Here is a 68918-nt window from a genome sequence, read left to right as displayed (position 1 = left end):
CAGTGGATTTCGAATAAAAGCCAACAAACTGTAAGATTTCCAAAATAATATACTTCCACATTCTCCATTCTCATGAACGGGTTCTGTGCATAGGAGAACATCAGGGGCCAACACGTCTACACTGACTCACAGTACGACTAGGGGTGTCACTTCACAGAGGAGAAGAAGGAGGAAAGGAAGTCTAAGGCCTGGGGAAAGGATCTCTGAGCTACGGTGTGTGGTGGCTCTGTGATTCTTGGGGAAAGCAGCTAGAACATAGCTCAGTCAGTGTTTGTTTAACTTGTGTTGACAACAGGCTAAAGGGAAGGACGGCAGCCAGAGAAGAGAAACAAACAGCAACACCCCACTTGCCCACTCACTTGGTTCTGAAGTCATCTGAGGCCAGCTTGGCATTGTCGATCTGCACCACAAGCCTGGCATTCTCAGACTTGCTGCACAGGATCTAGAAGGCCCAAAACATTCAAGAATGAGCAAGGACTTGGTAATTTTTCACCAATGGCAGTCCTTCCTAATTCACTTCCTTGGAAGGATCAGGATGTCTATCTTATTAAATGCTTTCTATATACAGCAGGTACTTAATGAATATTTCCAAAATTATATTCAAAAAAAGAACACCAAAATATGTAAAAAGTATAAGTAGATAATCTTTTTTCTATCCTAATGAGCAATACTGAGAAGCTGATCATAATAGTTGACATTTATGAAAAACACCCACTATGTTTCCGGCATGATACTAGGAGCTGAGGATACAAAAATTGGTAAGTGCTTGATCCTGCACTCAGGAAACTTTCAATCAAGCAGAAAAGACAAATAGGTAAACTAGCAATTGCAGGGGACTGGATCAGGGAAGAAGCCACATGTTCCCAGATGTCCAAGATAACTGGGACTACTTTGTCCTAGGTCATTTCCAATCTTCCCAATTTTGGCCAAACATTTTAGGCTCTCACTGGACACTGTGCACCAGGAGAAGCCCAGAGGCATGAAGGTGAGGACAATGAAATCAGGATAAGTAGGAACCCAGAAGAGAGAGGCAGCCAGCAGTCCAAGGGGCAAAAAGCTCAGATGAGGGAGAAAGAAAATAGCCCAATCTTTACAAAAGATTCCGTTTCCCCAGCTTCCTTTGGACTCAGTCCTTTTCTCTCACCTCAGGGTAATTATTCTGGAGCTTGGCAAGTGCATGGAAGCCTTCAGAGGTAGTTTTTAATTACAGCTCATTTATGCAAAGTGCTGCTACCTCCACATAGACTAACACTATGCAAATATTTAGACCTAACAGTCCCAAGTCTAATATTAGATGGGCCCTCAAGAAAATAAAATGGGAAGGCCAGTTTTCAGCTTTTCATTCACATCAAGAGCTCACGTTGTTTCTCAATCACAGCTCGGATTCTCTCCCGACAACTTCCTCCTGGAGGCACTGTGTCCCCCACTCCTCACCTTCTGCTGGAGCTCCTCAATGGTCTTGAAGTAGGACTGGTAGCTGGCACACACCAAGGGCTCCTGCTGCTGTGACCTCTCCCGAATGAGGTTCTCCAGCTCTGCGTTTTCCCGCTCCAGCTGACGCACCTTCTCCAGGTAGCTGGCCAGGCGGTCGTTCAGAAACTGCATAGTCTCCTTCTCGCTGCCATTGAAGGAGCCCTCACAGAACCAGTTGCAGTTGCTCACATTGGCAGGGATGTTGCAGGCCCCGGGCAGGGTGCAGCCGTGGCAGCTGGGGGGCACGCAGGGCCGGGAGGAGCAGCTGGTGCGGCAGCTCAGGCTGGGCAGGCCACAACTGTAAGACATGGTGCAGGGAGGGAGTGTCCAGCTGAAGACACAGTCCAAAATCTCCAAGTTGTAGAGCGGTGGGTCTCCTTCCTCCAGGGAGCATTTATACCTCGTCCGTGGAGGGTGTGGACATGTAAGACAACCGCCCCCCCACCTTTTTTTTTTTTTTTTTGCTCATTTGGTGATTGTCAAAAGCCCTTCCCTCCATTTGTTGTGCTTCTTCAGAAGAGTCTCTCCCCTCATAAAAGACTTTACTTGGGCTTCTCGCTAAGTCAGGACTCCTCTGCCATGCTGTGTGTCATGATGTAAGAGCTTCATGGTGTGACTTCAAAGACCTGGACTCATGAAAGCCCTGGCCTTCTTCAGTGGGGTGCAGCAGGTCAAGAGACAGTATTGTTGTTCTGCTTCGTGGCTTGAGGCCCCCAACTCTTTGGCAAGCCTCTGGCTCTCCTTGGTGAAATGGAAAAGCATAGCTCTTGCCCATGTGTCTTTTGCTAGGTCACATTTCCAAGTGCCAAGTTCCAAATTCATGATTCTCAGAAAGAGGAATATATCCTTTCTGGGACAGTTCCTGATGGCCATGTTTCCTGATATGATGGGCTTTTTTCATATCCATAATGACACCAATCAACCAAATAATAGATATCCACTACGACAATTTCATCCAGGGCGATGTAATAGACACTGGGAGGGGTGGAAGATAAGACTCAATGCTATGGTCAAAAGAAGTTCTTACTTGTTAAGAACCTGCACAGGCCCAAGGTAGTGTGGCCACTTTTCACAAACTAGATCCTTTTTACAAACATGATCCTCAAACATGCAGAACTTCGATGTCCATTATTCCTCACCAGAACTCTTCAAGGTAATCTGTATAATTCCCATTTTATAGATGAGAACAGGCATAGAGGGTGAGGGATAATAAGTTATGGAGCTAGGATTCCAAAGCAGATCACTTTTCTTTTCATCACAACACGTGGCTTAAATATAAATGGCTTACTTCCTTCCCTTCTTCAGACAGGTCGTCCCTTTCTCCTCTCCAAGCTCTCTTTTTACCTTGAGCATGACACTGTCATGACTTATGTGCTTGTCTCTCTGTCTCTATTTGAGTTCCCTGAAGGCAAGGGCAGGGTCTAGTTTGTCTTTGAATCCCCAGCTCTAGGCACCTGGTAGGCACTGTTGAATGGGTGTGGGTAGAGGGATGAAGGGATGAACAGGAAATAATAATCTGAGGCAGAAGTACAAGTGATAACTGAGTGGTTTACACACTGGGGAGGGCGAGCAGCTCCAGGATTGGAGGCTCTCAGGAATAGATTTGTGCTGGGATGGGGAGGCTTCTAAGAAGCAGAGGGGAGAAAAGTAGGAAGTGCAGGTCAGGAGAATAATGTGCACACAGGAATGGGGTGGGAAAGCCCAAGTCATGTTTGAAGGATCAGGGTAAGTCTAGGCAGCAGGAAGGGGAGAGTTGCGAAGGGAAGTGCTAGAAATTAAAGCTTTATGGGGGATATTATGGGGACCCTATGGTAGGGGTCTCAATGGTGAAGTGGAGCATCTTGGACTTCCCCAGAAGCTGTAGAGCCAGTATAAGCTTTTGAACCTAAGTGTGGTGTGACAAAAGGCATTTTAAGAAATGTTTTAGCAAATATTTATCTGTTTTTGAAAAATGAAGGAAAGATTGGAGGCAAAGAGTTCAGCAAAGAGGCTATTGTAACAGTCCATGCAAGACTAGAATTTATGGCAGGGATGATGATACAGATAAGGTTTAGTACAAGTGAGAGAGTTAGAGAACTGGGCCAAGGGAGAGCACGAAGAGAAGAGCAACAAGGAGCTGAGGACCAAACTTTGGAGAATTTCCCAATCAGAGATCAGGAGAAGGAAAAAGAATCTGTGATAAATGGAGAAATGATGAGAAAAAAAATTATAAGAACAAGTTCATGGCATCCCAGAAGGGCAGGAAGGAGGGTGCTTCCAAGAGGAGGTGACGTTAGAAGTGCCAAGTGCAGCAAAGGGGCCGCACATGATCAGGACCATGGAAAGGGTATTGGCTACCGTGACCAGAAAGTTACCAGGACCTTTCCAGAGTCACACAGGTATGTCTGCTGTACGCAGCGCCTGTGCACATTCTTAAAGTAATGCCCACAGTGAACTTCAGTAAACCAAGACTTCAAACACACAGAATTGAGATGTTCATTACTTAGAGAAGTTCTGCTGCAATACATTTATATATCTGATTATAAAGCTTGGAGCTTTGATCTTACCAATACAGACTTTTATACAATAATTGGAGTGGGCTTTAAGCAGATGCCACACTTGTTTGAACTTGATGATTCATAATAGTTTATTATTTGGGAACAATTATCCATGAAGCATGAGTAATCTGAACTGCCCATGCATATGACACCACTTCTGTTGTGTCACAAGACATAAGATGAGCCTTATTTGATATCCTAAAGAGGCAATGAGGAAAAAATTCAAGTATGTGCCTGAGGTGGCATACATTGGCCAGAAAGAGGAGGGGCTTCCTATGTCCTTACTAGCAGAGGATGAAGCAGACCACAGATTCCAAGCCTCCCAGCTACAGCTACCAATCCAAGCAGCTTCCAAGCCTCCCAGTTACAGCTACAGACCAAAAACCAGATGGCTTTGCATTTGGCTCTTCTCTTCCTCCCTCTCACCTCCTAACATAGATCCTAAGTATGAAAATGGTTAAAAGAGAGAGGGAAAATCTTGGAACAAGATATTGGGGATCCTAATGGTCAACTCATCCAACCCCTTCGTTTTACAAAGGGGAAACTCAGGCTCAGAATGGAGAAATGGCTTGCCCAGTATCATCTAGCTAGGACCGAGATCTGATTCCCACTGCATTATCAGCCCCATCACCATTCTACTGAAGTGTTGAAGAATTTCACAACCAATCTGATCTGCTATTACCTAAGGACAGAAATCAAGGGCAGTGAGAAAAACATCTTGTTATCCATAGATATGCTGTGTTGAAGGAGAATTATGAGTCAATGTGTAAATAAAGATAGAATTCAGCAATAGTACAGTTTCTTGTGTCTCTGATTTCAATTGTTATTTCTAAGTTGATGATACAATTATATACCAACAATTTGGAGTAATTTAAACATAATTATATCCCATCAGATATAGATTATATCCCATCTGTTTGGAGCAACTTACAACAATTGGTCAAACAATGGTGACCCTACTCGACAGCAATATGCTTATCCAGACCAAGGTACACAAAAGATAGTCATAACAAAATTTATTATTAAAATGAGGACATTTTGAGAGATTAAAGAAAACACACCACAACGACACTGGATGCTGTTAAACGACAGGATTATGAATGCTTCTTTTCTTCTCTCCAAATTCTTTGAAAATATATGTGTTACTTCTGCACAATAAACAAAATAAAATTTACATTTAAAATTTCAGAAGGAAATTCTTGCAAATCCTCTAGAGGAACAATTAGTTATTTAAAAAAAAAGTCTAGGAGGCTCCTGTTCCAATATAATTACTAAATTACACTTGGGCCTGTTCTCCTAGAAATAAAGCCTTTGTTGTGATCGGCATTCATGCCCTTGTGACAACTGCTGACTTTGCCCATTCCAAAGGTGAGCTACTAAGAAGGGATGAAGGGAAATCAAGCTACCTATAGCTCATGAATTGACTGGCATGAGGTCTGAGCTTCTGGTGAAGGAGAAGACAAGGAGGAGTAACCCTTGAAGAAACATTCTGCCATTGACTGTTAGCCCATGGTCCAAGATCGGCTGCTGGAACCACCTCATATTGACCCGCATCCATAGACTATACTTCCCACATACACATAAAGGATAATTAAATTTCTTTTCTGGAAATACTATCTAAATCAGATAAAGCCTACAGGCTTAGCATGCTGGAGTTACCAAGGACCTAACTGGTCATTTCAGTCAACTCTTTCATTTTAAAAATGGGATAACTTTGACCCAAAAGGGGAAGTGACTTGCCCAAACTTGCAGAGAGCTTATGAAAGAGTCTAAATTGAAAGAGGATAAATTAGACTAAAGAAATAGGATAAGGCTTTTAGTCTTTATGAGAGAGTTCAGGCGGAGACCACTGAACGATGCAAGTCTCTCTAAACACTAAACCCTTAGTAAAAAGGTGAACTAGAAAAATAAAGGATGCTTATTGTTAAAGGAAAACTTTAAAAAGCTGAACTATCTCTTAGTGGGCTCTAATTTTAAAATCATAATAGTAAATAATAGTAAATAGTAAAATAGTAAAAAAAAAAAGTAAAGAGTAAAAATCTCCTTTGAGATTGTTAAACTAGTGACCTATTTATCATTAAGGTTTGGGGGTTGAATCAATGCTACCCATATGATTCAAGAAACTTCATGCTGACAAATTAACGAAACACCCAAGGAAATAACCCACAATTAGCAAGGAGGAGAAGACACAAGAAACAGAAGGTTAAAGCCAAGAATATTAAATAACTATGTTTAAAGAGCTTATACTACAAGATAAGGAATCAAATCCCTAAAACAAATGGTAGCCACTATGCAAAAAGTATAGGCATGTTTAAAAAAAAAAATGTCAAACAACTTCTAAAAGTGAAGAGTATAATTTAGAGTGCAAATTTTAAGTGTAAAATTTCATCACTAGGTCTTTTGTGGCTTCAAAAAGTCAAAATTTTCTTTTGATATCAATAATATTATTCAGGGTGCTAAATTTTCACTCATCTCCTACTGAACTAATGAAATTTTAATTAAAAACAAAGTTTTAGCTCTCATAATTCTATTAGACATTTTTAGATATTTTATACTTCTCCTATTAAGTCACAGCAATTGTTTAATTGTTGCATTTGTTTCGTCAGCTTAATTTTATTAATAATTTTTCCACAGAGCTTCACAGAAATATTTTAACAGAGTTCTAGGAGTCAATAAATTTAATTGTTTTTCTTTTACTTTTTTCATTAAATGACAAATTCATTTTTATAAAATTAAGTTGATTCCTAATAGTTTTTTGTCTGGGGATTGATGTAATTTTGTTAGTTTTTACATGGAATGTTGCATTTATTCATTTCTGTTAAGATATAACATATGCATTTCTGCCTTATTATTCCCTTTACTCAATCACTTTTTATGTATCAAATTGTTGTTAGCTTTAATAACTGAAATATCCCTTTCTTACAAAGCCAAATGACGTATTGTCATCTCTGTTAGAATTGCATTTATTAAAGCCAATTCCAAAAAAATTAATAATAAAAGAGCCTTTCTTTTCTACAAAAGTAAAATACAATAAATTTTCAAACTCGATTGATAGGTTAAACATTAAATTAGACAAAGATGAAAAGAGAATAAGTCAACTGGAAAAGATCTCTAAGGAAATTTACCAGAATATAACACAGAAATATTTAGAGATTGAAAACATGAAAGAGATGACAGACAAGCTAGAATGTGAAGGTCCAAAATCTGTTTGAAGAAGCACAGAAATGGCGGTATGAAGAGCTTGGGGAAGTCTCCCCCCTGGAAAGACATCTATTAAGCTACTCAAAATTAGCAAAGACATCAGTCAAACGCTCTAGGCATTGATTAAAGGGCTTACAACAAATTGAGAAGCATTTACTCAACAACCACAAAAAAAAAAAATGGAAACTCGATAAAAACACTGGGGGCTATGATGTTTAAATGAGGGACTCCATTATTTCTCATGGCTCTGCCTTCCAGAAGCACCATGGGCTGGGCAGCTGAGTGGCAGTTCCCAATCCTCCCAGCAGCCAATACACATCAGCAGATCCCATTTTTCATAGCTCACCCATTTCTAACCCCAGTTCACTCCACATGGGGAGGATCCAGGCAGGGTGGCTTGAAGAGTGCAGTCCTTCTTTCCTACACACCTCTGTGTTACAAGAGAGATGTTCCACTGGGCTCCACAGTGAAGATGGCAGCATCACCCAAGTTAATCTAAACTTTCAACAACACCTACCGAAATCCCAGCGAGCTGTTTTATAGAACTTGACATGTTGTCTCTTTTATTCATGTGGAAATGCAAAAGACCAGAATTGTTTTGGCTATTCTCTTGAAAAAGAAGAACAAAGTAGGGGGATTAACATTTCATGATTTCAAAACTTACTACAAAGCTACAGTAACCCAGACAGTATTCTATTGGCATAAAGATAGACATATAGACCAATAGAATAAAATTGAGAGTCTAGAAATAAACCCTCTCATTTATGGTCCATTAATATTCAACATAGGTCCCAATATAATTAATGGGGGGAAACAGTCTTTCCAGTAAATAATACTGGGATAACTAGACATCCACATGCAAAAGAATAAAATGTTTGACCCCTTTCTTATACCACAGACAAAAAAAACGACTCAAAATGGAGCACAGCCTAAATGTAACAGCTAAAACTAGAAAACTTAGGAAAAAAATTGTAGAAGTAAATCTTCATGATCCTAGGTTAGGATCATGCACTTATTCCTCCATAATACATGTTATATGTTACAACATGGATGAACCTTGAAACATACTATGTAAATAAAGCCAGTCAGAAAAACACATATTGTATGACTTCACTCATATAAAATGTCCAGAGCAGGCAAATCTAAAGAGACAGCAGTGATTTCCTGGGCCTGGAGGGTTGCAGGGAAAAGAGAGTGACTACTAATGGGTACAAGGTTTCTATTAGAGGTAATAAAATGTTCTAACATGCTTGTAGTAGTTATAACTCTCATTATACTAAAAACCATTTGATTTTATACTTCAGATCCGTAAATTTTATAGTATATGAATTATATATGATACATTAATTATACTTCAGTGAAGCTATTTTTTTTAAAAAAAGGAATTCAGAAGGAGAAAATGGAGTATAAGATATAAGTAATATTCAAAAAAATGTAATGGCTGAGAATTTCCCACAGGTATTGAAATACATGAATCAATCAAGAAGCACATAAGTCCTAAGTAGGAAAACTAAACCAAAGCCATCCCTAGAAATAACATAGTGAAACTGTACAACACTAAAGACAAACAGATGATCTTAGAAACAGTCAAAGAGAGAAAAAAATAGAAGACTTACCAACAATGGAAATACAGATTAGCAATAGGCTTTTCAGCATCAACAACAGAATCCAGAAGCTAATGGTATAATATTTCCAACACACTGAAGGAAAATAGCTGCCAACCTAGAATTTTATACAAACTAAACCATCATTTAAGAGTGACCACTAAGAAAAGACATTTTCAGAAAATAACAGAAAAGTTATCACTTACAGATTCTTAGTCTGCTGTGTGTTGCTACAGCAGAATTCCACACACTGGGTAATTTATAAAGAAAATAAATTTATTTCTCACAGTTCTAGAGACTGGGAAGACCAATATCAAGATGCTGGTATCTGATGGGGGCTTTCATGCTGCATTGTCCCATGGCAGAAGGTGTAAATGAAAGAGAGCATGACAGCCAGAAAGCAAAAGGAGGCCAAACTCATTTTATAACAAGCCCACTCTCATGATAACTACTCCTCTCCCATGATAAAATGACATTAATCCATTGATGAAGGCAGGGTTCTCATGGCCTAATCACTACTTGACCATTAAGTAGTAGTGAATGGTTTACATAGTATTGAATGGTTGGAGGTGTCATTTAAACCATCGCAAATGCTATAAAAACTACCAAAGAATGTATTTCAGAAAATAGAAAGTTAAAACCAGAAAGGAGGAATAAAGTCCAAGAAACACTGCAAACAAATAAACTGGTAACCATGTAGATAATTCTAAATAATAATAATAATGACCAAATTTTGGAGCATAAAAATAATGTAAGTTGAACGTGGTGACTCACATCTATAATCCTAGCACTTTCAGAGGCCAACGTGAGAGAATCGCTTGAGGCCAGGAGTTCAAGACCAGCCTGGGCATCATAGAAAGACCCTCGTCTCTACAAAAAAAAAAAAAAATTAGCTACACACGGTGGCATATGCCTATAGTCCCATTACTTGGGAGGCTGTGACAGGCAGATAGGTTGAGACCAGGAAGGTGAAGCTGCAGTGAGCTATGATCATGCCACTACACTCCAGCCTGGGCAACAGATCAAGATCCTGTCAACAAATAAATAAATAATAAAATAAACCAAGGGAAAAAAGTAAAGTAAAGAACATAAACAAAAATTTCTGACAGGGCACAGTGGCTCACAGCTGTAATCCCTACACTTTGGGAGGCCAACACAGAGAATCCCTCGAGCCCAGGATTTCAAGACCAGCCCAAGCAACAGAGAGAGACCTTGTCTCTACAAAAATAAAAAGTAAAAAATTAGCCAGACATGGTGGCATGCACGTGTGGTCCCAGCTACTTTGGAGGCTGAGGCAGGAGGATCACTTGAGCCTGGGAGGTTAAGGCTGCAGTGGGCCATTGTATTAGTCCATTCTCACACTGCTATAAAGAAATACCTGAGACTAGGTAATTTACAAAGAAAAGAAGTTTAATTACCTCACAGTTCTGCAGGCTGTATAGGAAGCATAGAGGCTTCTGCTTCTAGGGAAGCCTCAGGAAGCTTCCAATCATGGTGGAAGGCAAAGGTGCAGCGAGGCGTCTCACATGGTGGCAGAAGAAGCAGGGGAATGGGGGAGGTACTACACACCTTTAAACAACCAGATCTTGTGAGAACCCACTCACCATTGTGATGACAGTACCAAGGGGGATGGTATTAAACCATTCATGAGAAATTACCCCCATGATTCAATCACCTCCCACCAGGCCCCACCTCCAACATTTGGAATTACAATTCAACATGAGACTTGGGCAAGGACAACATCCAAACTGTATCAGCTATGATTACACCACTGCACTCCAGCCTGGGTAACAGAGTTAGATCCTATCTCTTAAAAACAAAAAACAAAAACATCTTCTATGGACCTTGTTTTTATGCAAGAAGAAAGAGATTAAATTAGATAGTGCTAAATCAAGTGTGCACATTTAAAAATTAAGAACACATATTGAAAGGGGGAACAAAGAAAACAAGATCAATCCACAGGTGTCAGGAAGTGAGGAAACAATAAACAACGAAAAAAAATCATGCTTAATGGAAAGGACAAAGTAAGATTTTTAAAATAAGTCCAAAAAGTCAGTAATAAAATTACATGTAAATAGATTAAACCCTATTTCTCCTCATCAGACACAGAGTGCCCTGACCACCTTATCCAAAAGTTTCCACCTCCTATTCCCTTTCCTTGCTTTATTTTTCCTCTCAGCACTTATTGCTTGACACAGTCATGCTTGTTTGCCTTTTTATTGTCTGTCTTCTTCCACTTGAAAGTAAGCTTCTTAGAGCAGGTCTTTGCTTTGTTCACTGCTCTGCCCAACAGGCACCATTGTAAGCATTCAATGATTATATGTTGAATTGAACTGAATTTATAGAGAAGACACATGAATGACCAATAAAAAGATTTTTTAAATGTTTAATTTCACTAGAAACTTTAAAATTACAAAGTGAGACAAGTTAGATTGTACCCACATTTCATTGGCAATATTGCCTTGTCACGCTAGATGGCCAGTTGCAGGTCATCATCATGTCATGGTGAATTTTACAGCCAGTGTATCTTGCCAAGTCAGTAAGCTGAGTAGTGCCAACTGAAAAATCACAAGATTAATAAAGTTGGAAAGGAGAGCTTTATTTCTCATAAAAGGCTGCAGCCTCCAGGCTGGCCATCCTGCAAGCTGGGAAGTGTAGCCTCTAGCAGAAGCCAAGAGTAAGCATTTTAAGGGAGGGAAATGTGAGAAAGGAATGTATGCTGAGTGAGGCGGCCAAATGTACTATTTAATAAGCTACAGGAGGAGTCATGAATATTTGTGAAAAGACAAACGTAAGCATGTGCAATTGAGCTTCATGCCTCTTCATGGGTCACGTGTTCACAAATGGTGGCATTAGCATGATCCAAGGATGGACTTTTTGGCCCTCTGATGTTGAAAGATGAGGCAGAGGGTGTGAAAACCCTCACTGCACATCCTCTGTAGACTGGCCAGACCACTCCATGGTTGGTAGTCTCTTATCAGGAAGGAATGCTGGTCGGTTGCTGTGTTGAAACTGCAAAATGGAGGAGGAAGGAATCCAGTCACAGCTTCAGCTGGTGGGCTAAAGGCGATAAAGGAATGATTCATCTGTTTCTTATTTTCCAGAGCTGGTTTCTGCTTGCTCCTTAGGAAAGAATTCTGGTTAAAGGTTAATAAGGAAGGGGCATACTGAGGCATATCTGACCTCCCATCCTGTCATGGTCAGGGACTATTTTTTTTCTTTCTTTCCTTCTTTTTTCTTTTTTTTTTCCTTTTTCTTATTATACTTTAAGTTCTGGAATATATGTGCAGAACATGCAGGTTTGTTACATAGGTATACATGTACCATGGTGGTTTGCTCCACCCATCAGCCCATCATCTACATTAGGTATTTCTCCTAATGCTATCCCTCCCTTAGCCCCCCACCCCCCAACAGGCCCCAATGTGTGATGTTCCCCTCCCTGTCTCTATGTGTTCTCATTGTTCAACTCCCACTTATGACTGAGAACATGCGGTGTTTGGTTTTCTGCTCCTGTGTTAGTTTGCTGAGAATGATGGCTTCCAGCTTCATCCTTGTCCCTGCAAAGGACACAGACGCATCCTTTTTCATGGCTGCATAGTATTCCATGGCATATATATGCCACATTTTCTTTACCCAGTCTATCATTATTGGACATTTGGGTTGATTCCAAGTCTTTGCTATTGTGAACAGTGCTGCAATAAACATACATGTGACTCTGCTTTTAAGGTTTCTCTTTGGTCCCCTTGGCCAAGATGGGGTCCATTCAGTCAGCTGGGGGACTTAGGATTTTAGTTTTATTTCTCAGTGATAACATTAACCCTTCCCAGATACTTCAGAAGAGCAATTTGGCTTTGTCCTGAGAAAAAGTGATCTCCCTGACACTCCTTTCTCTTACCCTCCAAGGAAAGCACCATGGCAGAGATAACAACTAAGGACTGTTTTCCCTAGACCCATGTTTCCCACTGACACAACATCAACCATAGACACAAGTTTTGCTTAATGTTTTATACATTGAACACTAAGAACAAAGTGTATTTACAGTGTTGAGAACTTTGACCTCTCACTCACAAAGCATGCAACAGGGTATTTGGGAGGCACTGTTCCTGGTGAAGGCAGCTGAGAGGTAACTATCAGTGGACAGTAATCCCAGCATGTGTGGAGAACTGCCGGGATAAATTGAACAACGGCAGTTTGCGTGAAGCATGAAGGTAGCTCCAGGGAATGAACTCTCCCTGAGGAAAGAGAGGAGAGAGTCCACAAACTGGGTCTAAGACATTCTGAGCAGAGCATGGAGTATCACTCAGATGGTCTTCCAAGGTCTCCTGTCTAAGCTGCAGCAACATCAACAACAAAGGAGTAGATATTAAATGAACTAGAATATGACAGCACAAGAATTTAAGACTGGCCAGGTGCACTGGCTCACACTTGTAATCCCAGCAATTTGGGAGGCTGAGGTAGGCAGATCACTTCAGCCCAGGAGTTCAAGACCAGCGTGGATAACCCAGCGAAACCCCGTCTCTACAAATAATACAAAAATTGGCCATGCATGGTGGTGCATGCCTGTAGTCCCATGTACTGAAGAGGCTAAGGTGGGAGGATAGCCTGAGCCTGGGGAGTTCAAGGCTGCAGTGAGCCGTGATCACGCCGCTGCACTCCAGCTGGGGTGACAGAGTGAGACTCTGTCTCCAAAAAAAAAAAGAAACATTTAAGAATTTAAGACTGACATGTGATGATGGAACCAGCATCATCACAGCAGGAGAGATAGTATCAGCTTCATCTCAAGGAGAGAAGACATAACTAGCAGATTGGTTAATCTGGGGACAATCTGCAGACTGAGGGAGTGGCCTTGGCACAAACCACAGCACACACAGTGATGGGAGCCATTAACCTTGGTTAGACATCAGTGGGCACCAGTAGGAGCCAGGCAACAGTACCGTGGTCACTGTTAGCATTTGCAGACACCTGACTTGTAATATACTAATTTGATTCTAAATAACTTTGAGGGGGAGGGCCCCGAAATTCATGTGTAGTTCCCACAGTTAAACGATTCAAGTGACAAAAGAAACACTTTCAAAATAGGTTGGGTATTGCTCAAATATGGAAGATGGCAAGGTGGTGCTTTTTAGTACTGAGTTATTCAGTATTTCACAAAGGAGAGTTTCAGAGATGCTTTGAGCACTAATAGCATTGTGTCTCCCCAGGAGGATGTATAAGCTCTGGGTGCTTGCTTGAAATCAGTTTTGTCCTCTCATAATCACACCTCATGTGTAACTGACAAGCACAGAGAGTGAACTCTGGGTTCAGTCCTGCCATTGATCCTTCCTCAATGTGAGGAAGAGAAAAAATTAGTAGCACAATTCCTGGCATTTGGTAGGTGTTCAATAAATATTAACTTCTGTCATCCCTGGTAGGGACTTAAAAGAAAGAGTGGAACTGTCTAGAGATGCTCACTGTTGCATTTTACTGAGTAAGGTCCCATGAGAAATATGTTTATCATATTCAGATGAGGCCTCTTGTCCTAGTGATTCCACTTGTTTTATGCTGGCCTAAGTGGATGATGGGACTCACTGTGCTTAATGAATCTTAATGAAGCTGATGAAGACCTTTTAGGACGTGATTAACCTATAAAGTTCTCCTTCTGCTTTCAAGTGGCTTTATAAGAAGCACACAGAGAGTCAACACTTTGAAAAGAATGAATACAAATGAGAATCATGTCTGCTTTGCAAGAGGAAAGTTTATTAGGCGATTTGGGGAACTGCAATAAAGGTAGAAGCAGCAGAGAGAACAAAACACCTCATATGCCACTGTCACAGCTCCAACCTCTGACCATCAGAACTCAAACTGACTACAGGAGAGGGACCTGGGGTGAGGAGGATCAAGTCAGCCTAGGCTCAGAGTCAGACCCAAACGGTGGGCATTTGTTCTCCTTCCAGACCATGATTTGTGGTGATGCCTCGGGGTGGGGTCCGGTGGCTGATGGTTGTCAGAGAGGCGGAACTGGCCCACCAATGGTAGTTCTGTCTTCATGCTATACTTCTGCTGGCCCCAGGGTATCTAGTACCCAAAGGTGTTGCAGGGCCCACAGCGGGAACGAGGAACACAAAGATTGGTGACACAGGATCCAATGGGCTTTTCACATGCATTGGTGGTGGCACAGGGGTTGGAGGGCAGCCTGGGATGCAGAAGCATTAGACTGTCAGCATGAGAATGGTGATTCAAACAAAGGAGACTCAACCCAAAGAGACACAGAAACAAGCAGAACCCGTTCTCTGATGTCCTAGGAAGCCATGCCTTGTTTGGATCACTCCTTCTACAGAGTTCTGATACAGTGGCAGAAATGAGCAAAGAACATGTAAGGTGGAATCCTAGCCTTCCTTCTATGACCCTAGACACACAAGAAAGTCACTTCCTCCTTCTAAGCCTCAGCTTTCCCACCTGTAAGGTAGGACTGGTAGTACCAACCACACAGGATTATGAAAATTCCACAAGATTGTGTTCATAAAAATATTATGTTCGCTGGCAACTGCCGTACTGTTAGTTATTGATCATCATCCCTATTGACACTCAAATGCTCATCTCTAAGAAGGTGATAATGATTCCCACTCTGACTGCCTCAGATGATTCTATCAAGAATTAACGAAACGGTGGATTTGAAAGTTCTGTTTAAATCAGAAAAAGCGATCATTGTTACAGTTTCATTTTCCTTTTTGTGGTGACAAGACAGTCCTGAAGACAGAAAGATTTATTTACCCATTAGCATCCAAAAAATCTCTACTAGAGGAAGGAGTCAAGTCCCATGACTATCTTTTGTAAAAGAAAATATCTTTAGCCCGGATAATGTTAGCAACAAATAGCCTATACTTCCCACGGCTGTAATATAAAACTCTGGCCTCTACAGATAGATTGGCATCTGAAACTTGATTTTCAAAGTCCCTGTTTTATCCTACAGTAGAACAGTGCCTGTCCCTTGCAGGGGTGCTGCCCGCCAGGTACTCACTTGCAGTCCTCGCTCTCCAGCAGGCTCCGGTACGTGTTGATCTCACACTCCAGCCGGGCACGCACGTCCAGCAGCACCTGATACTCCTGGTTCTGCCGCTCCAGGTCACTGCGGATCTCCGCCAGCTGGGACTCCACATTGGTGATCAGTCTCTGCACCTGGGACAGCTGGGAGCTGTAGCGGGCCTCGCTCTCTGTCAGCGTGTTTTCCAGAGAGTCTCGCTGTGGTGGGGAAGATCAAGAGTGTCAGAGAGCTGCTCCTTATAGGGTTCCTCCATGGGGTTCCAAAAAACTCACAAGCTCCAAGAGCTAAGGAGAGTGTGTGGCCCCAAGCACATCCCCAGGACTCTGCCTCCCAACTTCCCATCGCTCACCAGCAGGTCTGAACAATACACACCAGGTTGTGCTGGGCCTGTAGCTCTATCTCCAGGGCATTGACCGTGCGTCTCAGCTCGATGATCTCTGCCTGATAGGACTGCAGCTGCTCCGAGCTGGACACCACCTGCTTGTTCAGCTCCTCGGTCTGAAACACCCAAGGGGAGAAAGGATCAGACCCTGCCTCCAGGGCCCTGGAGGGCCTCGGGTCCTGAGCAGCCACGTGCTTAGATGCCCACCTGCGTGGCGAACCATTGCTCCACTTCCCTGCGGTTAGTTTCCACCAGGGCCTCATACTGACTCCTGGTCTCGTTCAGGACCTGGTTCAGGTCCACAGCGGGGGCAGCGTCCACCTCCACGTTGAGGCGGTCTCCAAGCTGGCAGCGCAAGGTATTGACTTCCTAATGGAGAAAAGGGAAGAAATAAACCCACAGAAAGAAGTCTATCAATAACCTCTTTGAGGCAGTTCAATATGATGGGAAGAGGATTGCATTGCAGCTTAGGAAACATGAGTTGAAGCCCAGCTGTCACCTCTGGAGATTCTGGCCTCTTCTCTGAATCCCTTCCCTCATCTATATGATAAAGCTGCTGCATTAAATGATTGCTAATATTTCTACCCAATCCAAGATTCTATCATTTCTTTCTTATTTCCCCTTTGCTCAGTGATAAGCCTGGCATGATAATTGGCTTACAATTGTTGCTACTTAAATATAGAGAAACCAGGTTTCATTCCTCCTATTTATTTCATGGGATACGACTAGAGTATGACACATGTTTTCATCATGAAAACGTCTAATGTTTGAGACATGCATCTGATTTCATAGTATTGCATTCAGCCATGAGATCTAAATCAACCATTATTTGAGTTATTTCATTTCTCCCGTTTTTCCCATCCATCAGTTCATCCATCCATCCATCCATTCATCCATCCATCCATTTATCCAGCTTGAGTTCTAGTTATCTAGGTGAAACAGAGTGTAAGAATGTTTTCTATCTCCTTCCAGTCTCAGTCATTAACCTACCTGGCACCTCTTCAGAAGCTAATAGATAGCATCAAACAGTAGACAGTAATTTAAAGATATTTGTGTGACCTTTCAGCCATACATGTCTGGTCCCAAGGGGAAATAGGTCAGCCTACCACACTCCTTTGTGTAAAAAAGGTAAGCTGTCACTCATTCCCCAACAAGCCCCAAAGTACGTTTTGAGCAACCAGCAAAATGTTGTTAGGTCTAGGGTGCTTAGCAAATCAAGTCCTACCTTATCCTATTCAGGGGCATCACAGAGCTCTCAGTATTGGGATACTGGAGGCTGGGACTCTTACCTGCTCATGGTTCTGCTTGAGGGACAGCAGCTCCTCCTTCAGGGACTCCACCTGGGCCTCCAGGTCAGACCTGCACAGGGTCAGCTCATCCAGAATCCTGCGCAAGCTGTTGATGTCGGACTCCACCAGCTGCCGCAGGGACTGCTCCGTCTGGTACCTGCACACACAGCCAGAGGTCAAAAGAGGTCCAAAAAAAAAAGTCTTTGTTTCCCAGCCTTTACTTGGCTGACTTAGTCGATTTTATTATATTTTGAAATATTTTGAATTAAAAAAATTTAGGGGGAAAATACTCCTATACTGAGTGAGAAGGCCTATTTTGTCACTGAGACACACAGAAAAGGTATTGGTGGAATGCCTGTGGATAGTTTAGTCTAACACAAACTAAGTTTGTTCTAAGACGCTCATTTACAAGTTGCTATCAACTAAGCCCTGCTGTTTTTGCCATCTCAAGTGAATCAGTGCCCTTCACAAGCCTGCTCCAGGTTGTCCTGCCATCCTTTCCAGCCTTGCCAAGAAGCAATCTAGTGTTGTGGAAAAAACGCTGAATTCAGAGTCAGAGCCAGTCTTGTCATTAAATGACTGTAGATAGATACCTTGATCTCTCTGAGGCTTGATTTCCTCAACTGTAAAATGAAGACAAAACTAATACCTCATAGGGTTGGACTGAAGATGATACATGTAAAATTATATTGTAAAATGTAAGATCCCGGGAAAATGCAAAGGATTCTCATGACTGTAATAATAGTCATACCTTAAAGTATTGATTGATTCTCTGAAAGGCAATGGATTTTGCCTCCTGTTTTTGTGGTTTAATAACTTCTTTTTAGGGGGTTGACAGTGACTAATGTATACAAAGAGACCAACATGAAAATCACTTTTAAACTTATTCCAGACGTTGGGTTGAAAAGGAGTAAGAATGGATGGTGTCTTACAATCAAACTTAAAGCACGGGGCTGCGCGCAGTGGCTCATGCCTGTAATCCCAGCACTTTGGGAGGCTGAGGCGGGTGGATCACTTGAGGTCAGGAGTTCAAGACCAGCCTGGCCAACATGGTAAAACCCTGTGTCCACTAAAAATACAAAAACTAGCTGGGCGTGGTGGCACATGCCTGTAATCCCAGCTACAAGGAAGGCTGAGGCAGGAAAATCACTTGAACCGGGGAGATGGAAGTTGCAGTGAGCCAAGATCGCATCACTGCACTCCAGCCTGGATGAGAGAGGGAGACTCCATCTCAAAACAAACAAACAAAAAAAAAAGCTTAAAACACAGAATCTGAGCACCTATTGAAGAGGCTTTGACATTTAACCTAATCCTAACCCAATGCAAGAATCCTCCCAATATCATCCAGAAACTTCTGCTTCCACATTCCAGAATAGGGAGCTCATCACTTTGCAATTCAGCCTGCCCATTACTAGACTGCTCTGACGGTCAGGAAAATCTTACTTGGTTCTGAAGTCATCTGCAGCCAGCTTGGCATTGTCGATCTGCACCACCAGCCTGGCATTCTCAGACTTGCTGCACAGGATCTGGGGATAGGATTAATCATGAAATGGGTTATACTAAGAAATGCCTTGTGCCTTAAAGTGAAATGCTATTTTCTTTCAGCCACATTCCTCCCAAACCGCTTTGAGTCCTTTCAGATTTTCAGCTCTGAGATAAAAGGAGGATTTGATCATAAAACTGACCATTTCAAAACCAGGAAAACCAATGTGAATTCATCATGAATTCTATTCTTATCTGCTTCTGGCTTCCTGCAATAATTGAGGTTACTGAGTATCCAACCCTTGCATAAAGTAAACCAACCATCCCAGTTTACTTAGGACTGAGGGGTTCCTGGGATGCTAAAATGGGAAAAATCCCAGGCAAGCCAGAACAAGTTGGTTATCCAACACTCAAACCACCTTTGTTCCACCTGCTGACTTCTCTCCACTCTCCCCTTATATTGCCCTTGTTCATGCCTTTGCAAAAAGCTTCTTGCTCTACCCAGAATGCCCTCACCCACTAGCAAGACCGCTTGTGTAACCTACATACTTAATCAATGACACTCCTTATGACCTTTGTGTGATCCTTTTGTTTCCACATCTATCTCCCCTGTTAGACTGTGAGCTCCTGAAGGAAGGAGACCGTCTTACTCAGGACATTGTCCCCCACCCCAGCACTGTGCCTAACACTCGCCAACTCTGGGTAAATAAACGAATGATATTCAAATAGCACAACCCCTTTCTGGCATCTACTTTTCCAGATCTACAGAACAGTGGACAGTCAATTCCATCCCAGAATCAAGGGCTTGTACAATTGGATATAAACTCCCACTCATCCTTCAAACCCCACTCAGATATTGCCTCTTCCAGGATCCCTCCCAAACCTACACCCGGTATTCAGTCCCAATTCTCTGTGGACTCTTTGCTTATATCTACTTCTCTTCCAGAATGGATGGCCCCATATTGTCATCTGTATACATGGCTGCTCTAGAGGATGGTCCATGTGTCTGTAGATACTGCTGGAGTCAACAGCTCTCTTGTGTTGCCATAAATGCTATCTTTTGCTATAGCTTTGAAAGGCTTTAAATATTTGAAGATTTGCTTAGGAAATTCTTAGCATAGAAAATAATTCAGGTGCTTTCCAGTTTCATCCATGTCCCTACAAAGGACATGAACTCATTATTTTTTATGGCTGCATAGTATTCCATGGTGTATATGTGCCACATTTTCTTAATCCAGTCTATCATTGTTGGACATTTAGGTTGGTTCCAAGTCTTTGCTATTGTGAATAGTGCCGCTATAAACATACGTGTGCATGTGTCTTTATAGCAGCATGATTTATAATCCTTTGGGTATACACCCAGTAATGGGATAGCTGGGTCAAATGGTATTTCTAGTTCTAGATCCAGCAAACTATCGCAAGGACAAAAAAACAAACACTGCATGTTCTCACTCATAGGTGGGAATTGAACAATGAGAACACATGGACACAGGAAGGGGAACATCACACACTGGGGACTGTTGTGGGGTGTGGGGATGGGGGAGGGATAGCATTAGGAGATATACCAAATGCTAAATGACAAGTTAATGGGTGCAGCACACCAACATGGCACATGTATACATATGTAACAAACCTGCACATTGTGCACATGTACCCTAAAACTTAAAGTATAATAATAATAAAATTTAAAAAAAAAGAAAAGAATTCAGGTGCATACTTTTTGAAAATGCTATAATGCTCTGAAAACAAAACCAGGATATCATAATCAAACCAAAAAAATCAGATATTCTGGTTTGGAGTAAGAAGCCGTATAAGATTGCTATGACTGATTTTGGTCTAATGCTTCACTCTAACACCAGCCTGCATCCTTCCCTTGTGGGTCTACAACAGATTTTCTAAGACTACTTGATGTCATACCTAAGCCAGTGATCTATGTCTTTATCATTCTCAGCATTACTGTGAACAGACTTAGATCCATTCACAGTTTAGTATGTTAAATATAGGTAAGTAGTTCATTAAGCTGGCAGTGTGGTGCCCACCTCCTCACCTTCTGCTGGAGCTCCTCAATGGTCTTGAAGTAGGACTGGTAGCTAGGGCACAGCAATGGCTCCTGCTGCTGGGACCGCTCCCGGATGAGGTTCTCCAGCTCTGCGTTTTCCCGCTCCAGCTGACGCACCTTCTCCAGGTAGCTGGCCAGGCGGTCGTTCAGGAACTGCATAGTCTCCTTCTCGCTGCCGTTGAAGGAGCCCTCACAGAACCAGTTGCAGTTGCTCACATTGGCAGGGATGTTGCAGGCCCCAGGCAGGGTGCAGCCATGGCAGCTGGGGGGCACGCAGGGCCGGGAGGAGCAGCTGGTGCGGCAGCTCAGGCTGGGCAGGCAGAAGTTGTAGGGCATGGTGCAGGGAGGCAGTGGAGCTCTGGAAGTCAGTTTCAAAACCTGATTCCTTTTCCCTGGGATAAGCCTTGATCCTCTCCAAGGCTTTATATTCTGTCAGCAGTGGGTGTGGCAACCATGTCAAACATTCCCCCTTTTTACCTCCTTTGCTGATTTTTCCGTTTGTTATTTAGCCACTTCACCTGAGTCCTATACCTCATTAAATGTTTTACTCTGGCTTCCTGCTAAGTCAGGACTCCTCACAAAACATGCTGATTGGTTAAGTAAAAGCTTCATGGTTTGGCTTCAAAGTGACCAACCTTGCCTGCAGCAGTGCTTATCCATGGGACATTGAGCTAGAGTGAGAGCTGGGCCCTGTCCCCAGAGTAGGGGGCACGTCTGCACTTCTTTCTCCTAAATGAGGAAAGTCTTGTGTCTCATCCAGTTCATATTCAATTAAGACTCTGTGAGAAAAACCATGTAAGGAAACCCATCTAGAAACTAGACTATGTGATAGGGAATCCTGGAAGCTGAAATGAGAAAGGACTTACAAGGCCATTGGTTCAGGGCCCGTTTGCAGTTCCATCCAGGCAGATGGAGGCAACTCTACCCTCTTCCTATGGGGCTGCAGGAAGCCACCCACCTCCGTTTCTACTAGTATTCAGTGTTCACAAGAATATTAAGAAAACTAAAATTTTGGGAGCACCTAGTCTGCATGAAGCACTATGCTCCATGCCTGTGCACAGCATGACTCTGTCATTGGTGATGGGTCCTGCTTGCTGAGCCTCCACTGTGCACCAGGCACTGTGCCAGGCACCTCATATGCAGCAGCTCCTTCAGTCCTCTCAAAATGCTGCAAGGGTTTGTAGATAAGGACCCTAAGCCTCTGAGAGGTCTCCCAAGGTCACAAAGCTCCTACATGATGGAGCCAGGATTCCAACACAGATCTCTCTAATTCCAGTGTCCACACTCTCTCTGTCATATTACATGTCTCTCTCTTCCAATCTTTTCAGTACTGAGATGCAATAATGCAGAAATACAGATTGAGCTCCATTGAGCTCAATCAGTGCTGACAATATCCTAAATTAGAATGGGCCAAAAAAATAACAAGCCTCTTTTTTACTTATTAAAGAAACAAAAGTCACTTCTATGCTGATGGAAGGAAGTTTACTAAGTGAAAATGCATTATACCCACTAGAAGCTTGAAAAAAAAAAAAAAAAAGGAAACCCTTGGTTGATCTGATGGAGAAATACCCAAGCCTAGTTCTCCAAAGGATATGACCCTGCAAAGCCACCACTATGTCATGTGCCTGAAGTGGCATTTTATGACCATTGGCACATTTTGGCAAGCAGAAGCTCTGCTCTCATGCATTCCAGACGGAGCTATGAAATATGAGGATTTTATGTTTAATCTATCAGTGCTCAAATTCTGAAGGATACTCCTCCAAGTTGTTCCTTTTGGAAGCTACATATTAAGTCTTGCCATACAAGAATTCTTTTATTACAGGTGATCTGCCATTCCTCAGATCACCCTTCCTTCAAACTTGCCCTCACAGCTTGGGACACATTCTTTTGGTTATCCTTATTGAAGGCCAATCTTCATCTTCTATTGGTGTGTTTATTTTTGGAACCAGCCAGATGTCATTTGAAACCACACCTAGTGCATAGGTTGAATAACCAAGCTGCATAGCATCTTTAATGGGTCAGAAACACGTTGTGACTGCAAAATAATAATGTGCGTTTTCTTGGGTGACTCTGGAAGTCACTTCCAAGGAGAAGCTTCAAATATGCATTTATAAAGGACAGTAGCTTTGGGGCAAACGTGTGGTCTTCCAGGGTGAATGCATTGAAGGTACTGATATCCTCCCCTACAATCACGATCCACAACTTTCCCCCCCTCCTGCCTGAATCTCTACTATTTTTTTTTTTTTTTGAGACGGAGTCTCACTCTATTGCTCTGTTGCCCACGCTAGAGTGCAGTGGTGCAATCTCGGCTCACTGCAACCTCCACCTCCCAGGTTCAAGCGATTCTCCTGTCTCACCCTCCCTAGTAGCTGGGATTACAGGCACGCACCACCTGTGATGTGCCTGGCTAATTTTTGTATTTTTAGTAGAGTCGGGGTATCACTATGTTGGCCAGGCTGGTCTCGATCTCCTGACCTCAGGTGATCCACCCTCCTCAGCCTCCCAAATTGCTGGGATTACAGGAGTGAGCCACCGCGCCCGGTCTGAATCTCTACCTTTAAAATGATTCCATAGGTGAGATGTGGCATGGGCATATTGGTTTAAAATCAGTCCTATTGGATGAGATCAAATAACATAAAGTCCTATTGGATGAGATCAAATAACATAAAGCAAATAGGTGAATTCATTAGCTTTTCTCTAATTACCTTGTGTTCTTCTCTCCTTCTTCTATGACCCAAGCTTCAAAGAGAAAAATCTGACAACAGCACTTTTTAAAGAAAAGGAAAGGAATAGTGTGTCACAGACTAGTAAATATGTTCACAGGGATCCTTATAACCATTGCTGCAGCTTCTACCTCAATCACAGTGGAATAATCCAGAATAAGTATCCTTGTGTCTTTAAAAGTGGAGGTCAGAGTTTAGAAAACACAACTATTCCCACATCTTGAGTAGAAGTAACTATGATTTCTGCACAGCTACTTGGCCATTATATACTAATACTTGGAAGAACTTGGGTCTATTGAGAAAAGAGCCAAGTTTCAATTAGCTTCTCACAAAGTCTGGAAGGCAATTGCTTTTTATTTACTCCACTTGCTGTGTACTGCGAATTCTTATCTTTACATGGGTGATGCTATTGTCTCTGTTCAATGGCCCTTCATTAAACATGATGAGCAAATCAAATCCTAACAAACCGAAAGGTTTTATACATGCCCATGTAATTGCGGCAGATGCTGTGGTTGAGGCTTCTGGTCTTAAGACGTGAGCAAATTGCAGTTAAGGTTTAAGGACGCTATTTATTAGGGAAGCCCAGGCTATTTCCATAGAAGAGATCACATGCCAACCCACCAGTGATGCTTAACCATGAAGTGGACATAGAATGGGTCTTCTGCTGAGGCCACCTTCCTCGTTGTGGGACTTCAAAGGCATTAGGAAGCCTCCCTCCTTCTTCCCAAAGCCATCTTCTCCAATGTCCAGGCTCTGGCGCTTGAAATTCTCACCGTGAGAAATGTAAAATTTATTCTTTTAGAAATACGAAGTGACATTGGGCTACTTGAAAATTAATTATATTTTAATGTGTACAAATGAGAAGGAGAAGCCAGGAGTGGTATCACTGCATGCACACAGAGCAAGAAGATGGACTTTTTGTCAAAGAGGGATCCCAGAGGGGAATTAGAAAAGCAGAAAGACTGTCCAATACCAACCCCAGCCCATGGTTTGGGGCCAGCCTGTCAGAGCTTCCTAGAAGAGCAGAAGATAGGGCTTCCACAAACTGTTCCATAAAGGCAACTGTTGTCAATTTATCAATCCTCCAGCCTCAGGACATTGAGAGGAGAAATTGAAGGGGTAATTCAGGAAATAGGCCAACAGGTTTGGCCCTGTTCAACGGGGCTTCTGATAAGGGACAAGCAGGAGATGGGCTGAAGAATGAGCCAGGTCAGCAGTAAGCTAGGCTGAGCAAAAACAGATACAAACACCTCAAAATGGAACTCAGGAGCTAGTTCTACAAACCCTCTCCAGAGCCACCATTGTTTCTCTTACACTCAGTCCTGGACTCCCAATGGGAATGGAGTCTTGGAGTCTTCAGGGACCAAGCCAAGTCAGAAAAATACAAAGTTCATCTATGCTATGTGTCTTTTTTAACTTTTATTTTAAGTTGAGGGATACAAGTGCAGGTTTGTTACATAGATAAACTTGTGTCATGGGAGTTTGTTTTACAGATTATTTCATCACCCAGGTATCAAGCCTAGTACCCATTAGTTATTTTTCCTGATCCTCTCTCTCCTCCCACCCTCTACCCTCCGAAAGGCTCCAGTGTGTGTTGTTCCCCTCTATATGTCCATGTGTTCTCATCATTCAGCTCCCACGAGATCTATGCTATGTTTTTGACTACTCTAGACTATCAACTCAGTCTAGAATAGACAAGAGCATGACACAATCCAGGACGATGTAATTTAATGGTGCTAGTCTTCCTGATAAAGCTGGATCCGGGGCCCACTCAGAGATGGAATGAAAACCTATATATGTGTCCTGCTCTGCAGATCAAGGGAGAGGGCAGATGCTAAAACCTTTTGACAGTACACAGAAGATAAAGCAAAGTCAGCTGAGTACAAATGTGTTGTGTTGAAGTTTTGCATTACACTCACTATCACATTGGTGATTTGAGACAGACATGAAGAAAACATGGAAATACAGCTTCTTCCCTCAGCCTCCCACAGACTCTGTTCTCTTTATAATCACCAGGAGTCTCCCCATTGCTTTAACCAGTAGATTTGTCTGATTCTTACCATCCTTGCCCTGGATGCTGTTGACAACTCTTTCATTAGAGCTCCAACTTCTTTTGACCTCTGTGTCCTTTAAGATGCTTCTCCACTTCCCTCTCAAACTGCTTGCAACCTGTCATCTCTGTCCTCAAGATCTGGCAAAAGCAAGGCTGAACCTCACATCAGGGACTTTGGAGAGCCCCAGCTCAACTCTGTGGTTTCTATCAGTGGTCCTCAAGGTTCTTCTATTCCCTGCTAGCCTCCATTGGAGAGGCTAATTATCATTATTTACCCAGCTCTCCAACATCTCCCTCAAATCTAGACATTCTTCTCCAGGTCCCTCCAATGGAGACTCATTGTTGTTTCATTTTCTCAGGCTGAAAATCTTCAGACCCATAGTAGGTGTTTGTGATAGTTAATTTAATGTATCAACTTGACTGGGCCAGGGGACGCCCAGATAGCTGGTAAAACATCATTTATGGGTATGTGTGTAAAGGTGTTTATAAAAGAGATCAGCATTTGAATCAGGAGAGTGAGTAAAGATCACCCTCACCAATGTGGGCAGGTGTCCTCCAATGTGGGTAGTCAAATAGAACCAAAAGGTAGAAGAAAGGCAAATTATTTCTCTCTTATTGACCTGTAAGGGAGAAGCAGGAGAGGGTCTGGAGAATAGGCCAGGTCAGTAGTAAGCTACGCTGAGCAAAGACAGATACGGACACCTCAAAGCGGAACTCAGGGTCTAGTTCCACAAACCCTCTCCAGAGCCATCATTGTTTCTCTTACACTCAGCCCTGCACTCCCAATGGGAATAGAGTTGAGCTGGGACATCCATCTTCTCCTGCCCTCTAACATCAATGCTCCCAGTTCTTGAGCCTTCAGTCTCAAACCAGGACTTACACCATCAGCCTTCCTGATTCTCAGTCCTTTGGGTTTGGATTGGAACTACACCACTGGCTTTCCTGGGCCTCCAACTTGAAGAAAGCAGATTATGAGACTTCTCGGCCTCCATAATCATATAAGCTAATTCCTCATAATAAACCTCTTTCTATGTATCTATATATAGCCTACTGTTTCTGTTTCTCTGGATAACCCTAATACAGTGTGTAATCAGTACTAGTTTCCTTCCTTTTCTTTCCATTGTTCCTCTACCTCTACTCAGCTGCCATATTTAAGCCATGCCTCTAAAATCTACCCCTCTTCAGCCTCACTCTCCTCCACTTATCTCAGTCCTTATTGTCCCTCACCTCCTAACTGGTCTTCCTTCTATTTCACCCAGCTTCTAGGACTCCTCACAACCCAACCTGTACACAGCTGCTGGATATATCATATGGCAAACTCCCTTACAAGAAAATCTCATGTATAATCATTCAGAGCACTTCCAAATATGGCCATACCTAACTACTTTGCAGTTTCATCTCCTATTACCACACTTACCCTCTGTTCTAGGCTAGGAATTGGGTTGTCAATTTCTAAACACACCTCATAACTCCTCCAGGCAAAGTTCATGCTCAGGAAAACTTTCCCTCTTCTTTTTTTTTTTTTTTTTTTTTTGAGATGGAGTCTCACTCTATCACCCAGGCTGGAGTGCAATGGCACGATCTTGGCTCACTGCAACCTCCGCCTCCGGGGTTCAAGCTATTCCCCTGCCTCAGCCTCCTGAGTAGCTGGGACTACAGGTGTGTGCCACCATGCCTGGCTAATTTTTTTTTTGTATTTTCAGTAGAGACGGGGTTTCACTGTGTTAGCCAGGATGGTCTCAATCTCCTGACCTCGTGATCCACCTGCCTCAGCCTCCCAAAGTGCTGGGATTATAGGCGTGAGCCACCGCACCTGGCCAAAACTTTCCCTCTTCTATGGCCTACACACACTCACCTCACCAGACATTTCCCAGCAAACTTTATTTCAGAATTATGCTAATATCATACAGTAATCGTTGATTGAAGTTGAAACTATGGGAAGTATATAAAGTTTTAATAACCTTCTCATGAATTTTCATTAGTGTTACTCTTCCTTATTTATTCCACTTACAGTATTCCATGGTTTACATCAGCTTTAATTACGTGATGATATTTCCTCTGCTGGAGGTCCTGTAGTCAACAAGATAGGCAGACAAAATTTATATCAACAGAACATTTGGGTTTTCAAGGCTTTGATTGAGTGCTCCCTCCTTCTTGGAGCCTCTTCTTTTCATTCTCTCACACGTCTGAAATTTGTAATTCTTTATCTACACCTTTCTTGAGCCACACTGATATTTGTCTATGATGACTGTAGCTTTGTCTCATCCACTCTAAACTGTAAAACATGCTGTGGGCCGAGACTGGGATTCACTTATTTGTGTTTCTCAGTACCGCCCACAGTACCCAGCACACACAATAGATGATTGATCGCAGTTGTGTCAATCAGATAGGATTAAATTAAATGGATAATTGAGACTGTGGCCTATAAAACTGAAAGCTTTAAAAATTCAGAGATGAGGCAAGTGGGGTGTGGAGTAAGATTTAATGTTTTGGGGGAGATGCTTAATGAACATTGGCCTTTCTTGAAATTATATAAAATGAAATGATAAAGAGGCTATGGAAGAACATTACGGATAAGAGCAAAGATCTAGGGGAAAGAATAAACTTGAAGAGGGGAAGGTAAGGACTGCATTTAAAGGGTCTATTTGGAGGACAACATGTCAGGCATAACAAGTGGGCGGCGAGATGAACCAGTTTGGGAAAAATACGTTTTAGTCCAATTAAACATGATGTAATGACCTGATACCAAGTGAAACTGTCGTATGCGCAACAGAAAACCTAGAAACTGAGCTGAGATGAGAGGGAGATGTGGGAGTCATCAGCATAGAGGAGCTAGTTCTACATGAACAGGGACGTAGAAGGAGAAAGACAGAGGGCTGAGAATATAGGTGTTTCCTTCATTTGGGACAAAAAGGGGAAGACAGCTAACAAGACAACAGAGAAGAGGTAATTAGAGATATTACAAGAAGACCCAGAGTGTGCAGGGTTATGGAAATCAATGAAGGTGTATTTTAAGGGAGGAGTAGGTATATATAATAGCAAGGCAGGAGCAGCAGACAGGTTGAGAGGAGAGAATCACTGCTCTTTGAACAGTTTCTGTAGAAGCAGTTTCTGTAGTTTCTTCAGGCAGTTTAGGAAAAAGGGAAGCAGAACATTCTATTCTGATGAGGGTGAGAGCTGGAGATAGCAGTGAAGTCTGGGGAGGCTTTGCAAAATTGCCAAGGGCCCTGCAGTCAAGGCAAGGCAAGCATGGGTATTCAAGGCCAGGTTTCCTGCATGGCCTACCCTGGGTGGGAGTCTCCCAGAAGGACGTCCTTCCCTGTCTACATCAGTGTTTCTGGTGAAGCATAAAGGCTTGGCTCAGTCATTTACTTCATTTTATTCTCCTAATGAAGGGGTATTTTTACGAAACAGCCATGATGAGTAATTTACAATGCATGAATATGAATGAGAAACATTTATTATGCCAGAGAAATGAAGTTTATTGGGAAGTAAATGAAGTCTCCTCCCTGCATTCCAGAGAATGCCAAAGAAGAAAGGAAAACAGGAAATGCAGTAGTACGTTCAGGAAACACCCTAAAGTAGTAACTGGAGCTCAGATTACAGGGAGCTGAGCATCTTTAGAAACAAAGAAGCTCGACCCTCAACAGGAAGGAGTTGTCCAGACATTGGAAGTTGATGATATGTGTCTTTGCTTGGGTTGGGTAAGCTTTTCAGCATTCTAGAAATAACATAGAGGCAAGATGAGGTTTCTTGATGTCAGCTGAGCTCCAGAGAAGTCAGGACTTGAGGATCCTTCCTGTGGTTGATCTAAATGGCTTTGTACATGTCTTCAAAGAGGATACAAGCTTTTCAATTACAGCAACCCTTTTGAGAGGTGCCACAGGGTCCACAGAAGTTGCCACTAGCATTGGTGGTGGCGCATGGGTTGCAGGGGAGCCTAGGAGGACAAGGAGGTTTAGAATGGCTTTAGGAGGAGGTTTTAATGCACATAATACCTTGGGCTTAATGACACAACCTATGAATTCTCAGTGGCTGGAGTTTGTTGGAATCAAGTTCTTTTTGCTTTGTTTTGTTTTTGAGACAGGGTCTTACTCTGCTGCCTAGGCTGGAGTGCAGTGGTGCGATCTTGGCTCACTGCAAGTGGGAGCCAAGGCTCACTATGCCTCCCAGGTTCAAGCAATTCTCCTGCCTCAGCCTCCCAAGTAGTTAGGATCACAGGCATGCGTCACCATGCCTGGCTAATTTTTTGTGTTTTTGGTAGGGATGGGGTTTCACCATGTTGGCCAGGCTGGTCTTGAACTCCTGACCTCAAGCAATCCACCCACCTCAACCTCCCAAAGTGGATTATAGGCATGAGCCATTGCACCCAGCCAGAATCAAGTTCTGATTACTACCAAATGCTTCTCTCTCTCCCAGAATGCCATGTGCAGAGGTGGAAAAATTGTGCTTTTCAAAAATATTATCTCATACTCTTGAGGTCTCCTGGAACTTAATGTGCCTTGCACAAATGTTATTCCTATGACTGGCCAGCTCCTACCACCACTCCTCCATTGTTAGCCCCCTGAGGCAGGGGGGGGCTTACCTTTGGCCTCCCTTTGCTTAGCTATCACAGATCACTGGACACACGCTACACAGTTAATGTGTGTTGCCTGACTAGTTGAAAACATGGCCACCATTTGTGTGCCTACAATATCCCACTGTACACATTCTTCCCAGACATTCTTTGCCCCATACTCACTTGCAGTCCTCGCTCTCCAGGAGGCTCCGGTATGTGTTGATCTCACACTCCAGCCGGGCACGCACGTCCAGCAGCACCTGGTACTCCTGGTTCTGCCGCTCCAGGTCACAGCGGATCTCTGCCAGCTGGGACTCCACGTTGGTGATCAGTCTCTGCACCTGGGACAGCTGGGCGCTGTAGCGGGCCTCGCTCTCCGTCAGTGTGTTTTCCAGAGAGTCTCGCTGTGGTGGGGAAGATCAGGAATGTCAGAGAGCTGCTCCGTCAAAGGGTTTCTTCACAGGATTCCAAGGAAGTCACAAGCTCCAAGAGCTAAGGAGAGTGTGTGGCCCCAAGCACATCCCTGGGACTCTGCCTCCCAACTTCCCATCGCTCACCAGCAGGTCTGAACAATACACACCAGGTTGTGCTGGGCCTGTAGCTCTATCTCCAGGGCGTTGACCGTGCGTCTCAGCTCGATGATCTCCGCCTGGCAGGACTGCAGCTGCTCTGAGCTGGATACCACCTGCTTGTTCAGCTCCTCGGTCTGAAACACGCAATTGGGAAAGGATCAGACCCTGTGTCCAGGGCCCTGGGGCACCTCAGATCCTGAGTGGCCACGTGCTTAGATGCCCACCTGCGTGGCGAACCATTGCTCCACTTCCCTGCGGTTGGTTTCCACCAGAGCCTCATACTGACTCCTGGTCTCGTTCAGGACCTGGTTCAGGTCCACAGCGGGGGCAGCGTCCACCTCCACGTTGAGGCGGTCTCCAAGCTGGGAGCGCAGGGTGTTAACCTCCTGATGGAGAAAAGGGAAACAATGAACCTATAGCAATGGATCTGCCATTTTCCTGCTCCAGGAAAATGAGCACAATACTGCCCAAAAAGTACTAAAAGGAATATTCTGATCATTCCCAAAGAGTGACACACACATTTTATAGCAGTAAACTCCTACAGAGATCACATCAATTGTTGTCCCATAGAAGATCTGCCATCTTCCTGCTCTGGGAAAATGAGCTTGATGCTGCCCAAAAAGCACTAAAAGGGGCCGGGTGCGGTGGCTCAAGCCTGTAATCCCAGCACTTTGGAAGGCAGAGGCAAGTGGATCACGAGGTCAGGAGATCGAAACCATCCTAGCCAACATGGTGAAACCCGTCTCTACTAAAAATACAAAAATTAGCTGGGCGTGGTGGCACATGCCTGTAATCCCAGCTACTCGGGAGGCTGAACCCAGGTGAATCACTTGAACCAGGGAGTCAGATGTTACAGTGAGCCTAGATCACGCCACTGCACTCCAGCCTGGTGACAGAGTACGACTCCATCAAAAAAAAAAAAAAAAGCACTAAAAGGAAGACTCTGATAATTCCCAAAGAGTGACACACACATTTTATAGCAATAAACTCCAACAGGGATCACATCAATTGTTGTCCCATAGAAACTGAAACAACCTCACACCTTCTACAAGACTAAGTCTAAACTCCTTGGCATATGCAAGTCCTTCCTCGCTTCCCATCACATCTTCACTGTCATCACACCCTTGGAGGTACTGCATGCCCAGCCGTACCCAGATACACCCTGCCCTGCCACTTCTGTGTCTTTGTTCAACCTCTTCCCTCAGACTGAAACACCCAAGTACTGAAATCCTCCTCTTTGCATCTGAGAAGAGTTCCCTATCTCCTCTTGGGCAGCCTGGATTATTTCTAGAGCATACTGCTTTTACATCTCATATGGTACTTGTTTCACTCTGTCTTGTTTATATCACTGTGTTTATATGACTATCTTTCTATACCAGACTGTGAGCTCTTTTAAGAAAAGGGCCATGTCTTATTTCTTTTTTGTCCCTCCATCTCCACCACCAAATTCAAGACCTACCAGTGATCAGCAGAGAGCAGGGCTCAATGAATGATGTCCCTCCTCAGTAATTCCAACAGTTGCCTAACCCTCACCCAGCCACTGGAGAATGAGCAGCTCACTCCACTCCTTGATATGGATGTAGCACCATCACTCTCTGAGAATACCTTGAGTTCCTTAGAGAAGGGTCCCAGACCAGGGATCCAGACAGTAATCATCTCCTGATTCCCAGTGCTAGTAGCTTAGCTCTGAGGCCTGCTCTTGTGAATTTGTTTCATACCTCCTCATGGTTCTTCTTCAAGCAGATCAGCTCCTCCCTCAGGGACTCCACCTGGGACTCCAGGTCAGACTTGCAGAGGGTCAGCTCATCCAGGATCCTGCGTATGCTGTTGATGTCCGACTCCACCAGCCGCCTCAGGGACTGCTCCGTCTGGTACCTGCATGCGTCGAAGTGGGAGGATAAGTCAGGAAAGAAAACCACCTTCCCCTCTCATGTGTTGTTTGGGTAGAATTGGCCTGAATCTTCTTGAACTTACACAATTTTCTGCCTCTTCTCTTCCATATGCTTCAGTCAAGCTGTCCATGGATAGGCTGAAGAGGTTCCCTGACTCACCCTAACACCACGAGGAGCCCACAGGCATGCATGAGATGAAGTGTCTCACTGTGCTCTCAGTTTTGTTAGCTAATATACCACCAAATCAATTCCCAAAGAACAATTCATTTCAATCTCTGAATTTTGTGGTTTAAGAAACACTTCCAAAAAGACCAGTATAGACCAAAGAGCAGGCAGCACGTGAGTCTAGTTCTCTATTTGAAACTGATTTTACATAACCAGCCCTAGGAGGAGAAATAGGAAGAAATGGCTTTCTCCTCTCTTCCAGGCAATAGTAGGTCCCTAGGGCCATGAAAGAACCATAGGGACCTTGAAGTTCAACATACTTGCTTCTGAAGTCGTCAGAGGCCAGCTTGGCATTGTCAATGTTCACCACCAGCCTGGCATTCTCAGCCTTGGCACACAGAATCTGAAAAGAAATTTCTCTCATGAGGTACACTTGAACTTGAGAATGTCTTACTGTTCAAAGAGAGCCAGCTGCTGCTGGCCTCCAACATGGCCGACCCCCTCACCTTCTGCTGGAGCTCCTCAATGGTCTTGAAGTAGGACTGGTAGCTGGGGCACAGCAAGGGCTCCTGCTGCTGGGACCGCTCCTGGATGAGTTTCTCCAGCTCCGCGTTGTCCCGCTCCAGCTGATGCACCTTCTCCAGGTAGCTGGCCAGGCGGTCGTTCAGGAACTGCATGGTCTCCTTCTCGCTGCCATTGAAGGAGCCCTCACAGAACCAGTTGCAGTTGCTCACATTGGCAGGGATGTTGCAGGCCCCGGGCAGGGTGCAGCCATGGCAGCTGGGGGGCACGCAGGGCCGGGAGGAGCAGCTGGTGCGGCAGCCCAGGCTGGGCAGGCAACAACTGTAAGACATGGTGCTGGAACAGGTAATGGAAAAGCAGGTAAGCTGCTGGAGGTGGATGTGGGCAGGTTTGAGTCTCTCCTTCCTCTGTGGTCCTTTTATACCATTAATGGTGGGTGGGGGCTTGGCATACAGCATAGTTTCCTTTCCTAATGCTTCAGCTAATTTTTCTCCAAAATATGCTAGTTAGATGCTTCTAAAGAGTCCCCCTCAAACCATAAAATTATTCCATTCAGCTTATGTCACACCAGGCTCTTCCTGGGTGCTAGTGGTTGGTGAAATCAGAGTTTCATCAGATGGCTTCATGGGAGATAGAATCATCACAGCCCCAAAAGGCTGTCTGCATTACTCAGACGGGAGGACACCCAGGGACATGGGGTGGAGTTGTTTGGGAATCAGGGATTCCTCACCCAGGAGGTTCTGCCCCTGTTCTTTCTCCCCAGAGAGAGAGCTCTGAGAGAGAGCTTTGAGAGTTACTCTTCCTGGTAACTCTTTCCTCCCACATTCATCCATGTTTCAGCATTCAATTTGTTTTTATAGCAGAAACTCAACCTGTATTCGCTGAAAGGATCCTGAGCCTTACTATTGGTTGAGGTTTAGGGAACTTGCCAACACATGGAGAGACTGAAAACAATGGCATGTTCATGGTTGAGAAATGAGAAAAGTAAAATGGAAACCAATGGAATGGATGGGAATATACCTAAAAGGCGGCATCTGCAAACGGCAGTCCACACGTCAAGTTTACCCTGCTGAATTTTTGTAAATAAAGGTTTTGTTTGTTTATTTTTGTTTGTTTGTTTTCTGTTTTTTTGAGACAGAGTCTTGCTCTGTTGCCCAGGCTGGAGTGCAGTGGCACGATCTCCACCTCCTGGGCAGCTCAGCCTCCCAAGTAGCTGGGATTACAGGCACCCGCCACCACGTCCAGCTAATTTTTGTATTTTTAGTAGAAATGGGGTTTCACCATGTTGGCCAGGCTGGTCTTGAACTCCTGACCTCGTGATCCGCCCGCCTCGGCCTCCCAAAGTGCTGGGATTACAGGCGTGAGCCACCTCACCCAGCAGTAAATAAAGTTTTAATGGAACACAGCCATGCCCATTTGTTTAGCTATTGTATATGGCTGCTTTTGTGCTACAGTGGCAGAGTTGTGTAGTTGTGACAGAGACTATAGGGTCCACAAAGCCCTAAAATTAAAAAATTTGCCAACTTGTACTAAAGCAACAGCCTCTCTAAAGATGAGCAAGAGTAGAAATATCTAGAAGAAAAAATATGCTGGAAACAGTCTGGAGCAGTGAGGGTTCAGATGGCAGCACTGAAGCATGAATATGAAGCATAATACCGCAGACTCACCAAGAAATGAAAATTGGAACAAGGTGCTCAGAGGTATCTTTGTACCCATGGTGGCTTTTTCTCAAATTCTCTGGAAATTTCTACCATCTTATTTCTAGACTTGCTCCTCTTCCTAGAGTATTAACTCTCCTAGAGGTATGACTATGCCAGCCTGAGATGCTTCCAGGACAAGCCACAGTGCCCATGAGAATGCAGATTTTCTCTGTTGTCCCTACAAGTAGACACTGTCTCTGATAAGTGTGCTTCTATCACCTCTGGGATCCAGTTACCCTTTGACTCTTGCATAACCTAGGGAGCCTCTCTATTGCCCAATAATCACTCTTCACAGAATAGCCTTCCCTACCTCACTTCTTTTCCCTGTCACTCTACCTTTCCTTTGTTCTGCATAGAAACAAAGTCATGTTTCAGAAAGAAGTCCCAAAAGATTATTTGTAGAACACAATACAAATCATTTAAAGAAGGATGCATCTGAATTTCAAAGGCAGCATGGGAGGAGCAGAAAAGCACATCTTTGATTTTATTTATTTGAGTGTTTCCTCTTTTTTTCTTAGTCTGTCTAGAGGTTTGTAAATTTTCTGTATCTTTCAAAAAAACTGTTTCATTTATTTTTTGCTATTGTTTTTCTAGTCTCTTTATTTATTTCTGCTCTAAGTTTTATCATAAGTATCATAATAAAACTTAGAGCAAAAAGTGTTATTATAGCCTTCCTGCTGCTAACTTTGGGCTTAGTTTGTTCTTTATCTTTTTTAATTTTTTAATTTTTGTAGGTACATAGTAGGCATGTGTGTATGTTTAGATATGTTTAGATATATACATATATAAAACTTTCCTCTTAGTACTGTTTTTGCTGCATCCCATACATTTTGATATGTTGCGTTCCCATTTTCATTTGTCTCAAGATATTTTCTAATTTCCTTTTTGATTTCTTCTTTGACCCACTGATTATTTAAATGTGTTTTTTAATTTCTACATATTTGTGTATCTTTCAGTTTTTTTCCTATTTCCATTCTAGTTTTCTAGTTTCATTCCATTGTGGTAGGAAAAGATACTTAGTATGATTTCAATCCTCTTAAATTCATTAAGACTTGTTTTGTGACCCAACATGTGATCTATCCTGGAGAATGTTCCGTGTGCACTGGAGAAGATGTATTCTGCTACCATTGGATAGAACATTTTATTTGTTAGGCCCATTTGTTCTATAGTATTGCTCAAGTCTGTTATTTCCCTGTTGATTTTCTATCTGAATGTTCTATTCATTATCAAAAGTGAGTTACTGAATTCTTCTATTATTGCATTGTCTATTTCTCCCTTTGGTTCTGTCAATGTTTGTTTTATATATATTAGATGCTCTGATGTTGGGTTCATATTGTGTGTAATTGTTATATCTTCCCAGTGAATTTTTTCATTATTATATAATGTTCTTCTTTGCCTTTTGTGACAGTTTTTGACTTAAAGACTATTTTGTCTGATATATAAGTACAGCCATCTTGCTGTCTTTTGGTTACCATTTGTACGGAATATTTTTTTCCCATTCCTTCACTTTCAGCCTACACGTTGTCTTTAAATCTAAAGTCAGTCTCTTCTAGATAGTATGTAGATAGAACTTGTTGGTTTTATAAAAATCCATTCAGCTGCTCCATGTCTTTTGATTGGAGAGTTTAATTCATTTACATTTCAATAAATTATTGATAGGGAAAGACCTAATATTGCCATTTTGTTCATTCTTTTGTCTTTCTCAGAGTTCTTTTGTTTCTCTTTTCCTATCTTGCTGTCTTCTTTTGTGTTTCATGGATTTTTGTATTGATATGTTTTTATGCTTTTTTCTTTTGTGTATCTTCTATAGGTATTTTTTGTGATCATCATAGGGCTTCTATGAAACAACTTATAACTGTCTATTCTTAGCTGATAACTTTCACTGCATACAAAAACTACTCTTTTGCTTCTCCCACACACATCTTTTATGTATTGATGTCATTATTTACATCTTGTTATATTGTGTATGCATTAACCTATTTTTATAGTTATAGTTATTTTTAATACTTTTATCTTTTAAATTTTATAGTAGAGGGCCAAGTGTGGTGGCTCACGCCTATAATCCCAGCATTTTCGGAGGCTGAGGAGGGCAGATCACCTGAGGTCAGGAGTTCGAGACCAGCCTGGCCAACATGGAAAAACCCTGTCTGTACTAAAAATATAAATATTAGCTGGGCGTGGTGGCAGACACCTATAATCCCAGCTACTCAGGAGGCTGAGGCAGGAGAATTGCTTGAACCCAGGAGATGGAGGTCGCAGTGAGCCGAGATCACACCACTGCATACCAGCCTGGGTGACAAGAGTGAAACTCTGTCTCAAAAAAATAAATAAATAAATAAATAAATTTTATAGTAGAATTAAAAGAGTGATTTACCTACCACCATTATAGTATTACAGTATTCTATATTTATCAATATATTTACATTTACCAGCAAGTTTTATACTTTCACATCATTTATATTACTGTTTAACATCCTTTTGTTCCAACTTAAAGAACTTCCTTTAACATTTTTTGTAAGGCAAGTCCAGTAATGATGAACTACCTCAGCTTTTGCTTATCTATAAAAGTCTATCTCTCCTTCACTTTTGAAGGATAATTGTGCTGGGAATGATATTCTTGGTTGGCAGTTTGTTTGTTGGTTGGTTGGTTTGTTTTCAGCACTTTAAATATATTATCCCATGTCCTTCTGGCCTGCAAAGTTTCTGCTAAGAAATGTATTAACTGCCTTATGGAGGTTCCCTTGTACATGATGTCACTTTTCTCTTCTGCTTTCAAAATTCCTTCTTTGTCTTTGACTTCTGACAATTCAATTATAATGTGTATCACTTTGATTTCTTTGAGCATCTAATTTGGGATACACTGGGCTTCCTGGATCTGGATGTCAATGTTCTTTCTCAGGTTTCAGGAGTTTTGAGCCATTATTTATTTTAATAAGTTTTCTAAACTTTCTCTCACTCTTCTCCTTCTGGATCTTCCTAATGTGAATGTTGGTCTGCTTGATGATGTCCCATACATCTCTTAAGCTTTCTTTACTCTTTTTTATTCTTTTTTCTTTTTGTTCCTCTGGATAATTTCCAATGGCCTGACTTTGAGTTCACTGATCCTATCTTCTGCTTGATTTAGTGTGCTATTGAATCCCTCTATTGAATTTTTCAATTCAGTTATTGTATTTTTCAGCAGCATGATTTCTGTTTGGTACTTTTTGTATTTTCTGCCTTTTTGTTGAAAATTCTCGCTTTGTGTATTGTTCTTCTGGCCTTGCAGAGCATCTTTAATTATGGTTATTTTTTCTTTTGTTTTGTTTTGTTTTGTTGAGACAGAGTCTCGCTGTGTTGCCCAGGATGGAGTGCAGTGGCATGATTTCTGCTCACTGCAACCTCCACCTCCTGGGTTCAAGCATTTCTCATGCCTCAGCCTCCTGAGTAGCTGGGATTACAGTTGCGCACCACTGCACCCAGCCAATTTTTATATTTTTAGTAGAGATGGGGTTTTGCCCTGTTGGCCAGGCTGGTCTCAAACTCCTGACCTCAAGTGATCTACCCACCTCAGCCTCCCAAAGTGCTGGGATTACAAGCATGAGCCATTATGCCCAGCCTATGATTATATGGTTATTTTGAATTCTCTATTTTGAATATATGGTTATTTCAAATTCTCTTTCAGGTAAATTGTATATCTCTTTCATTGGGGTCAAACTTCAGGAGATTTATCTTCTACCTTTGTTTAGGACATATTTCCCTGTTTCTTCATTATCCTTGGATCTTTGTGCTGGTGTCTGTGCATTAGACAAAACAGCCACCTCTCCCAATCTTCATGGACTGGCCTTGTACTGGAGAAGACCTTCTCCAACAGCCCAGCCAGAGATACTGGGGACCTCTCAAATTTTTGTGCTAGTCCAAACCACCATCTTTGCAGCCTCCAGGCATCTTGAGTATGGCTAGTTTCCAACGGCACTCTGGCACAGGTGAGACAGAAGCTCATCCCTGATACTGTCCACAGAAAAGTCAGAATATTGGACACAGGTCTAACTCTTTCTCTCTCCAGGGAGAGCCTGGGACCCAGGGTTTTTCACTGGCTTGCTCTGAACTTGGCCGGGGAGAGGGCTGTGGTGAATATTCATGTGCTAGTTCAAATTGCCCTCTTTGTTCTCGATGGCTTCTGGATGTCTGGAGTATGCTGGATTCCATCTGCATTCTAAGACAGGCAAGACAGAAGCTAGTGCATTGGCAGCCCTCAGAAAAATCTGAATGTTGGATGTATGGTCCAGTTCTTTCCTTCTCTCCCTGCAAAGAAGCTGGGAGCTTGGGATTTCCTCCTAACCATATGACACTATGCTGAGAAAGCAGGGATTATTGTAATAAAGTATCTTAAAATCTTTCTACCAACTTTGATTTGGCTGGTTTTACACTCATCCAGGGTGCAAGAGCCTCTCAAATTATTACTAAATTTCTCACAAATAAAATTTATCTGAGTATTATTATTGAATCAGTGTGTCCATGAGGGTGAGGAGGGTCCAGGGCTGCTTATTCCCTCATCTTGCTGATGTCACTCTCCAAAAAACACAAATTTGAAATTAAATGACCTGGATTTACATCCTTACCTATGATATGAGCTCAGAGAAGTTCTTTCCCTTTTTTGAGTCTTGTTTATCTCATCTCTTGAATTGAAATAATAATGCTGCCTACCTCATAGGTTTTTTTTGGTTTTTTTTTTTTGTTTTTTTTGCAAAAGGTAAGGTATTGTGTGTGAACATGTTTGAGGGAGGGAGTGATGATGTTTATTTCCATAAACTTCATTGTTCCTATTGTTGACCCAGGTGGCTCAGATGAATAATTTTGTGAAAATTCTTCTTTGTTAAGCAGACAAATTGCCCATTGCCCATCCCAACCCAGTCATGCTCAAACTTCACGCACTTACCTTGTAAGTACTAGGGGCACAGAACTCTACTCATAAATTAACCATCAAAATGCAAATGTTAGGCCGGGCGCGGTGGCTCACGCTTGTAATCCCAGCACTTTGGGAGGCCGAGGCGGGCGGATCACGAGGTCAGGAGATCGAGACCACGTTGAAACCCCGTCTCTACTAAAAAAAAAAAAACACAAAAAAAATTAGCCGGGCGTGGTGGCGGGCGCCTGTAGTCCCAGCTACTCGGAGAGGCTGAGGCAGGAGAATGGCGTGAACCCGGGAGGCGGAGCTTGCAGTGAGCAGAGATTGCGCCACTGCACTCCAGCCTGGGCGACAGAGCGAGACTCCGTCTCAAAAAAAAAAAAAAACAAACAAAATGCAAATGTTAACATTAACTTAGTGGCTGAAATAGGAAGTTGGCAGATAACCATCACCTCTATCTTCTCTGCTAAGTTCCTGATCTTGTGGGTTTGGTTATCTTATTTGGGGTAGTTCTTGAGGAGGACAAGTTCTCCACATGAAATTGTAATATCACCAAAGCCTCTTTTCTGGTACTGGGATTGAAATGTGCTCTAGTTATCCTCTTGGAATCTTCCAGCCTTATAGCTCTGTGCAAGCATTTGTAATAATGATAATAATGGCAGTGTTGTTGTTGATGATGATTCTGCCATTTCATCAAGGCTTATTAGATGCCAAACAAGGCACTAAGCACTTGGGTACATTTCTCATTTGATTCTCCCAACAACTGTATAAGGTTGGCCTATTATTCCCATGTTACAGATAAAGAAACAAACTAGGAAAGGCTCCAAATTTGCCCTAGATACAGGCAATAAATGGTGGAGCAGGGATTTGAACAATTCATGTCTATGACTCCTGATCATGAACACCTAAACACAGTACGAAACCTTTATATTTGGCACAGAAGTTTCTCTGGTTTGTGAGGGAAATATTCATTGCTTCCCATTGACCCTTACTGCGTAGTTTTTCCTTCTGGTCCCCTCCAGGGCCCAGTTCCCCACCCCTTCATACTCCGTCATTCCTCCAAAGGCCTCTCTGCCCAAGCCTTCGGGCACCCAGCTAATCTCTATGGTACCTTCCCGAACTAAGGCCAAGTCTTACTCATTTACTTTTCTCCACAGGGAAATAATCGTCCTTTTGCATAATTGATCCAAACTGCAAACTAGATTGTCTTTTCTGAACATCTAAGCAAATGAAAATGCATAATCACATGACCTAAGTGATTTAGAACTTGGAAGAAAGACTACCCTTCTAACCATGAGTTTTAACCCTCTAAAAGTTCATCTCAGAAGTAAATTCAGTTTCCTAGAATCAAAGAATTCTAAAGCTAGAAGGACCTGAATTTATGGAGGAGAAAACTAGTGCCCAGACAGTAAGGTAGTAAGGAAATGAATATCAATCAATCACTTTCTAGTCAGATAGTCTACTAGGTACCTTTGAATATAGTATTTCATCCTCAACCCAGAACCTGAGTGTTCAGGTTCCATTTTCATCACCATGTAGCAGAGATGAAGAACCTGAAATGTTGGGAGGAAATTTAACTCATTCAAAATGACACAAGTAAGCAGGCTCCAGTCGGCCTGACCCATCATATTTATTGTGAGTTAGAGAGACGAGACACTGACCTAGGCCAGACTGTGACAAAACATAACAGCTGGGAGAAAATGCAGAAGAGAGATCATGGATTCCAATACTAGCTATGAGCACACAGACAAGACACACCTAGGCTTCAGCACATCACTTTACTCCTCAGCAAACTGGGAGTTTAAAAAGTAACAAATCCCATCTGGGCGCAGTGGCTCACGCCTGTAATCCCAGCACTTTGGAAGGCTGAGGCAGGCAGATCAGGAGGTCAATAGATGGACGCCATCCTGGCCAACATGGTGAAACCCTGTCTCTACTAAAATACAAAAAATTAGCTGGGCATGGTGGTGGGCACCTGTAGTCCCAGCTACCTGGGAAGCTGAGGCAAGAGAATTGCTTGAACCTGGGAGGCAGAGGTTGCAGTGAGTTGAGATCGAGCCACTGCACTCCAGCCTGGTGACAGAGCAAGACTCCATCTCGAAAAAAAAAAAAAAAAAAAAAGTAACAAATCCCACAAGCTTATCATGGCATGGCCTGGCTCCTGGAAGTAACAGGATGTGCTTATATAGAGGAAAATGCTGAGCGCTCCTGGACAGCCTGCTGTTCTTCCTGCAGATGCTGGCAGCAGCCTCAGGCCTCAAAAAACTCAAATGATGGCTTTAACTCCAGATGTAAGGATGGAAAAAAAAGTGCCTTAGCTCTATCCCATAGTAAACATAAAATTTGCAGGGAAACATAAAAGAAAAGAAACAGCAAAAATATCCAGGAGATAAGCATAGGGAAAAGTCAAAGGTCAGAGAGTGGTATATCCTGCTGGCTAAGAGTTTAGACCAAGACAGCTCAGGAGGCAATAAAACAGGTCACCAAAGAGCATCAGACATGCCAAATAGCCCAAACAGACAACTGAAAAAGCAGCTGCCCTCCCACCCATCACAAGAGGAGCCTAGGGCCAAAAAGTATCAAATATGCTGAGCAGACCATACACTTCTGGTGCACAGCTGGGTTTAAAGAAGAAAGAATTTATGGTGTGAAAGACAATAGGACAATGTGCAAATCCTGCTGTTGAACTTAATTCCAAAAAGAAAAAGAAAATGATGATACTTTTTTACCCTTAAGAAGCTTAGCTATACCAGCAATAATAAAAATTATCAATAATCCTAATAAAAATATGTGGTCTACAAAGTGTTTCCATAAACAATTTTCCATGCTTCCTTTGGCAAGTTTATAAAGTAAGTAGAGAAGACATGGTTATCTCCACTCTACCTTTGGGGCAACTAAAGCTAGGAGAAGCCACATGTCTTATCCAAAGACACAGAGCTATTAAGGTTGTAAATGTCAGAACTAGAATCCAGGTTCTGGTAAATGAGTCTCAACCTAGCTCATTGGAGGCTCATCACCTGCAGAGCTTCTAAAACTCCCAGTGACCAGGCTGAATCCCAGATCAATTAAATCAGACTCCCTGAGGGCAGACTCAAGCCTCAAAAAATTGTTTAAGTTCCCTGGGTGATTTCAAACACAGCCAAGGTTGAGAACCACTGTCCTGCCGTGTGTCTGATGATGATGACAGAGCACCTGGAAATAATTTGAAAGCCACATGGAAATGTTTAAGGGGAGATGTAGCTACAATGATTGAGATTTTTATGGTTTAAAAAACATGGCGGAATTTACAGATCCTATAAATTTTGCCTCCAGCCAGAATTTTCCTTTATTCCAGGATGCCGTCTCTAGTCAAAGCATGTTTAGAAATTTCTGTTTTGTTAATGTCTGTATCTTTTTAATATCCAGTTTGCTAATAGCAAACCTTTGTCCTTTGAGGATAGATTTGACTTTTTTGAAGCTGTTCAAAGAGAAACCTTGTGAGTGACGTAGACAATCAATTTGGATCATTTTTAAAACCACCTCCATAGGATTGTGACTCATAATTGAATCTAAAGGCAGTTCCTGAAGAGACTTGCCAAAAATTAGTGGGAATCTGTGTATAGGGTTCAACAATGTGGATGTACTTAACGTCCCTGAATTGTGCATTAAAAATGGCTAAAATGGTAAATTTTATGTTGTACATATTTTACCACAATAAAAATAAAATCAGAGGGCTGGCAGGGTTGTGTTTCTCTTTAAAGGATCCAGAGGAGAATCCTTGCTTTTTCCAAGGTCTAAAGATGACCTGCATTCTTTGGCTCATGACCCACTTCCTCCATCTTCAAATCCTGCAAGAACAAGGCAGGTTCTTCTCACATCACATCATTCTGACCTATGTCCAGAGTTTCATCTCCTTCTCACTCTTCTGCCTCCCTCTTCCACTTTTAAAAACCCTGAGTCCACTTGATAATCCGAGATAATCTCGCTATCACGAAGTCAGCTGATTAGCAACTTTAATTCCATCTGCGACTTCGATTTCCTTTTTTATGTAATCTAACATATTCCCAGATTCCGGGAATTAGAACATGAATATTTTGATGAGGGATGGAGGGGACAATTATTCTGTCTACCACAGGAGCTATTAGCAGTACTTTTGTATTATTGTAAAATAATATACATAAGCAAGATGTGGAATAAAGAAACAAGCAACATGAGAGAGAGCCTCTGGACTGAGCTTGACCTTGGGTTTGGAGGAAATCACAGACACAGGGTGAATCATAGTAGAGACAGAGTTCCAGGTCAGAGGCTTCTCACAAGCCAAGCAGCAAAGCACAAATCCAAATCCGATCTGGAAGTTGAGTTTTAAAAAGAAGAATCAAGGGAGAAATTATGGTGGAGATAATCATTGCTTTATGAAAACAAACAAACAACAACAACAACAACAAAATATATATATATATATATATATATATATATAAAATTCCGATTCACTTGATCATTTTAGGACACAGGACTAAGTTTCACCCAAGTGGAGTCTGATACCTGCTGGGAAAGCCTGGTGTGGTGGGAAAAGTCAGAGACCTCTGATCCCTTCAGATCAAAATGGCCCTCTATTGTTTCGGGAGGTCTATGCTTAAACACTTCCATGGGTTTTCATGAGAGTCAAAGAAAGATGCCCTTTCTTGGTAAACACCAATGCCATCAGGCACCAGCATTGTCCCTTTTGGTACTTAGAGTTCCTTCTAGCACCCACCAGCTGTTCACAGTGCCAGGGGACTGGGCCTTGTAATAGCACTACTTGGAGACTAGTTTTATCCCTTTTAACAAATTGTCAATAAGTTGCGGTCAGGAACTGTATCTTTCTTCATATGTCCCTCCCCATCCCACCACCCAGCGTCTGCACAGAGTAGGTTTTCAACAGGTACTGGTTGGATTGAATTGAGAAAGGCCAAAGGATCAAATAAAGAGTTGATGGGGTCTCTAAGACCTGGAGTCAAGGAGAGAAGAGAGAAGCTGGAAGCCCAGGCTGATAATGATCGACCCACACAAGGGAAAGGAGGAATTCCTGGGTATAGCAGGGCAGGTCAGAGGGTCTCTTTGCTGGGAAATGCCTGGATCACCAATAACCCAGAATAATACAGCCCTGAACCCAAAACTCCTGCTGAAAGAACATGAGTTTTTCAGAGCTTCTTTCCAGCCCGCAGCTCCTGCCTCCTCCATTCAGATTTGGATACCAGCAGCTCTGGGAGATGTCCGAGTTAAAAGGGAAATCCAAGAATAGCTAAGAGAAGATAGGGACTGCCGCACTAAGCACCTCCACACTCCTTCCCACAGGCCTGCCTGCCTCGCTCCTGGGTCCAAGGCACCAGATTCACCATCTGCCCCCGAGGCATGAAACTGCTGTGGTATCCAAGAGTCAGGCCATTATACGGCCTGTCTTTCAAGTGGCTTTTTATAGCGTACTCAGGTGATGAGCACGTTGAAACAAATGAATACAAATGAAAAAGGCATCTGCTTTGCCAAGGAAATGATATTTATTAGGAGGTTAAAAGGGAGGGCCACTGGCACATCAGAGAGTTCTCTGGGTGAGCATAGGAAGGAACAGACCCCCAGGAAGGAAAGGGTGAGCAGGACAGTCTGGAGTAGTTGGGGAGGCTGCAGGCTTTGGGTGAGTTTCTTGGCTGCCTTACTGGGGCCACTCCAGCCATGCAAATGATGTTTTCAGGCCCCTTTTGTTGAACCAGAGCCAGGTCGCAGCTCTGGAGTCCTGGGCCCTGCATCCTTGCTCCTCCGGCATTCCCTAGGTTCTAGCGCACGAAGGAATTGCAGGGTCCACAGCGGGGGCGTGGGATACAGGGTGTGCAGGGGGCAGGAGGGACGCAAGGGGTACAGGGATTGGAGACACAAGGTCCGATGGGCTTGCTGCACGCGTTGGTCGTGGCACAGGGATTGCTGGGCAGACTGGAGACAAAAGAATTATGTGGAAAGGTGAGTTAAGGGAAATTTTAAAATCATATGCCAGAGATATCCCCAAGGGTAAGAATGCCTCTCAGGACTTGGCCTGGCCTAGAACAGAAAAGGCACAGGTTCCCCTGCTACAAAGATAACTCAAATTGTTAATGGTCTCCCTGCCATAGAGCACCAAGGTAGACAGAAACGCTGAAACTCTGATGTCTACTCTCAAATCCATTCATGCCAAACTGATGACATGGGGTGAGTCATTTACCTTCTCCAAGCCCCAGTTTACTTTCCTATAGAATGGAGGGAATACTGATCCAGCCCACTTGGTTGTAATTAGAAGATCAAATCAGGTAGCCTATGGGAATGTACCCACTAGACAATACGGTATTGTAAAAAGTAAGGCATTGATCACGTATCATGCAGTCATGCATATTATCATAGTAGAATGCAAAGACTTGGCAGTGCAATTTCAGTTTGTACATCAAACAACTCTTGCTACCAAACCATTTATGTTTTAAATGATGGCCATATTATGTTGTCTGAGTTCTGTTTGAGCATGTCTAGTGTGAAGGCATAATTTCCTTTCCAAGGTATGCAATCTTTGCATGGTGTCTAACTATGACCGTCACATGTGCATCACTTCATCAAACACATCTGCCCATGTACTCACTTGCAGTCCTCACTCTCCAGCAGGCTCCTGTAAGTGTTGATCTCACACTCCAGCCGGGCACGCACATCCAGCAGCACCTGGTACTCCTGGTTCTGCCGCTCCAGGTCACTGCGGATCTCTGCCAGCTGGGACTCCACGTTGGTGATCAGTCTCTGCACCTGGGACAGCTGGGAGCTGTAGCGGGCCTCGCTCTCCGTCAGCGTGTTTTCCAGAGAGTCTCGCTGTGGTGGGGAAGATCCGAAATGTCAGAGAGCTGCTCCGTCAAAGGGTTTCTTCATAGGATTCCAAGGAAGTCACAAGCTCCAAGAGCTAAGGAGAGTGTGTGGCCCCAAGCACATCCCCAGGACTCTGCCTCCCAACTTCCCATCGCTCACCAGCAGGTCTGAACAATACACACCAGGTTGTGCTGGGCCTGTAGCTCTATCTCCAGGGCATTGACCGTGCGTCTCAGCTCGATGATCTCTGCCTGATAGGACTGCAGCTGCTCCGAGCTGGATACCACCTGCTTGTTCAGCTCCTCGGTCTGAAACGCCCAAGGGGAGAAAGGATCAGACCCTGCCTCTGGGGCCCTAGGATAGGCCTTGGGTCCTGAATGGCCTCGTGCTTAGATGCCCACCTGTGTGGTGAACCATTGCTCCACTTCCCTGCGGTTAGTTTCCACCAGGGCCTCATACTGACTCCTGGTCTCGTTCAGCACCCGGTTCAGGTCCACAGTGGGAGCAGCATCCACCTCCACATTGAGGCGGTCTCCAAGTTGGCAGCGCAGGGTGTTGACCTCCTATGGATGCGGAAAGTACAAGAGTTACTATGCTCAGCAAAGAATGGACTCTAAGGAATGGCATTGCTTGTTGAAACCCTGTTAGTCTATTTTCTCAGAAAAGAAACTTAGAGTGGAGCAGTTTGTGACAGCTCAAGGCACTCCATGTGGCATAGCCCCCTCCCCACCATCTGCTGTGCCATAGCACTTGGCTTCAGAAAAAAATCCCAAAAGTTTGCTTGGATGCCACTGAAGGATGAACTCATTGATGTTCAACTTTCTCAGTTTACAGTTGGCTGTGAGGACCTCAGAATGCAAAAAAAAAATAGGCTGTGCAATTTCAGACCATAAATCAAAAAACTCTTGCTGTCAAGTAAGAGGTAAGAGCATGTCATGGCCCCTCCCGAGAGAGAAGAAGCAGCTCACAAACACTCTTCACTAATACTTTGAAAGAGTAGAGACTCACATTTATAAGGTTTGATATTTTTTCTTGGCCTTTGCCAAAAAAAAAAAAAAAAGACTTTGCAAAGCAATAACACTGCAGTGTTAGGACTCATTCTACAACTGTTGATCAATTTCAAGCACATGGAGCTGCTCTGAGCAACTCAAATAATATGCTAGTTTAAAATGAAAGATGTTTCCTGTCTGGGAACATGAACAGGTATTATCTCTCTCCAATTTTTCTCTTGCTGTGATGTTTTTAAAGGAAACCCTCAGACTTGTACTCATACTCTGCATTCTGCTGCCCCAAATCACTAAAGCTACCCTGAGCCAGAGGCTGAGACAGGTTTGTGCATTTCTCATTTCTAGTCTCACCTGCTCGTGGTTGCTCTTGAGGCAGAGCAGCTCCTCCTTCAGGGACTCCACCTGGGCCTCCAGGTCAGACTTGCACAGGGTCAGTTCATCCAGGATCCTGCGCAGACCGTTGATGTCCGACTCCACCAGCTGCCGCAGGGACAGCTCGGTCTGGTACCTGCACAAGGACAGGGTCAGAGTACTACCTGGTAGATCTTCAAGACTCACAGGAATGATTTTTGATAACCTCATGTGCCTTATCTTTCCACTTTCTGTAATGAATAGGCCCAGGAGACAGAGGTTTCTGAGGGTTCCATCAATACCCAATATTCATCCCAAAACAAACAGATTGATGTGAGTCCTCATCTATTTTTGTATTTCTTTGCTTGGTTCTCCCCAGTCCTCTGCAGAATCCTTCACAACAGGTGGGTAGATCTGCTTTCAGTACAGCCATGGTAATCCCTTTTCTTTGAAGATTAAACAGAAGAAATGGACACTAGTGCAAATTCCGAACAACTCACTTGGTTCTGAAATCATCCGCAGCCAGCTTGGCGTTGTCGATCTGCACCACAAGCCTGGCATTCTCAGACTTGGTACACAGGATCTGGGGAGTGAGAGGTGGCTTAGTGAGGACTGAAAATAAACATGAAATCATCAACTTTTTAAAAATGACTTAAGCCATTTTGAAATAAAAGAGGAAGCAAGAATTATGACAGCACAGAAGCAAGAAATATCCTTCTCTATCACAGACAGAATCACAGCAAACTCTCTTGCTTGGAGATGACAGCAATGCTGCTCACCTTCTGCTGGAGCTCCTCAATGGTCTTGAAGTAGGACTGGTAGCTGGGGCACAGCAAGGGCTCCTGCTGCTGGGACCGCTCCCGGATGAGGTTCTCCAGCTCCGCGTTTTCCCGCTCCAGCTGACGCACCTTCTCCAGGTAGCTGGCCAGGCGGTCGTTCAGAAACTGCATAGTCTCCTTCTCGCTGCCATTGAAGGAGCCCTCACAGAACCAGTTGCAGTTGCTCACATTGGCAGGGATGTTGCAGGCCCCGGGCAGGGTGCAGCCGTGGCAGCTGGGGGGCACGCAGGGCCGGGAGGAGCAGCTGGTGCGGCAGCTCAGGCTGGGCAGGCAGAAGTTGTAGGGCATGGTGCAGGGAGGGAGGGAGTGAGTGCCTGGCTAAAGACAGAGTCTAAATTCTCCAAGCCACAGAGCTGTGGATGTCCTTCCTCTAGGGAGCATTTATATCCCACTGCAGAGGGTGTGGACACAGTTTGTAATGTCTTTTTTCTTTTTATTTCTTCACTTCTTTTCAAACGCCCTTTCCTTCAGTCTGTTATTTGCCTTCCTCTGAAGAGTCCCTTCTCCCATAAAATTCTTTACTTGGGCTTCTTGCTAAGTCAGGACTCCTCCGCAGACAGTCCACCCATGAAATCAGAGTTCTGTGGTAGGCCTTCAAAGAGGATACACAGTCCAGCCCAAATATCTGCCCTCATTAATTGAGGTGCTCATCCATCCAATGACATTCTTTTGTGTCACATAATCCTGCAGGCTGATAAACATACTTATGTCCTAGTCCACCTGCCATTTCTAGGGAGAAACACGGATCGGTTCGAGGAAGAAGTTGCATTAAGATGCCACAGTGGACTGTCTTTCCCTCTGCATTTAGAGAAGAATCTTCAAATGATGGAGCATTCCATGCTTTGGAAGCCTTGAGGTGGATGACTAGAATCAATGGAGGACGTGACTGAAAAGATTAGACAGCAATTTGTGTTTTATGGGTCCGCATAATACTTCCCCCCCACCCCCGCATATTACTTAAGAAAATTGTAGGGGAGAGAATGTTAAAGGTAGAGGCTTTGATAACTAGTTTTAGAATAGAGAAGTTTCTGGGGTAAAAGATCGTTTTGAAAGAAGGCTGAAAAGTGCAAACTGAGAGAGCCATAAAAAACGCTTTTAAGGCTGGGCACAATGGCTCACACCTGTAATCTCAATACTTTGGGAGGCCAAGGGGGTGGATCACGAGGTCTAGAGATAGAGACCATCCTGGCCAACATAGTAAAACCCATCTCTACTAAAAATACAAAAAAATTAGCTGGGCATGGTGGCACCCACCTGTAGTCCCAGCTACTCGGGAGGCTGAGGCAGGAGAATCACTTGAACCCGAGAGGTGAAGGTTGCAGTGAGCCGAGATGGTGCCACAGCACTCCAGCCTGGAGACAGAGCAAGACTCCATCTCAAAAAAAAAAAAAACCCATTGAAATGATCTAGGAAAGATATTTAGGGGCAGAGAGAAAGGAATAAGGAGGTCTTTGTCAAACATTTCCTAAGGTTATCCATAGTATCCGAACATAGTAGATGGATATGTTAGGAAAGTCAGGAGATAGCCCAAAGGGGCCTCCACGGCATGAAATCACTTGTAATTGATCTTTAAACTTCGTATGAATTGACCCTATATTCCATAATGTATCCATGTTAGCTTTAATGTTTATATATATATATATACACATATATATATATACATATATATATATATGTATATATATATATATATATATTTTTTGAGACGGAGTCTCACTCTGTCACCCAGGCTGGAGTGCAGTGGCGCGATCTCGGCTCACTGCAAGCTCCGCCTCCTGGATTCACACTATGAATTGACCCTGTATTCCATAATATATCCTTGTTAACTTTAATGTTTTTATTTATATATATATGTATACATATATATATATACGTATATATATATACATATATATATACACATATATATATACATATATATATACATATATTTTTTTTTTTGAGATGGAGTCTCGCTCTGTCGCCCAGGCTGGAGTGCAGTGGCACGATCTCGGCTCACTGCAAGCTCCGCCTCCCGGATTCACACTATGAATTGACCCTATATTCCATAATATATCCTTGTTAACTTTAATGTTTTTATTTTTATATATATATATATATATATTTTTTTTTTTTTTTTTGAGATGGAGTCTCACTCTGTCACCCAGGCTGGAGTGCAGTGGCGCAATCTCGGCTCACTGCAAGTTCCACCTCCCGGATTCACGCCATTCTCCTGCCTCAGCCTCCCGAGTAGCTGGGACTACAGGTGCCCACCACCACACCCAGCTAATTTTTTGTATTTTTAGTAGAGATGGGGTTTCACTGTGTTACCAAGGATGGTCTCACTCTCCTGACCTCGTGATCTGCCCACCTCGGCCTCCCAAAGTGCTGGGATTACAGGCGTGAGCCACCGCGCCCAGCCGGCTTTAATGTTTTTTAAAAGCCCCTTTTAAATTTCCAGTTAAACTTTCAAATACTTTGCCCAATTCTCTAAGAGAAACGGATATGACAGGAACATGTACCATATTCTGTCCTGGGCTTCCCATCTCCAGCCCGACTGGAGATGCCACCTGCTTTAGGAACCAAAGGTCTAAAGGTACCAAAGGAGATCTCTGTGGTTGTGTAATTAAATCCAAGGACCTGGGCACTGGGAAAGAAAATGCTGAGTACGGCATGAGCAAGAGGGTTTTGAAAGGCAAGCTAGAGTCATTCGGGGTTGCTTTGGGAGGTGAAGGAAGGCACTAGAAGATCTGAGGAAGAGGTAGCCAAAGTTCTGAATATATAAAAGTTGCATAATTATAGGCACCATCAGGTACCACCTGCATCTCAGGAGGCAGCACCTCCATCTCCACTGTGGCTTTGGCTGCCAGCCAGAGCTGCCGTTTTATTGACAACTTATTGGAGTGCTTCTCCCATTGAGCTTTCATGATGGTACTCATGTCGCACTCTGCTTGAGTCTCAGATAAAAGGTCCTTCATCTACACTCCCCAAGACCATTATCACTGCTTATTATAATGCTATTCAGATGAAAAGCCCTACAGCACTACAAAGAAGATCTAGACTTATAATAAAATCAATACTTCTTTGTTTCCTTGCAAGACAATTAAAGGGGGAGAAATAGGCAGGTCTACAGGCTGTTACCCCGAGACTCTCCAGAGGAAGGACGCAAGGCTAGGTGGCAGCTGTCTGTGGGGAGCTTCTGTCTCATTTCATCTGGGCTTGGGATGAATGGAAAGGCTCGTGCATCTGATTGATGAGCACTAGCTTGTAGATGACAGCGCAGGCCTTCTGCTTCCTAACTCTTGTCAGCCTGCTCCAAGCACTGGCTTTCCAGCAAGCAGCTATTTCCTCAGCCCTTTCTTCTTCCCCAGCCAGGGAGGCTTTAACCTAAGCCCAAACTAAATGCCAGCAGTATTCCCCAAGCTCTTGGGTCCTATCTACTGATTTTATAGCATAGCCTCATGGAGACTGTAGTCAAAGAAGAGTGTTTAGGCTCTAAGTATGAGAAGATTCAAGGATTGGATTGACAAGAAAGCAAACATAGAATTTTTGTACAATGCAGAGGATCAGAGAAATGGAAAGAGATGGAGACAAGGAGAGATAACAAGAAAAAGAAGAGACAGGGAAGAAAGTTGGGAGGAATCCTCAGAATCATGCAGCAAATCAGACAAAGTTAGCCCAGCTTCCAAGGGGCTAACCTGGAAAATGCAAAGCTGAGAAGAAGCCAAGACAAAATAAGCCAATAGACTGAGGAGTGGCCCACCGTGCTGAGTGTCCCACAAGGCATAAATGGAGTTGACTCATAAAAGATCTGCGGACACGGGACTACAGCTTCTGAGGCCTCTGAAAGAAGTGACATTGTTCCAAGTTGTCCAGACCAAAGCATCACCTCTGTGATCCAGCTTGAGATTTGTTTGTGGCTGAGAAATATACTGCCATCTACACACAGGCAGTGTAAAGTCTAAAAGGAGTGACACTGCCTGTTCCTGAAGGAATAAGGAGTGGGAAGAGAAGAAAGGAGAAATGCAGCAGGGAGAGTCAGTCCTGCACTGGCTGCAGGTCATGGCCAGTCAGCAGCCACACAGAAGATGTAGGAGAGAACAAGCAACCCCTGTTATCTTCTGGTTACTCCTAGATATTCCTTTTTCTCCCTGCTGGTTGCCCTGCAGAATGTGAAATGGCACAAGAATTCAGGATGGGGACCACAGACAGACTAGCTGGTGAGTAAACACAATGCTGCCATCTCTTGTGAATCTAGCCTCTTTCTTGCAGTGTTTTCAAGATCTCAGTGGGCTTGAGTGAATTTGCTCCTTGAATTAGTGGGGAAATGGGACCCCAGGGTTATAAGGTCCCCATGACCTCACACAGGCGAGGGGTAGAATTCATGTATTCTCTTGGTTTCCTAGTTGGAATATTTGCAAATTTTTTTCATTCAAGGAGAAATTGAGCAGTCAATGGACTATCAAACCCATATTCATTATCTAGTTCAATTTAATTCAGAAAACATTTATTAGATAGCTTCTCTATGCTGAGCATATGACTAAACTAAAATAGAAGAAGCATAGTTCTGGTGAAAAAAAATGTCTTTTTATGAACAATTCAGGCCAAGATGGGTCCCCAATATGTATGAGAAATAGACAGAAGTTAAGGAAAGGAGATATTTAGAAGGTGTAAGATGGACATTTAGAAATATGTTCGTATTCAGTGTAAATAGAAAACAGGTACTGGGTGCAGTAGCTTGCATCTGTAATCTCAGCACTTTGGGAGGCTGAGGTTGGAGAATCACTTGAGCCCATGAGTTCAAGACTAGCCTGGGCAACATAGCACCCCATGTCTACAAAAAAAAAATTAAAAATGAGCTTCAAAATTAGCCAGGCGTGGTGGCACATGCCTGTAATCCCAGGCACTTGGGAGGCTGAGGCAGGAAAATCGCTTGAACCCAGGGGGCGGAGGTTGCGGTGAGCGGAGATCACGCCATTGCACTCCAGCCTGGGCAACAAGAGCGAAACTCCATCTAAAAAAAATAAAATAAAATAAAATTTAAAAATGAGCCAGGCTTGGTGGAGTACACTTTAGTTCCAGATGCTCTGGAGGCTGAGGCAGGAGAATTTCTTGAGCCCAGGAATTTGAGGTTACAGTCAGCCATGATCACACCATGGCACTCCAGCCTGGGCTACAGCAAGACCCCATCTAAAAATTAAAAATAAATGAAAAGAAAACTGTACATGTGATAGTATGGGCATTAGTCACTTGTTGAACATCTACTGTGTGCTTGGCACAGTCTCAGGGGCAGGGGACATGGTGGGGAGTGGGGGTATGTCATGTCCCTGCCCCCAGGAACTCTGAGTCCTGCTGAGCAGTCAGGTCCACAGCTAGCATAATGTAATGTGATTGGGCCTTCACCTAAAAATATCTCCTTCCCCTACCCACTCCATTTCTTCCTACATCCACCCCTGACCCAAACCCCATTCAGGGCATTCCAATCCAGCTCATGATTTTCAGCCACACAGCTTGGGGATGAAGCCATTTCAGGTTATGCACTTGATCCCAAAGAGCTGTTTGTGCTTCGCTCTCTAAGTGGCTCATAAGCAGAATTCACAGAACTGTTCTCATTAGAATCTTGTTCCCTTTAATAATCTAGTCTTCAGCCAGGCAGGGTAATGAATTGTTTTCGCATCTGGTTCTTGTTGCTTTGGGGACCACAGGAGAGGTGGTGGTCATGGCCCATCGCTTCAGGCCTGTGGCATCCCCACAGGATCCATGGGCATCAAGGTAAGTTTCAAAGCAAATGAAAGAGGCTTTTGCCAGGTGCCGTATAAGAAATCATTCCAGGGATGTGGTGTGGGCAGAAAAAGAAAAGCACCCACAGTAAATCAAGCAAATTGACAGAGGAAATAGAAAGGGGAATAAGGCTGGTGGAGGGAAATGGAGGGAGCACGCAGTCCTGCTGGTGAGTGGACACAGTTGTGCCCCCTTGAGACCAGAGAAACCTCCTGAGGGCAGAGGGCCTTGGAGACCAATGTGAATGACTGAGGCAGGTTGTATAGGATGTCCAAGAACCAAGGAGGAAGGAAGGGAAAGGGAGGTTTGGATGCAATAACCAGCATCAAATGGGGGAGCCTCCAGGTGATGGTCAAAGGCCAGAAGCTGAGTCTAAAATGCTGATGGGGGACAGCACCGAGAAGGTCACCCCTAGGGAGTTCCCAGACCCTAGGATGCCTTTCCCGTAAAATCCATCCAGGATTTCAGAGTGGTCTGAACGTGAAGTTTTATCCACATGTACCTCCAGCAAGGCCCTCACAGTTGGGAAGAGGGAAAGAGCAGGGAAACAGAAATGAGAAGACTTGGGGTTGAGTGCGTGGAACTGCCCCTCACCTGCTGTGAAGTGCGGAGGGGTCATTTCACCTCCCTGCACCTGTACTTCTCCCTCTGCACGATGGGGATTGTGACGTCTGTTCCCCTCTCTCAAGGTTGTTTGGGGCCTCCATTTGGATACAACACAAAGTACCTTAACAAGTACTTTGTAAGTGGTGAAACAATGAACATCTATAGGGATTCTGTTTCCCTCCTCCTCTTTCTCAATAGACAAGGTGGTTTTACAATGGCAGGAGGTGAGTTGAGCTTCCTTGGCAACTCCCAGTTTCTTAAAATTGCCAGAGTCCTCAAGCTTCAAGATCCTGTGAGATACTAAAGAACTTTTATTCCTTGTACCACCGTTTGTGGCATAAATTCTCAGAAACGTTTCTTCTAACGTAAACATACTCATTTCCTTCAAGGAAAGGAATCAAAACAATGGGGTCATTATGATTCTATCATCCTGTTGACAAAATCTGAGACTTGGCCTCTGTAAAGCACAGTGGTTAAGAGCACAGTTGCTGGAGGCAGGCTGCTTGAATCTGAATCCTGGCTTCACCACCTAATAGCTGTGTGACCTTGGGCATGTTACTTAACCTCTCTGAGTCTTGGCTCCTTGTCTGCAAAATGAGGAAACAATAGCATTGGCTTTCTAGGATTGTTGTAATGATTAAATGAGTTTACCCGTATGACTGTAGCTATAATTTAGACCAGCGCCTGGCTCATAGTAAGAGCTTGATGGATATATGATTCTATGACAATGATGATGATGATGAAGCTATATGATCTGATGATGATGATGATGATGATTCTGGTGATGGTGATGGTGATGGTAATGATGACCTGTGTGGTTTCCAGGGCAACTCTTCACACACAGAAACACACAGACGTGCGTGCACACACCCACACACACACATACTGTCTCATCAAAGCTAATCTTTTAATTAGAAATGAGAGAGCACTGGATGTGAACTTAAGAAACACAAGTCAATCACCGTGGGGCCCCACTGACTCACTTTATGTCACCAGCAGAATCCCTCAACCACTGAATGACTCACCTTCTCTCTCTCTCCCTTAAATGGGAAGGACAATGCTTGCCTACGCCGTCATGGTAGAAGAATAAGTGGGTTTATTTTGTCAGACAGCTTTGAACTTGTTGGATGAAAGGAGCTATTTAAGTACAAAGGAGGTGAGGGCAGCTGGGTCAGTACTAAATTAAGACTAATCGAGATGGCTCTTCATTATTGAGAGCTTCTCTTGGGTAGGTGCCCAAGGGGTATGTCACATGTGCCAAAACAGTTTTACCACTTGAGAAAAAGAACAGAGGAGGGGAGGGTGTGGCAGCCTCTGACCCTTCTTGGGCTTCCTATGCTGGAAATTCCAATGTCTCAAGCAGATCAGTCCTATGTACATGGGCAGTGACCAACAAGTAGGACGCTGGGCTTGAGAGCAGTTGGAGGCAGAGCAACAAGATTCTCACTTAAGCTCCCTCCAGCCTTGGGGCTCGGGACTGTGGTCACTCCAGCACCACAGCTCTGTATCAGGAAGACCTGGATTAAACCAGAACCAGCTGTACTTGTAAATTTTTCAGCAAACTACAGTGATTCAGAGAATTCACAGAGCAGAAAGGGAAGAGCAAAACCAGCTCCTAGAGTAGGTTTGGTGGTTCCACTTCAGTGCCTGTGGCTTCACTGATCAGTAAGACTTAGCAGGGACGTACAGAGTTGGGGGGGCTAGAAGACCTCCTACAGCCATCTCAACCAGCCCCATCAGTTCCCTAAGTGTTCCCCTCAACATCCCCATCAGTGATTCTGAAGCCTCTGCTTGTCTCCAAGGACGGGGAACTCATTGCTTCTCTTCTCTGGCCAGCTGTGATGCTGAATTCTGGGGATGTGCTGATTCTCAGCCATGGCTATCAAAATATGGAGCTTTTGATTCATGTTCTACCGTCTGCAAATTCCAAGCTGGACAGTTGCCAGAAGGACTCACCAATGGGGGTTACTGGGGAGATTGGATGGGTCAGCTTGTTTGGGTCTTTCTAGGCTGATAGAAATAACCATCAAGTAACATGTTCAGAGTTTTGCAATGTAAAAGAGAAAGGCTCTATTCTGATCTGATGGTATGAGGGATTCCTCACTGGAGGACATATCAGGAGGGCAAGGCCTGCCCTTTCTGTAGAGGGTCTGGCTAGTCAAGGGCTCATTCCTCAAATAAACTTCCTAACCCAGTGTTTCTCAAACTTGAACCAACATCAGAATCACCTGCAAGTCATGCTAAAGCAGACTGCTGGTTCAGAAAGTCAGGGGTGGTGCTCAAGAATGTGCATGTCTAGCAAGTTCTCAGGTAATGCCAGTGCTACCAGCTGGTGGACCACGCTTTAAGAACCACTGTCCTAAACCTTCTCATGTTTAATTTGTTTCCCCCTCAAAGCTTCCAAAGAACAGGCTTTGGATCTGGTTCAAAGAGACTGGGTTTCAAGTCTTGACTCAGCCACGAGCTGAGAATAATAACAGCTGCTGCTTCTTTGCAGAGCTGATGTGGTGCCCTGCGACACAATGTCAGCGAAGCCCCAGCCAGTGCCTTCCTCATAATGGGCATGTCATCCTAAAAGCTCAATTTAAGTAACCTGTTCTGGGGCTTCTGGTTCATGTTCTATTGTCTACAAATTCCAAGCCAGACAGCTGCCAGGACTCACCAGTGGAGCTTACTGGGAAGCTTGGATGGGTCAGGTTGTTTGGGCCTTTCTAGACTGATAGCAATTACCATCACTTAATGTTTTCAGTTTTGCAACCGTCTGTAGTGCCACAGACTTCAGCTCTTCCTTTACACAAGGACCAGGTGGCTTATCCAGATAAAAGGGAGTTTTACTTATCATCTATATTTTAAAAGCTCTATCTGTAAATCTGTCTCCAAATACACTTGGTGAGGTCCAAGGTTGGGTATCTCTCCTCTGTGCCACTTTGCCGCAGTTCCATTTTTAACTCTAGCCTTCACTGGCTTTGCCATCTCCCAGGACCACCCTGGTGAGCCAGCCACAACCCCCATCTACAGAAGCATGTGGCTCAAGGAGTTCCCAGCAAGGCTGTCAGCATGGGATGGAGATGCTGAGGCCAGACTGCACTGGGCTCATTCTGCTGCAGAAGCGAAGTTTAATAGCAAAATAAAAACAAGGGTGCCTGCCCCATCTCAGAGAAATCAGGAGGCAACAGAAGAGAGAAAATGGAGCACTCGAGACACCTTGAGGGGAAGAAACAAATCCAGCCATAGGGGTTGAGCTGCTGGACTCAAACACCTATCCACAGAGTGGCACTGTCTGTCTTCAGTCTCCTGCCTGGCTAGTCAGGGAGGCAAGGCCCAGGTAGCAGGCCTGCAGAGCAGAGCCTAACGAGCTGAAGACACCTCCCCTTTCCCAGCACCTCGGGCTGAGGAGTGTGTCAGTATCCAGTTGATGAGCAGGGCCCATGGGTGGCCCAGGAGCAGGGGGCACAGGCTGCAGGGGCTGGACTAGGAGTGCTGAAGGCTGGGGTCGCGCACGGGTTGCAGGGAAATCTGCATAGAGAAAAAAGGTGTTTGAAACATTGGCATGAGAAGTATGTGAAAGACAAAAGTATATTATAGACACTTTAGAATTAAAGTGTGAGGGCTGGGCGTGGTGGCTCACGCCTGTAATCCCAGCACTTTGGGAGGCCGAGGCGGGTGGATCACGAGGTCAGGAGATCGAGACCATCCTGGCTAACACGGTGAAACCCCGTCTCTACTAAAAATACAAAAAATTAGCCGGGCGTGGTAGCGGGCGCCTGTAGTCCCAGCTACTTGGGAGGCTGAGGCAGGAGAATGGCGTGAACCCGGGAGGCGGAGCTTGCAGTAAGCCAAGATTGCGCTACTGCACTCCAGCCTGGCGACAGAGCGAGACTCTGTCTCAAAAAAAAAAAAAGTGCGAAAGAGGACTTTAGACCTTAGAGGTCCCTCTAAGCCTGAAAGGGGCAATGACGTGCCCATAGTCCACAGTGGAGCTGGGGCCAGAACTCAGTGTATCTGTGTGCCAGGCCAGGGTCACGTCCCATATGGAAGGAACACAGCAGAGAGAAAGGCAGAAAGGCCAGAGGAACAAGAATGGCCCAGATGTCAGCCACTGATTCCATTTAAACACAGCCCCTCATAGTGTTCCTTAGTGCTTAAAGGGGTATATCAGTCCTCTGACCCTTTTCACAGGGCTACTATGGAACTAAAATGAAAGAGTCAGTGCACATGCCCTTAGCAATACTTTAAATGCTATGAGCACAAAGAATACTCGTTATTGGAATACTTCTCCTGGAGAGAATTTAGCAAAACCTGAATGTGCTGGGCATTCAGTATTTTAGCCCTCTATGGGAGTAGCCAGCAACTGGGAGCACAACGTGGTCAGCAAAACAAATGCCATGACCTGAAAACTCCCATACACCCTCATCTACGTCTAGGCAGGCATTAGCTCACCAGGCCTAGTGGTAGCAAGTTTGTCTCCAAAGATGGGACCTGCAATGCCACCCCCACCTGGCCTCCAGAGCTCCTTTTAGGTCATTCCCAAGAGAAGTTATCTGGTTTGCAGGCAGTGATGACATAGACAACAACAGGGTGCGTACTTGCAGTCCTCGCTCTCCAGCAGGCTCCGGTACGTGTTGATCTCGCCCTCCAGCCGGGCCCGGACGTCCAGCAGCACCTGGTACTCCTGGTTCTGCCGCTCCAGGTCAGCCCGGATCTCAGACAGCTGTTCCTCCACATTGTTGATGAGGCTCTGCATCTGGGCCAGCTCTGTGCCATAGCGGTCCTCGGCTTCACACAGGGAGTTCTGTAGACAGTCCTTCTATAATATCAAAGAAAGGAGGAAGCAAGTTAAAAATCATGGATCTCCAACCTCTTAAGATTGTGACACCCCAAGACATTGCCAGGTCCAGAGAGCAATCTAACTCCCTTTAGCTGTCTTCAGCCAGAATAACTAACACTCTTCATGGTAGACCTTTAAGATCAGAGCCCTCTGACCTGAGTTAATGTTGATTCACTCAGCATCCACATCTACAGGGAAGTGCTTCCAAAAGAGTTGAAACCAAGGTTTAAGCTGAGTCCGTGATTGGTATTTGAGGCCTGTACTGACCCCAGAGAGCTACTCCTGGGTAGTGGGAGCCACACTGGGTCTCCCATGCGTGCAGAGGGACTCACCAGCGTGTGCTGAGCCTGAAGCTCCACCTCCAGGGCGTTTACCGAGCGTCTCAACTCCAGGATCTCTGACTGGCAGCACTGCAGCTCCTCGGAGCAGGACATGGCCTGCAGGCTGATGCCTTCAGACTGGAGCACAGATAGACACGGTCACCTGCCTGCCCAGATGGAGGCCAATCCCCGCTGCTTAGCAGTCCCCCTCACCTGGGCTTGGAACCACTGCTCCACATCCTGGCGATTGGTCTCCACCATGGCCTCGTACTGGCCTCGCATCTCCCCCAGAACCCTACTCAGGTCAATGGTGGGCTCAATGTCCAGCTCGATCCGGAGCTTGTCTCCCAGCTGACCCCTCAGAGTGCGGGCTTCCTATAGGCATCAGAGGAGTATGACCCGCCTGCAGGGCCCCCAACTGCCCTTCGCCCAAACTCTCAACTCCCACTTTCCATCCTCCCCAGTAATTTCCCTGTGCTCCTCTGAAGATAAACCACTGCCTTCACCAGCCCAGCAGCTTCCAGAAGGTGTGGATGAGAAGCAATCTCCCACCAAAAGCCAGAGCTCACCTGCAAAGCTTCAATCTCAAGCAGAAGGAAGCCTCCGTTTTTCTCCCCCAGATGAGCCTGAATTCACCTCCAGAAAGTCTCAATGCATCACGGCAAGGGTCACACACCTGCTCATGGTTCTTCTTGAGGCAAAGCAGCTCTTCCTTCAGGGACTCCAGCTGGGCCTCCAGGTCACACTTGGCGAGGGTGAGGTTGTCCAGCACCCTGCGCAGGCCACAGATGTCAGCCTCCACCAGCTGGTGCAGCGAGCGCTCTGTCTCATACCTGTAACAGGGAAAGTGCAGGAGTTACATTTAGAGAGCAGGAAGGGGCACCAGGACATGACTCCCAGCTTGCAGCTGTAAGTCCACTGGCCTGCCCTTTGCCATCTAATTGTGAGTTGGCTTATCCTGTGTAGTGTGCTCAAAGCCCAGAAAGCCACAGGATGTTCCTCACTCAGTCAATACTAAGCACCTGAGATGAACCAAGGGGAGCAGCTGGTACTGAGGATACTGTGATGGACACACAGCCAGCACCTGCCTTTACAGACAATGGCCCAAAAGGGAGGTGGCAAAGTAACCAGGCATTTGCAACATGGTGCAATCACTGCAGACCCCTCTCTACAAGCCCCATACCCAAAGGGACCCTGGATTCTCTCTTAGAGTAAAAGCCACATTGCCAGCATAAGAGGAAGGAAATGGCTTTCTTTAGCTCTAGAAGAGTGAGACTTGAACACTGCCCTGAAGAAAGAAGATAAAACACAATGCCCTTTCCAGCACCCAGGGTAGACCCTCCTTAGGTGGTGTCAACCCTTTGACTTTCACATGTTTTCGCCTTAGGCTATGGAGCATGATTTCTGCTATGAATTATGAGCACTCACAAATTAATCAAGCTGCAGCACAGAAACATATCCTTATTAAGGCAACAGTTTCACAGGAAATTGCTTCGAGAAAGGAAAATTTGGTACGAAATTTAAGGCCAAGTCCCAGCTCTGCCACTCAGTACCCACATGGCTTCTGGCAAGTCACACCAGCACCCCAAGCCTCAGGGTCCCCACCTGTGGAGGAGATGCTATCCCTGCCCGCCTGCTTCACAAGTTGCTTACCAGGTGGCTGACGCATTCTAGCACATGTTGTAAACTGTTAATGCAAAACCACTGGAGAGCGGATAGTTTTTCAGGATCTTGAGCTTAATGCCCTTTGTTTTCTCCTGCTGTAATTACTGGTTTGGGGTCTGGGTCAATGACTTCTGATGCCAAATGAGACAGAAGCAGCCAACTCGGCATTGTCCCATCCCCATCCAACCCCAACTCTCACTTGGCTCCTTCCCATCCCCGTCCAACCCCAACTCACTTGGTCCTGAAGTCATCCGCAGCCAATTTGGCATTGTCTATTTGCACAACCAGCCTATTGTTCTCCGATTTGGTGCACAGAATCTGGGATAAGAAAGTAGGCTCAGTAAGTGACTTACTGATCCCAGTGACACCTATAGCCTCAGGTGAGAGGAAGTTTTTTTGGCTAAAGTTGAACCTACAGCATCCGCCTGAACAACACAAACTCCCAAACATGCAAGAGATGCTTTTGTGGTATGGGAAGGAAGATGTGCAAGAGACTTCTTGGAAAAGGATGAAGACAGAGTCAAAGGAACCAGGAGATGGAAGACAGTAGCAAACTGAACATATAACAAAGGCTTGCTTTCATTTTGCCAGATATGATGCTTAGCCCAATATAAATAAGAAGATCTGGCCGGACGCAGTGGCTCATGCCTGTAATCCCAGCACTTTGGGAGGCCAAGGCAGGTGGATCACCTGAGGTCAAGAGTTCAAGACCAGCCTGGCCAACATGGTAAAACACTGTCTCTACTAAAAATATAAAAGTTAGCCAGGAGTGGTGGTGCACACTTGTAATCCCAGCTACTCAGGAAGCTGAGACATGAGAATCACTTGAACCTGGGAGGCAGAGGTTGCAGTGAGCTGAGATCGCACCACTGCACTCCAGCCTGGGTGACAGAGCAAGACTTTGTCTCAAAAAAAAAAAAAAAAAATCTGGAATCTAGGCCACAGAACAGTGGACTGGCTATGAATGTTTTAGATAAAGTAGGATCTGTTCTAAAGAAGATCTTTCCTCTGGTTGTCCAACCTCCCCACAGGTCTTCTCTGAATCTAGCCAGGTTTCTGTAACCCCTATTTTGACATTCCTTGTCTTCTTGTCTCCAAAACTAAGATGTAGGCTCTTCAGAAGCTTTAACTGGATAATCAAAGGTGACAATAGATATGCATAAGAGGTTGATGCTGTTGTGTGGATAGACAGTGCCTTGGTAAGGATGTTAGCAAATATTCCTTTTGCCCTGTTTACTGCACCAGAAGTTTCAGTATACTGCAACTTTCATAAACTCAGCACGGTTTTTGCATGGTTTTCATGCAAATAGCATGATTTTTGTGACTACGATTTAGGAATTTTGTGTGCTGAAGTTAAGTAAGCATGAACCAGAATCCTGGAACGATAAATTCTATATCTCATCCTTTACAAATTCCCATTCACCTTCACTCAAGAGATTCTCTTCCCACATTAAAAAAAAAAAAAATCCACTGCTAACCCAGGGTCAGTAATCTTTTTTTGTAAAGGGTCGGATAGTAAATATTTTAGGCTTTGCAGAGCATACACTCTCCATTACAATGACTGAACTCTGCTACTGTAGTATAAAAGCAGCTGCAAACAATATACAAATGCATGAGCATGGCCATGAACCAATAAAACTTTATTTGCAAAAGCAGGTGGTGGGCCGGATTTGGCCAACAGGCAGTAAGTAGATTCCTGACCCCTGATCTGGTGCACCACAAACCTCACCTTCTGCTGGAGCTCCTGGATGGTGCAGAAGTAGGACTGGTAGTTCGGGCACATGCTGGACTCGTGGCACTTGCTCCTCTCGCGGAGTTTGGTCTCCAGTTCTGCATTGTCCCGCTCCAGCTGGCGCACCTTCTCCAGGTAGTTGGCCAGGCGGTCGTTCAGGAACTGCATGGTCTCCTTCTCGTTGCCGTTCAGGGTGTTTTCACCATAGGCCCCACAGATTCCGATGTTGCCAGGAATGTGGCAGGTCCCTGGCAAGGGACAAGCGGTGTGGCAGGTTGGGGGCAGACAGAGGCTGGGGCGGCCCAGGGGAGTCGACCCCACACGGACTCGGTTGGCATGTGCCACATTAGCCAAGAGGCACAGAGAGGCAGCGTTGGCCTCTGAAACCTGCCCGCTGAGGAGGGAGCTGCAATGGTCAGAAGTCATGGTGCTAAAAGGCAAGATCCTGCTTTGCCCACAGTTGGATCTGCTTGAAACCAAAATCTTCCTTCTCCTGTAGACCTTATATAAGCCTTAGTGGGTGTTGGTGCAAGAAAACTAGCATATTCCCTCATTAATATTTATGTCAATTGTTATACAATCACTCTATTAGTCAGTGGTTTTTGTTTCCTATAAAGAGTTAATAAGCTCATGAAAGAAGCCCTAACCTCTTTCTTCCCATCACTGCAGGGTCCTGGAAAACAGAGAAAACAAGGTCTTCTTCAAGCAGCCCACTTTCTGTGGCTATGAAATCTTTCCCCTTCTGTCAGCTTATGTCTATGAAATAATCAAGAACTAAAGACTCCTAAAATTTCCTGCAAGTCTCTCTCACTCCCCATTCTTTTCCTACCTCTGAATGTTCCCACTGCAGCAAAACCTAAAATATTAGTCAATCAGGCACATTGAAGAAAGGGAAAAATCATGATTTGCTTGTTTTGATAGATATTTGTAGAATGCCCAGTGCAAAACAAACACATCTAGGCTGTCTTGTAAGAAGGAGATTTTAGATTCTAATAAGAGAGATAAGAAAGTAAATGATCTTGATATTATGAAGACAGTAAAAGGAGGTATTTTTTTAAAAAAGAAAGCTGCAAAGATTTCGAGGTGGAAGAGAGCTCACTGAGAGACCTGAAAAAGACTTCATGGAGTAGGGGATTTTCCAAATATGTTTTGAATGATATTTTTTATAAAGGGTTGGGGAGTGAGTTTCTCTCATAGAGAACAAAATAAACACAATCAAACATTTGGAAAATGGAAAATAGTCTGGTTGTGTTAGTATTTATAATGGAGACATTATCCCCAAGCCCTGGAAAGTTGCATTGACTCCAGGTTGTGAAAAGCCTTGAATACCAGGACCATGGTCTTGAGGTAAAGGTGAGTGAAAGGTAGGGATCTGCCTTGGAAGACGACTTTCAAGTATAAGGAAAAATAAATAGCCAGGTTCCTTTTGAAGGAAAGTAACAGAAAAATGGTGGAAAGTTCCTTTATACAAATTATTAGAAAACTGAAAATGAAACCTAAGTTCCAAATTGATCTTGGTGTTTGAAAACTAGCACACTTTTTAATACTCCTTGGGTTAAATAAGAAATCAAATTTAAAAATTTTTAAGTATTTTGAACTGAATTAAAATCAATACACAACCTATAAAACAGATGTTGGCAATTAAGACTTTCCCTGTGCATAGGTGAAACAGATAAGCGTTTTGGGAGTGAGAAAAAAACAGCTCATAATAAAACTGATGGTTTGCAATTTTCAGAAAATAAAATTATGCTTCTGTGTACTGGAGTCTGCAGGCTAATTAAGGCAGGCAGTGATTAACACTTTATGGTGTCTGTTCTCAGGGCCTCACCCACCTTCCCAGGCATCTTTCCTTTCTATTGACCCTTTCACCAGACTGAGTCCCTCATCACCCTTGTTTACAGAAGATACATACTCAAGATCTTTGATCTTTCATCTTTTGAAATATTTTTGCATTTCTTTGAAATGCATCTACCTTGATTATCCATTGCTTGGGAGACTCTAGAACAAAATTTAAATTTCCTTAATCTTCAGACACACTCAGAGCATCAGAAGCTTTATGGCCTCCCCTGTTTCTAAAACAAATAAGCCAGTGGCCATTTGTTCAATAAACCCTGGAAAAGGGCAGCTAGCCAGCTTCCAGTCTATGCTAACAAAGATGTTAATTTGACCCCATTCCTAAGATGAATGAATTCACCACGAGGGCCCTTGAAGCAGCAAGTGTGTGTTTCAGCTGGCCTTACAACATAGCATCTCCAGGACGAAAGGGACTTCAGGGTCCTCTAGTCTAGTACCCATTTGCATTAAATCCCTTTGATGACCTTCCTCCAACTAGTCATGCAGTCCGCCATTTTCCAGGAGAGCTCACACCATCAGTTCCTGTGGCTTACAAACAGCTTCCCAGTCTTTGTGCAAGACACTGGTATCCAGAAAATGAATAGCAGCTAGCTCAGCCTTAAGGCACTCACATTATAGAGAATTTTTAGAAAGTCTTCACAAATCTACCTTCGTGTTACCTCTCCCTATAGCTTTTGTTGGGTCATTCATTCATTCATTCATTCAACAAATAGCTATGAAGTACCCACTCTGTGCCAACCAGGGACTGAGCTGGAGGCTGGTAATACATTGGCAAGTAAGTCAGAGAGTTGGCCCTTTAGTTCATTTACTCTCCAGTTCTCCCCATGGTGTCCCATACAGGATAAATCTAATCATTCTGCCGTATTCTCAGCTCTTCGTGGTAGATGTGAGATTTCTCACTCCTGGTTCTGCATTCAGCATGGTTCAAAGTCCCCTTGCCATCCCAGGAATGTTTCTCTGGACATGCTCCATGATATAACAGTTCCTATCACTCTTAAGTGGGGGCTGTACAGTGGGATTTCTGATTAGTTTAGATTGAAAGGCTGCCAGTAGATGGCCAGAAAACCTTCTTGCCCAGGACTTTTGTGTAAACCATGCTGGAGCCACTGGCTGTTCAGCCGTGACAACCAGCCAGCCACCAGTTGGTCCCATATACAGTCAATGAGACCCATGGGGACCCTTTTCTGTAACTCTATATACAGATGTGGGTGATATTCTCCAAGGCATGGCTTGCCTTGTCTTGATGACTTACTCTAAATGTCTGATATTCCTGAACTCCTGTCATACCAAAGCCCTTCTCAAGGGGATGGGGGATGCAGAGATGAAAAGGAGAAATTTCCACCCTCAAAAAGCTGAGAGCAGTAAAAGAAGTCACGTAACTCTGTGGAGGAAAAAGTGACTGGGCCTTAGAGATATAGAGGGGCCATCAAAGAGACTTTGTCTGGAACTTAAGATTGGGAAGACTTGGATGGGCAGGAAAGAGGGGAGACAGTTTTACAGGAAAAGAGGATGAACAGGCCAGGCGCAGTGGCTCACGCCTGTAATTCTAGCACTTTGGGAAGCCGAGGCAAGTGGATCACGAGATCAAGAGATCGAGACCATCCTGGCCAACATGGTGAAACCCCATCTCTGCTAAAAATACAAAAATTAGCTGGGTGTGGTGGCACACGCCTGTAGTCCCAGATACTTGGGAGGTTGAGGCAGGAGAATTGCTTGAAGCCGGGAGGTGGAGGTCGCAGTGAGCTGAGATCACACCATTGCACTCCAGACTGGGTGACAAAAAAAAGAAGATAAACACAAGAAAACACTCAGAAGCAGAAGTGGGCTCAAGAGAACTAGGTACAACTTCAGAAATGCAACAGCCAACAACAGGCCTGTCCCAAGTACTGGACCCCCAAAGAAATGAGTTTGAGTGACACAAAACATCAACCCAAAGAGCCAAATTGCATTTCTAAAGCCGTAAGACTGAAGTTTGTACTCCTCTATGCTAAAAATATTGTCTGCTTCTATTTTCATAACATCTCCTCCAGCGGTTGTCAAACTTTAACCAGCATCAGAGTCACCCAGAAGGCTTGCAAAAAATGCAGATTTTCTGGCCCCACGCCACAGTTTCTGATTCAAGCGGTCTGGGGTCAGGCCAGGGAGTCTGCATTTCTAACAAGTTCCCACGTGACACTGATGCTGCTGGTCTGGGGACCACCCTTGGAAGACAGAACCACTGCTCCATAGAAATAGACAAGTTTTGTGGTGAATTCATCCTGGGTAAATGAAACACAAGGTCACAAAACAGGATTTGATGAATTCAAGAAGAGCCAGTGCTTGGATAACTGTACTTCAAATCAGTTAGCATGCAGTTTTCTCCAACGTAATAAGCAAGTTCTGTTTGTTTTCCTAGTTCACTCTTCTTTGCTGAGGTTTGTTTTAGGAGGATATCTAGGATGAAGGAGAGAGGACAGACAAGAAGGAAAATATGCACACTGTGTTGCTTATGTCTGCGGGGAAGAGGCCAGTCCACGTGAAAAACAATGTCTGTAAAGGACAGATAAAGGTCACATGAAGTAATATTTATTGACATCTATTATGTGCAGGGAACGAAGCTTGGCACTCGGTATACAATATTTTACTTAATTCTCTCTCACACACTCACAAATCTATATACCCAAATTAGATAGACACCTACTATGTGCCACCTACCATGTTATTATTTGACCACCTACTATGTGCCACCAAGTATTATACCATATGCTTCCCATATAGTTGTGTCTTTTCATCCTTATAACCACACTACAAAGCAGTTACAAGTATCCCACTGTAGAGTAAAGAAAACAAAGCTCAGAGCAGTTAGGGATGTTGTCCGAACTCACCACGTTGGAATGAAAGTATGGGCCTTGAAATGTCAGCCCAGGTCTGCCTGACCCTGAAGCCCAAGTTCTTTCTGCTCTGCCCAGTGACCCAGAAAGGGCCAGATAGTGGAGTCTGGACTGAACATCAGGCCAACACTCCTAGATGCCAG

General features: G+C 44.0%; 5 protein-coding genes and 1 long non-coding RNA gene across 10 annotated transcripts in view; 1 reads left to right on the top strand and 5 right to left on the bottom strand.

The window, feature by feature from the left end:
• Nucleotides 1–2334, bottom strand: part of LOC100584464 (keratin, type I cuticular Ha3-I) — a 5231-nt gene extending 2897 nt beyond the window's left edge. The window contains exons 1-2 of one of the 2 annotated variants that reach the window (XM_003279418.2): nt 1435–2334; nt 360–442 (exon numbers count right to left, since the gene is read on the bottom strand). In XM_003279418.2, coding sequence (XP_003279466.1) covers nt 360–442; nt 1435–1782 — 431 coding nt within the window. In that variant the 5' untranslated portion in view covers nt 1783–2334. The remainder of the gene's footprint in view (nt 1–359; nt 443–1434) is intronic. The other variant, XM_012503721.2, reaches the window with a different exon arrangement.
• Nucleotides 2335–14531: 12197 nt separating this feature from the next.
• LOC100584806 (keratin, type I cuticular Ha3-II) lies at nt 14532–21441 on the bottom strand. 2 transcript variants are annotated; one of them, XM_003279419.2, is made up of 7 exons: nt 21037–21441; nt 18951–19033; nt 17508–17664; nt 16426–16587; nt 16209–16334; nt 15813–16033; nt 14532–14987 (listed from the first exon to the last, which is right to left on the bottom strand). In XM_003279419.2, exons 1-7 carry the CDS (start codon nt 21382–21384, stop codon nt 14870–14872), a joined length of 1215 nt encoding a protein of 404 aa, XP_003279467.2. In that variant the 5' UTR covers nt 21385–21441; the 3' UTR covers nt 14532–14869. The 2 variants fall into 2 exon arrangements, with proteins under 2 accessions (XP_003279467.2, XP_012359177.2); XM_012503723.2 differs by having other exon boundaries at nt 14870–14987; nt 15813–16029; nt 16205–16334; nt 21037–21384.
• Nucleotides 21442–29285: 7844 nt separating this feature from the next.
• Nucleotides 29286–34016, bottom strand: KRT34 (keratin 34). Its single transcript, XM_003279420.4, has 7 exons — nt 33518–34016; nt 33332–33414; nt 32673–32829; nt 31179–31340; nt 30963–31088; nt 30566–30786; nt 29286–29764 (listed from the first exon to the last, which is right to left on the bottom strand). Exons 1-7 carry the CDS (start codon nt 33989–33991, stop codon nt 29677–29679), a joined length of 1311 nt encoding a protein of 436 aa, XP_003279468.2. The 5' UTR covers nt 33992–34016; the 3' UTR covers nt 29286–29676.
• An 11596-nt stretch (nt 34017–45612) lies between these two features.
• KRT31 (keratin 31) lies at nt 45613–49497 on the bottom strand. 3 transcript variants are annotated; one of them, XM_003279421.3, is made up of 7 exons: nt 49081–49497; nt 48802–48884; nt 48302–48458; nt 47345–47506; nt 47126–47251; nt 46729–46949; nt 45613–46058 (listed from the first exon to the last, which is right to left on the bottom strand). In XM_003279421.3, exons 1-7 carry the CDS (start codon nt 49426–49428, stop codon nt 45905–45907), a joined length of 1251 nt encoding a protein of 416 aa, XP_003279469.1. In that variant the 5' UTR covers nt 49429–49497; the 3' UTR covers nt 45613–45904. The 3 variants fall into 3 exon arrangements, with proteins under 3 accessions (XP_003279469.1, XP_012359174.1, XP_030664059.1); XM_012503720.2 differs by having other exon boundaries at nt 45905–46058; nt 46729–46945; nt 47122–47251; nt 49081–49428; XM_030808199.1 differs by having other exon boundaries at nt 45905–46058; nt 46688–46949; nt 49081–49428.
• A 5301-nt stretch (nt 49498–54798) lies between these two features.
• Nucleotides 54799–65284, top strand: LOC115833602. Its single transcript, XR_004028984.1, has 3 exons — nt 54799–54891; nt 61119–63014; nt 65115–65284. It is a non-coding gene; the product is annotated as an uncharacterized LOC115833602 (long non-coding RNA).
• On the bottom strand, nt 58908–64477 carry LOC100584684 (keratin, type I cuticular Ha7-like). Its single transcript, XM_003279509.3, has 7 exons — nt 64049–64477; nt 62555–62637; nt 61331–61487; nt 60868–61029; nt 60667–60792; nt 60093–60313; nt 58908–59022 (listed from the first exon to the last, which is right to left on the bottom strand). Exons 1-7 carry the CDS (start codon nt 64475–64477, stop codon nt 58908–58910), a joined length of 1293 nt encoding a protein of 430 aa, XP_003279557.2.
• Nucleotides 65285–68918: the final 3634 nt, after the last annotated feature.

Source organism: Nomascus leucogenys, unplaced genomic scaffold (assembly GCF_006542625.1).
Source record: "Nomascus leucogenys isolate Asia unplaced genomic scaffold, Asia_NLE_v1 Super-Scaffold_285, whole genome shotgun sequence".
Lineage (NCBI taxonomy): Eukaryota > Metazoa > Chordata > Mammalia > Primates > Hylobatidae > Nomascus > Nomascus leucogenys.
This window is presented reverse-complemented; position numbering and strand designations above follow the sequence as displayed.

What these genes read in the sequence shown, in the direction of transcription:
- LOC100584806 (XM_003279419.2), bottom strand. Translation starts at nt 21,384, where the DNA reads ATGCCCTACAACTTCTGCCTGCCCAGCCTGAGCTGCCGCACCAGCTGC. An exon ending in AGCAATGGTTCGCCACGCAG is followed by an intron (nt 16,335 to 16,425) that starts GTGGGCATCTAA and finishes TGGGTGTTTCAG; the next exon opens with ACCGAGGAGCTGAACAAGCA. An exon ending in CTGGAGAGCGAGGACTGCAA is followed by an intron (nt 14,988 to 15,812) that starts GTGAGTACCTGG and finishes TCTGCATCCCAG; the next exon opens with GCTGCCCTCCAACCCCTGTG.
- KRT34 (XM_003279420.4), bottom strand. Translation starts at nt 33,991, where the DNA reads ATGCTGTATGCCAAGCCCCCACCCACCATTAATGGTATAAAAGGACCA. An exon ending in TACAGGCCCAGCACAACCTG is followed by an intron (nt 30,787 to 30,962) that starts GTGTGTATTGTT and finishes TCCCCACCACAG; the next exon opens with CGAGACTCTCTGGAAAACAC. An exon ending in CTGGAGAGCGAGGACTGCAA is followed by an intron (nt 29,765 to 30,565) that starts GTGAGTATGGGG and finishes TTGTCCTCCTAG; the next exon opens with GCTCCCCTGCAACCCATGCG.
- KRT31 (XM_003279421.3), bottom strand. Translation starts at nt 49,428, where the DNA reads ATGCCCTACAACTTCTGCCTGCCCAGCCTGAGCTGCCGCACCAGCTGC. An exon ending in GCGGATGATTTCAGAACCAA is followed by an intron (nt 48,459 to 48,801) that starts GTGAGTTGTTCG and finishes GTCCTTGTGCAG; the next exon opens with GTACCAGACCGAGCTGTCCC. An exon ending in TCAAGAGCAACCACGAGCAG is followed by an intron (nt 47,507 to 48,301) that starts GTGAGACTAGAA and finishes CCGCATCCATAG; the next exon opens with GAGGTCAACACCCTGCGCTG.
- LOC100584684 (XM_003279509.3), bottom strand. Translation starts at nt 64,477, where the DNA reads ATGACTTCTGACCATTGCAGCTCCCTCCTCAGCGGGCAGGTTTCAGAG. An exon ending in TCCAGGAGCTCCAGCAGAAG is followed by an intron (nt 62,638 to 64,048) that starts GTGAGGTTTGTG and finishes TTCTTATCCCAG; the next exon opens with ATTCTGTGCACCAAATCGGA. An exon ending in CTGGAGAGCGAGGACTGCAA is followed by an intron (nt 59,023 to 60,092) that starts GTACGCACCCTG and finishes TTCTCTATGCAG; the next exon opens with ATTTCCCTGCAACCCGTGCG.